The sequence below is a fragment of the Drosophila mauritiana genome, unplaced genomic scaffold, assembly GCF_004382145.1.
Source record: "Drosophila mauritiana strain mau12 unplaced genomic scaffold, ASM438214v1 U_304, whole genome shotgun sequence".
In the NCBI taxonomy this organism is placed as follows: Eukaryota; Metazoa; Arthropoda; class Insecta; order Diptera; family Drosophilidae; genus Drosophila; species Drosophila mauritiana.
The window spans coordinates 213,872-285,960 of record NW_022881443.1 but is presented as its reverse complement, the minus strand read 5'-3'; positions in this window follow the sequence as shown (position 1 = coordinate 285,960).

The window sequence follows — 72,089 nt, the reverse complement described above, 5'->3', positions numbered from 1 at the left end:
TGGATCATACAACTCCTCCCTTCTCCATATTACAATACCCCACGAAGCTCCACGGAGGTAACTCTCGCGAGGGGGGACAGGCACGCGGGGACAGGTACGCTGGCCGGCAAACGACGCGTTGCTGCTACAGGCGTGGGACGAGGGCCGGGCACAGCCACCCCGGAGAATGATGGAGTGTAGTATGTGCCTATGCAATATTAAGAACAATTAAATAAAATAGCATATTAACATATGGCAGCACTTTGTTGCTATGTTTATGTTTATGTTTATGCACGCAGTAAGGCCCAGGGCGGATATAACATGATCGCCCACTTGAAGGCCAAAAAGTATAAGTGCATTGCCCACTCGAAGGCCAAAAGGAATAAGTGCATGGTCAGCATTCCCACGCCGACCAAATGCATATTATCATATTATTATATCGCTCTCCCGATAAGTTTAGATATAAAAGATATACATAAGAACGCCGCTCCGCCGCTGGCGTACCCGGCAGCGCAGCTACGCGGATTAGCCTAAGTCCAAATATATTCAAAACTGTAAAACCAGACACTCTGTAGACGTTGAGCTGGCAGAACCATTTCTGCCTACTCTAAAATCAAAAGAATATGTTGAATAAATATAAGTCAGCCCGACGGCTGCATTCAACCTAAAACGGACTTGTGTTATTAATTGGAGTTCATCATTACAGGAGCGTACATACTTAGGTGGAGCTGGAAAGAAGAGAGAATATGGTCAATATGGCGGATGTACACGCGGCCACACTATGGGCAGCGCTCGGCACAAGATGGCAGCGCTGGAACATCAGCAGTGGCGTTGCCGCGCGCCGATATCGAAAACACGATCGTGGTGAGTTCGGCGTTGTTGCCAACAAACTTCAAAACTTTTGCCCAATAGAGAAACTGAAGACCGCACCATAGCAGAAGATACTTGTTATGACGGGGGTCGTACTGAAGACCGCACCATAGCAGAAGAGACTTTTAATGGCGGGGGTCGTACTCAAGACCGTACCATAGCAGAAGAGACTTGTTATGGCGGGGGTTGTACTGAAGACCGCATCATAGTAGACAAGACTTGTTATGGCGGGGGTCCTACTGAAGACGGCACAATTGCAGAAGGCGGGGGTCGTATGTGTAAAAGGAACTACACAAAAGAAAAGGAAAAAGATTTAAAAAAAAGGTGTTAAATGAATTGAACGAATGGTATGATTTATTATATTTAAATTATATTATGAAAATTGAAATGATTTAATTATGTTATGGTAAGAATGAGACTGATTTGAATCGGTAATAAATTTAACGAAAGAAATTTTTTTAAATGTTCAGAGAGTTTTTGAATCCTGAAGTATTGTCACTTGTGTGGTAGAGTTGAGACAACACACATGGACGTGTATTATGTCAGGTAGGCCGTGTCGCATTATGAATGTATTTTGACCACTGTACGTGTCTGTCACATTATTAACATGGTTTGACCACTGCGCTTGCAAGACGATGCTGCGAGTGAGTGAGGCGACGGCGTTGTCGCGCTGTCACCGAGTGTAGTCTAGCTGGCATATCCATAAGTCCCTAAGACTTAAGCACATGCCTACACAGCACACCCAAATACCCCCTACACTACTCCGGATGTACCTAATGGATTCCAGATAAGAATAATATGATCCTCAAGATTGGGTTGATTGGAAAATTCCCAACTCCAAATAAGTCACCCACTGGTAGACTAAACATCCGTTCCATAATTTAAATATTCCTTGCCTAAGCCCTCACCCCATCGTCATGTCCCGACGTTCAAAGCTCGTACTCGCAATCCCGAAAACAAAAGTATTAGATTTCAATAAACAAAACTATACGAATCTAAGAGAACTTGTATCCAAGAGCGAATGCACTTGAATCCAAGAGAAATCCAAAGACAATTAAAGTCAGCAACTCCAAAGCTCTTTCTCTTCGCTTGATCAGATCCCTTAAGTCCAAAGTCCATATCAGAAAAGCTCGATACCGAGGCTTGAACGTCAATCAAATCAGTTTGATACCTAATTGTAATCGGTCGGTGTTCTTCAACAAAAATAAAAAATTGTAATCATTCAGTGAAATAAAATTATATTTTTTTCACGTATGAGTACTGAAAACTTTTAATTGGCGCAGCCGGTAGGATCTGTTAAATAAAGAGTCCTTTTAGTACGGTACTGATACATTGAAGGATACGTTATACAACTAACTGTCTAGGATTGGCGATTTAAATCAGTAATTCTAATATTATTTTGAGATCCGCAAAAGAATCTACGTGAAAGTGAAACTTAAGTAAAATACCGTGCGGTCGGAAACAAAGTTAATTAAAAAACTTTCAATTCCGTAATCTAAACTTAAACTTATAGTTTAAAAAACAAATACCTAAAAACCTCAAAACTTAAAATTTAAAAACCAAATACCAAAACAAAAAAACAAATACACCATGTCGGTTCCACAACTATTGGAAATCAATTTAAACCAACTACTAAATCAAATAAAAGAATTAAACTACTACGATGGCACACCTGGCAGACTATCTGGATTCGTAAATCAAGTGGAACAATTACTCAATCTATATCCAACCCAAGATGCGAGACAAGCACACATCGTATATGGAGCAGTGAATCGGTTACTAGTGTATGCAGCATTAGAAGTCGTAACCCAGGAAAGAGCGAAAACATGGATGGACATGAAGGAAGCATTGGCAATGGCATTCAAGGACCACATACCATATACAACCATCATAAAGCAATTAGAAGAAACACCATACCCAGGAACCATCAGTAAGTTTACAGAGAAATTAGAAATACAGTATTGGATTATATTTGATAAGTTAAAATTAGAAAATGATCCCGTTGATAAATCAAATTATACAGATATGTTGAATAGGACTGTCAAAACTGTTATAGATCGAAAAATGCCGTAAAGATTTTATATGACATTGGCACGTAAAGATATTGACACCATTTATAAATTAAACCAAGTATCAATGGAGGCAGGACTTTATGATGATCAGAAGTGAACAAACATAGGAACAGGGGAAGAAATAATCAAAATAATAATCAAAAATATTACAGTAACAGAAATCACAATTATTATTATTCTGGCATGAATCCGAACAATAATACACAACCACCTCAAAATTCGAACCAATTTATACCAAATTATCACACACATAGAAGGGATTTAACACAAGCCCAACAAAATAATCCCCTTAACTTCCAACCCTCGACTTCAAATAATTTTAATAGTCAAAAAACGATAAAAAGACAACGCGAGAGTCAAAGTGACCAGTGCAGAATGGATGTAAATTTTCATCAAGCTGCCTCGGACACTCAAGTGACACAGAAGGACACACCAGTCCCTATGTAAAAATAAGTTATCATAATAAGATTTACAAAGGAATGATCGACACAGGATCATCAATAAATATTATAAGGGAAAATTTTGAAAATATAAAAGAAAACGAAGAAAATCGAACAGTATACTCTATTAAACTAAAGAAAAGTATAACAATAAAACCCACTTCAGTCTGTCCGTCTGTTCAAAAATTCGATATCCACAAATTTTCCGACAATCTTAATTTCCTGTTACGTCGAAAGTATTTAGAAGATACAAAAGCTAAGATGAACTATTATAATAATACAGTAATTTTAGGCTCAAAAACAATTAAATTTTTGTATGGAGAAAAGAAAGGGCGAAAATTTGACCTTCACAAGTACCATTAAACATGTCATCCAAACTACCGTAAACCCTACAAGTACCCCCAGAGCGTTGACCAAGAAGTCAACAAACAAATCAAAGAAATGATAGAACAAGGGATTGTTCGAAAATCAAAATCCCCTTATTGTTCTCCTATCTGGGTGGTCCCCAAGAAGGCAGACGCCTCTGGGAAACAAAAATTCAGTTTGGTAGTCGACTACAGGAATCTAAATGAGATAACTGTTAATGACAATTTTCCCATTCCCCGAATGGACGAGATATTGGACAAATTGGGTAGATGCCAATATTTTACAACAATAGATCTAGCTAAAGGTTTTCCCCAAATCCAGATGGATGAAAATTCTATTGCAAAAACTGCTTTTTCCACTAAGCATGGGCATTATGTATGCCCTTTGGTCTAAAAAATGCTCCAGCTACTTTTCAGAGATGTATGAATAATCTTCTGGAAGATTTGATCTACAAAGATTGTTTATTTTATTTAGACTATATTATTGTTTATTCCACTTATTTGGAAGAGTACATCTTATCTCTAAAAAAAGTCTTTGAAAAACTGAGAGAATCCAATTTGAAATTGCAGCTAGATAAATGTGAATTCATGAAGAAAGAAACTGAATTCCTAGGACACATTGTCACTACAAACGGCATCAAACCTAACCCAAACAAAACCAAAGCGATCACAAACTTTCCATTACCTAAGACACCTAAACAAATAAAATCATTTTTGGGATTATGTGGATTCTATCGCAAATTCATTCCTAACTTTGCAAAAATAGTTAAACCCATGACCCTCAAACTAAAGAAAGGGGCTGTAATAGATATGAAATGCAAAGACTACATCGAATCATTTGAGAGACTAAAGGTTTTGATAACATCAGACCCAATATTAATCTACCCTGATTTTTCAAAGCCATTTTCTCTAACAACTGACGCAAGTAATGTAGCTATTGGTGCAGTGCTATCACAGAACCATAAGCCCGTTTGTTATGCCAGCAGAACGCTAAACGAACACGAAATTAACTATGCTACTATTGAAAAAGAATTGTTAGCTATAGTTTGGGCGACAAAATATTTCAGGTCATAATTAATCGGAAGGCCATTTGAAATAATGAGTGATCACAAGCCATTGGTATGGCTCAATAATATAAAAGAACCGAACATGAAACTACAAAGGTGGAAAATCAAACTTAATGAATTTGATTATAAAATAAAATATCTTCCAGGCAAAGAAAATTTTGTCGCGGATGCTCTTTCCCGCACAAAGATAGAAGAAGTCATGGTTGGCGAAGTCGCAAACAGCGCAGACGCAACTATACATAGTGCCAATGAAGATAACTTGAATTATATATCCATAACAGAGAGACCAATCAATTTCTTCTCTAGACAAATAGAGATAGAAAAAAGGCGACAGTGACACAACAAGTGTAAGCCATTTCTTTCAAAAATTGAAGATTAAAATAATCTATAAAGAGATGACTCTTGAATACGCCAAAAACCTCATTAAGGAATATGTGTGCATCAAGAAAAAAGCAATTTACTTCCCTAATGATGAAGATTTTCTGATTTTTCAGAGCGCATTTACTGAAATCATAAGCCCTAACAATTTCACAAAACTATTGAGATGTACAACCAAGCTAATTGACATACTAACTTATGCGGAATTTAAGGACTTAATCTTAAAGAAACATAAGGAACTTTTACATCCAGGTATAGAAAAAAACGTTAATTGGTTTAAATAAAAATACTATTACCCTGATAGTCAAAAGCTAATCCAAAATATTATAAATGAATGTGAAATCTGTAATCTGGCAAAAACAGAACATAGAGACACAAAACTGACATAGATTTTTATCTCACGGGAAACCAAATCTTCCTATCTTGTATTGATATTTATTCGAAATTTGCCTCACTAGTAGAAGTAAAAAGTAGAGATTGGCTAGAAGCAAAAAGAGCCATTACGAAAATATTCAATGACATGGGAAAGCCACAGGAAATTAAAGCAGACAAAGACTCAGCTTTTATGCGCATAGCTTTGCAAAACTGGTTAAGATCCGAAGGTGTTGAAATTTCTGTAACAACTACCATAGACAAAATGAAAGAAAGATTTCATAAGACCGTAAACAAAAAACTAAGAATCATTGGAAACGAACAAAATATTGAAGATAGGTGTACAAAATTCGAAACAATATTATACGTATACAATCACAAAACCAAACATAATAGGATTGGCGAATTAAAACAGTGATTCGAACATTATTTTGAGATCCGAAAAGAATCTACGTGAAAGTGGAACTTAAGTAAAATCCCGTGCGGTCGGAAACAAAGTTAACTAAAAAACTTTCAATTCCGTAATCTAAACTTAAAATTATAGTTTAAAAACCAAATACCTAAAAACCTCAAAACTTAAAATTTAAAAACCAAATACCAAAACAAAAAAACAAATACACCATGTCGGTTCCATAACTATCGGAAATCAATTTAAACCAACTACTAAATCAAATAAAAGAATTAAACTACTACGATGGCACACCTGGCAGACTATATGGATTCGTAAATCAAGTGGAACAATTACTCAATCTATATCCAACCCAAGATGCGAGACAAGCACACATCGTATATGGAGCAGTGAATCGGTTACTAGTGGATGCAGCATTAGAAGTCCTAACCCAGGAAAGAGCGAAAACATAGATGGACATGAAGGAAGCAAGGACCACATACCATATACAACCATCATAAAGCAATTAGAAGAAACACCATACCCAGGAAGCATCAGTAAGTTTACAGAGAAATTAGAAATACAGTATTGGATTATATTTGATAAGTTAGAATTAGAAAATGATCCCGTTGATAAATCAAATTATACAGATATGTTGAATAGGACTGTCAAAACTGTTATAGATCGAAAACTGCCGGAAAGATTTTATATGACATTGGCACGTAAAGATATTGACACCATTTATAAATTAAACCAAGTATCAATGGAGGCAGGACTTTATGATGCTAGTCCAGAAAACTACCGTCCAAATAGATCAGAAGTAAACAAACATAGGAATAGGGGAAAAAATAATCAAAATAATAATCAAAAATATTACAGTAACAGAAATCACAATTATTATTATTCTGTCATGAATCCGAACAATAATACACAACCACCTCAAAACTCGAACCAATTTATACCAAATCAAAACCAGTACTACCCTCGTTTCATAACAAATCATCTAAGAGGAAATTATCACACACATAGAAGGGATTTAACACAAGCCCAACAAAATAATACCCTTAACTTCCAACCCTCGACTTCAAATAATTTTAATAGTCAAAAAACGATAAAAAGACAACGCGAGAGTCAAAGTGACCAGTGCAGAATGGATGTAAATTTTCATCAAGCTGCCTCTATGTAAAAATAAGTTATCATAATAAGATTTACAAAGGAATGATCGACACAGGATCATCAATAAATATTATAAGGGAAAATTTTGAAAATATAAAAGAAAACGAAGAAAATCGAACAGTATACTCTATTAAACTAAAGAAAAGTATAACAATAAAACCCACTTCAGTCTGTCCGTCTGTTCAAAAATTCTATATCCACAAATTTTCCGACAATTTTGATTTCCTGTTAGGTCGAAAGTATTTAGAACATACAAAAGCTAGACGAACTATGATAATAATACAGTAATTTTAGGCTCAAAAACAATTAAATTTTTGTATGGAGAAAAGAAAGGGCGAAAATTTGACCTTCACAAGTACCATTAAACATGTCATCCAAACTACCGTAAACCCTACAAGTACCCCCAGAGCGTTGACCAAGAAGTCAACAAACAAATCAAAGAAATGATAGAACAAGGGATTGTTCGAAAATCAAAATCCCCTTATTGTTCTCCTATCTGGGTGGTCACCAAGAAGGCAGACGCCTCTGGGAAACAAAAATTCAGTTTGGTAGTCGACTACAGGAATCTAAATGAGATAACTGTTAATGACAAATTTCCCATTCCCCGAATGGACGAGATATTGGACAAATTGGGTAGATGCCAATATTTCACAACAATAGATCTAGCTAAAGGTTTTCACCAAATCCAGATGGATGAAAATTCTATGGCAAAAACTGCTTTTTCCACTAAGCATGGGCATTATGAATATACTCGTATGCCCTTTGGTCTAAAAAATGCTCCAGCTACTTTTCAGAGATGTATGAATAATCTTCTGGAAGAATTGATCTACAAAGATTGTTTTTTTTTATTTAGACTATATTATTGTTTATTCCACTTCATTGGAAGAGCACATCTTATCTCTAAAGAAAGTCTTTGAAAAACTGAGAGAATCCAATTTGAAATTGCAGCTAGATAAATGTGAATTCATGAAGAATGAAACTGAATTCCTAGGACACATTGTCACAACAAACGGCATCAAACCTAACCCAAACAAAACCAAAGCGATCACAAACTTTCCATTACCTAAGACACCTAAACAAATAAAATCATTTTTGGGATTATGTGGATTCTATCGGAAATTCATTACTAACTTTGAAAAAATAGTTAAACCCATGACCCTCAAACTAAAGAAAGGGCCTGTAATAGATATGAAATGCAAAGACTACATCGATTCATTTGAGACACTAAAGGTTTTGATAACATCAGACCCGATATTAATCTACCCTGATTTTTCAAAGCCATTTTCTCTAACAACTGACGCAAGTAATGTAGATATTGGTGCAGTGCTATCACAGAACCATAAGCCCGTTTGTTATGCCAGCAGAACGCTAAACGAACACGAAATTAACTATGCTACTATTGAAAAAGAATTGTTAGCTATAGTTTGGGCGACAAAATATTTCAGGTCATACTTAATCGGAAGGCCATTTGAAATAATGAGTGATCACAAGCCATTGGTATGTCTCAATAATATAAAAGAACCGAACATGAAACTACAAAGGTGGAAAATCAAACTTAATGAATTTGATTATAAAATAAAATATCTTCCAGGCAAAGAAAATTTTGTCCCGGATGCTCTTTCCCGCACAAAGATAGAAGAAGTCATGGTTGGCGAAGTCGCAAACAGCGCAGACGCAACTATACATAGTGCCAATGAAGATAACTTGAATTATATATCCATAACAGAGAGACCAATCAATTTCTTCTCTAGACAAATAGAGATAGAAAAAAGGCGACAGTGACACAACAAGTGTAAGCCATTTCTTTCAAAAATTGAAGATTAAAATAATCTATAAAGAGATGACTCTTGAATACGCCAAAAACCTCATTAAGGAATATGTGTGCATCAAGAAAAAAGCAATTTACTTCCCTAATGATGAAGATTTTCTGATTTTTCAGAGCGCATTTACTGAAATCATAAGCCCTAACAATTTCACAAAACTATTGAGATGTACAACCAAGCTAATTGACATACTAACTTATGCGGAATTTAAGGACTTAATCTTAAAGAAACATAAGGAACTTTTACATCCAGGTATAGAAAAAACCGTTAATTGGTTTAAATAAAAATACTATTACCCTGATAGTCAAAAGCTAATCCAAAATATTATAAATGAATGTGAAATCTGTAATCTGGCAAAAACAGAACATAAAGACACAAAACTGACATAGATTTTTATCTCACGGGAAACCAAATCTTCCTATCTTGTATTGGTATTTATTCGAAATTTGCCTCACTAGTAGAAGTAAAAAGTAGAGATTGGCTAGAAACAAAAAGAGCTATTACGAAAATATTCAATGACATGGGAAAGCCACAGGAAATTAAAGCAGACAAAGACTCAGCTTTTATGTGCATAGCTTTGCAAAACTGGTTAAGATCCGAAGGTGTTGAAATTTCTGTAACAACTAGACAAAATGAAAGAAAGATTTCATAAGACCGTAAACGAAAAACTAAGAATCATTGGAAACTTACAAAATATTGAAGATAGGTGTACAAAATTCGAAACAATATTATACGTATACAATCACAAAACCAAACATAATAGGATTGGCGAATTAAAACAGCGATTCGAACATTATTTTGAGATCCGAAAAGAATCTACGTGAAAGTGGAACTTAAGTAAAATCCCGTGCGGTCGGAAACAAAGTTAACTAAAAAACTTTCAATTCCGTAATCTAAACTTAAAATTATAGTTTAAAAACCAAATACCTAAAAACCTCAAAACTTAAAATTTAAAAACCAAATACCAAAACAAAAAAACAAATACACCATGACGGTTCCACAACTATCGGAAATCAATTTAAACCAACTACTAAATCAAATAAAAGAATTAAAATACTACGATGGCACACCTGGCAGACTATCTGGATTCGTAAATCAAGTGGAACAATTACTCAATCTATATCCAACCCAAGATGCGAGACAAGCACACATCGTATATGGAGCAGTGAATCGGTTACTAGTGGATGCAGCATTAGAAGTCGTAACCCAGGAAAGAGCGAAAACATGGATGGACATGAAGGAAGCATTGGCAATGGCATTCAAGGACCACATACCATATACAACCATCATAAAGCAATTAGAAGAAACACCATACCCAGGAAGCATCAGTAAGTTTACAGAGAAATTAGAAATACAGTATTGGATTATATTTGATAAGTTAGAATTAGAAAATGATCCCGTTGATAAATCAAATTATACAGATATGTTGAATAGTACTGTCAAAACTGTTATAGATCGAAAACTGCCGGAAAGATTTTATATGACATTGGCACATAAAGATATTGACACCATTTATAAATTAAACCAAGTATCAATGGAGGCAGGACTTTATGATGCTAGTCCAGAAAACTACCGTCCAAATAGATCAGAAGTAAATAAACATAGGAACAGGGGAAAAAATAATCAAAATAATAATCAAAAATATTACAGTAACAGAAATCACAATTATTATTATTCTGGCATGAATCCGAACAATAATACACAACCACCTCAAAATTCGAACCAATTTATACCAAATCAAAACCAGTACTACCCTCGTTTCATAACAAATCATCTAAGAGGAAATTATCACACACATAGAAGGGATTTAACACAAGCCCAACAAAATAATCCCCTTAACTTCCAACCCTCGACTTCAAATAATTTTAATAGTCAAAAAACGATAAAAAGACAACGCGAGAGTCAAAGTGACCAGTGCAGAATGGATGTAAATTTTTATCAAGCTGCCTCGGACACTCAAGTGACACAGAAGGACACACCAGTCCCTATGTAAAAATAAGTTATCATAATAAGATTTACAAAGGAATGATCGACACAGGATCATCAATAAATATTATAAGGGAAAATTTTGAAAATATAAAAGAAAACGAAGAAAATCGAACAGTATACTCTATTAAACTAAAGAAAAGTATAACAATAAAACCCATTTCAGTCTGTCCGTCTGTTCAAAAATTCTATATCCACAAATTTTCCGACAATTTTGATTTCCTGTTAGGTCGAAAGTATTTAGCTAAGATGAACTATGATAATAATACAGTAATTTTAGGATCAAAAACAATTAAATTTTTGTATGGAGAAACCCGTAAACCCTACAAGTACCCCCATAGCGTTGACCAAGAAGTCAACAAACAAATCAAGGAAATGATAGAACAAGGGATTGTTCGAAAATCAAAATCCCCTTATTGTTCTCCTAACTGGGTGGTCCCCAAGAAGGCAGACGCCTCTGGGAAACAAAAATTCAGTTTGGTAGTCGACTACAGGAATCTAAATGAGATAACTGTTAATGACAAATTTCCCATTCCCCGAATGGACGAGATATTGGACAAATTGGGTAGATGCCAATATTTTACAACAATAGATCTAGCTAAAGGTTTTCACCAAATCCAGATGGATGAAAATTCTATGGCAAAAACTGCTTTTTCCACTAAGCATGAGCATTATGAATATACTCGTATGCCCTTTGGTCTAAAAAATGCTCCAGCTACTTTTCAGAGATGTATGAATAATCTTCTGGAAGATTTGATCTACAAAGACTGTTTATTTTATTTAGACTATATTATTGTTTATTCCACTTCATTGGAAGAGCACATCTTATTTCTAAAGAAAGTCTTTGAAAAACTGAGAGAATCCAATTTGAAATTGCAGCTAGATAAATGTGAATTCATGAAGAAAGAAACTGAATTCCTAAGACACATTGTCACAACAAACGGCATCAAACCTAACCCAAACAAAACCAAAGCGATCATAAACTTTCCATTACCTAAGACACCTAAACAAATAAAATCATTTTTGGGATTATGTGGATTCTATCGCAAATTCATTCCTAACTTTGCAAAAATAGTTAAACCCATGACCCTCAAACTAAAGAAAGGGGCTGTAATAGATATGAAATGCAAAGACCACATCGAATCTTTTGAGAGACTAAAGGTTTTGATAACATCAGACCCGATATTAATCTACCCTGATTTTTCAAAGCCATTTTCTCTAACAACTGACGCAAGTAATGTAGCTATTGGTGCAGTGCTATCACAGAACCATAAGCCCGTTTGTTATGCCAGCAGAACGCTAAACGAACACGAAATTAACTATGCTACTATTGAAAAAGAATTGTTAGCTATAGTTTGGGCGACAAAATATTTCAGGTCATACTTAATCGGAAGGCCATTTGAAATAATGAGTGATCACAAGCCATTGGTATGTCTCAATAATATAAAAGAACCGAACATGAAACTACAAAGGTGGAAAATCAAACTTAATGAATTTGATTATAAAATAAAATATCTTCCAGGCAAAGAAAATTTTGTCCCGGATGCTCTTTCCCGCACAAAGATAGAAGAAGTCATGGTTGGCGAAGTCGCAAACAGCGCAGACGCAACTATACATAGTGCCAATGAAGATAACTTGAATTATATATCCATAACAGAGAGACCAATCAATTTCTTCTCTAGACAAATAGAGATAGAAAAAAGGCGACAGTGACACAACAAGTGTAAGCCATTTCTTTCAAAAATTGAAGATTAAAATAATCTATAAAGAGATGACTCTTGAATACGCCAAAAACCTCATTAAGGAATATGTGTGCATCAAGAAAAAAGCAATTTACTTCCCTAATGATGAAGATTTTCTGATTTTTCAGAGCGCATTTACTGAAATCATAAGCCCTAACAATTTCACAAAACTATTGAGATGTACAACCAAGCTAATTGACATACTAACTTATGCGGAATTTAAGGACTTAATCTTAAAGAAACATAAGGAACTTTTACATCCAGGTATAGAAAAAACCGTTAATTGGTTTAAATAAAAATACTATTACCCTGATAGTCAAAAGCTAATCCAAAATATTATAAATGAATGTGAAATCTGTAATCTGGCAAAAACAGAACATAAAGACACAAAACTGACATAGATTTTTATCTCACGGGAAACCAAATCTTCCTATCTTGTATTGGTATTTATTCGAAATTTGCCTCACTAGTAGAAGTAAAAAGTAGAGATTGGCTAGAAACAAAAAGAGCTATTACGAAAATATTCAATGACATGGGAAAGCCACAGGAAATTAAAGCAGACAAAGACTCAGCTTTTATGTGCATAGCTTTGCAAAACTGGTTAAGATCCGAAGGTGTTGAAATTTCTGTAACAACTAGACAAAATGAAAGAAAGATTTCATAAGACCGTAAACGAAAAACTAAGAATCATTGGAAACTTACAAAATATTGAAGATAGGTGTACAAAATTCGAAACAATATTATACGTATACAATCACAAAACCAAACATAATAGGATTGGCGAATTAAAACAGCGATTCGAACATTATTTTGAGATCCGAAAAGAATCTACGTGAAAGTGGAACTTAAGTAAAATCCCGTGCGGTCGGAAACAAAGTTAACTAAAAAACTTTCAATTCCGTAATCTAAACTTAAAATTATAGTTTAAAAACCAAATACCTAAAAACCTCAAAACTTAAAATTTAAAAACCAAATACCAAAACAAAAAAACAAATACACCATGACGGTTCCACAACTATCGGAAATCAATTTAAACCAACTACTAAATCAAATAAAAGAATTAAAATACTACGATGGCACACCTGGCAGACTATCTGGATTCGTAAATCAAGTGGAACAATTACTCAATCTATATCCAACCCAAGATGCGAGACAAGCACACATCGTATATGGAGCAGTGAATCGGTTACTAGTGGATGCAGCATTAGAAGTCGTAACCCAGGAAAGAGCGAAAACATGGATGGACATGAAGGAAGCATTGGCAATGGCATTCAAGGACCACATACCATATACAACCATCATAAAGCAATTAGAAGAAACACCATACCCAGGAAGCATCAGTAAGTTTACAGAGAAATTAGAAATACAGTATTGGATTATATTTGATAAGTTAGAATTAGAAAATGATCCCGTTGATAAATCAAATTATACAGATATGTTGAATAGTACTGTCAAAACTGTTATAGATCGAAAACTGCCGGAAAGATTTTATATGACATTGGCACATAAAGATATTGACACCATTTATAAATTAAACCAAGTATCAATGGATGCAGGACTTTATGATGCTAGTCCAGAAAACTACCGTCCAAATAGATCAGAAGTAAATAAACATAGGAACAGGGGAAAAAATAATCAAAATAATAATCAAAAATATTACAGTAACAGAAATCACAATTATTATTATTCTGGCATGAATCCGAACAATAATACACAACCACCTCAAAATTCGAACCAATTTATACCAAATCAAAACCAGTACTACCCTCGTTTCATAACAAATCATCTAAGAGGAAATTATCACACACATAGAAGGGATTTAACACAAGCCCAACAAAATAATCCCCTTAACTTCCAACCCTCGACTTCAAATAATTTTAATAGTCAAAAAACGATAAAAAGACAACGCGAGAGTCAAAGTGACCAGTGCAGAATGGATGTAAATTTTTATCAAGCTGCCTCGGACACTCAAGTGACACAGAAGGACACACCAGTCCCTATGTAAAAATAAGTTATCATAATAAGATTTACAAAGGAATGATCGACACAGGATCATCAATAAATATTATAAGGGAAAATTTTGAAAATATAAAAGAAAACGAAGAAAATCGAACAGTATACTCTATTAAACTAAAGAAAAGTATAACAATAAAACCCATTTCAGTCTGTCCGTCTGTTCAAAAATTCTATATCCACAAATTTTCCGACAATTTTGATTTCCTGTTAGGTCGAAAGTATTTAGCTAAGATGAACTATGATAATAATACAGTAATTTTAGGATCAAAAACAATTAAATTTTTGTATGGAGAAACCCGTAAACCCTACAAGTACCCCCATAGCGTTGACCAAGAAGTCAACAAACAAATCAAGGAAATGATAGAACAAGGGATTGTTCGAAAATCAAAATCCCCTTATTGTTCTCCTAACTGGGTGGTCCCCAAGAAGGCAGACGCCTCTGGGAAACAAAAATTCAGTTTGGTAGTCGACTACAGGAATCTAAATGAGATAACTGTTAATGACAAATTTCCCATTCCCCGAATGGACGAGATATTGGACAAATTGGGTAGATGCCAATATTTTACAACAATAGATCTAGCTAAAGGTTTTCACCAAATCCAGATGGATGAAAATTTTATGGCAAAAACTGCTTTTTCCACTAAGCATGGGCATTATGAATATACTCGTATGCCCTTTGGTCTAAAAAATGCTCCAGCTACTTTTCAGAGATGTATGAATAATCTTCTGGAAGATTTGATCTACAAAGACTGTTTATTTTATTTAGACTATATTATTGTTTATTCCACTTCATTGGAAGAGCACATCTTATTTCTAAAGAAAGTCTTTGAAAAACTGAGAGAATCCAATTTGAAATTGCAGCTAGATAAATGTGAATTCATGAAGAAAGAAACTGAATTCCTAAGACACATTGTCACAACAAACGGCATCAAACCTAACCCAAACAAAACCAAAGCGATCATAAACTTTCCATTACCTAAGACACCTAAACAAATAAAATCATTTTTGGGATTATGTGGATTCTATCGCAAATTCATTCCTAACTTTGCAAAAATAGTTAAACCCATGACCCTCAAACTAAAGAAAGGGGCTGTAATAGATATGAAATGCAAAGACCACATCGAATCTTTTGAGAGACTAAAGGTTTTGATAACATCAGACCCGATATTAATCTACCCTGATTTTTCAAAGCCATTTTCTCTAACAACTGACGCAAGTAATGTAGCTATTGGTGCAGTGCTATCACAGAACCATAAGCCCGTTTGTTATGCCAGCAGAACGCGACAAAATATTTCAGGTCATACTTAATCGGAAGGCCATTTGAAATAATGAGTGATCACAAGCCATTGGTATGGCTCAATAATATAAAAGAACCGAACATGAAACTACAAAGGTGGAAAATCAAACTTAATGAATTTGATTATAAAATAAAATATCTTCCAGGCAAAGAAAATTTTGTCGCGGATGCTCTTTCCCGCACAAAGATAGAAGAAGTCATGGTTGGCGAAGTCGCAAACAGCGCAGACGCAACTATACATAGTGCCAATGAAGATAACTTGAATTATATATCCATAACAGAGAGACCAATCAATTTCTTCTCTAGACAAATAGAGATAGAAAAAAGGCGACAGTGACACAACTAGTGTAAGCCATTTCTTTCAAAAATTGAAGATTAAAATAATCTATAAAGAGATGACACTTGAATACGCCAAAAACCTCATTAAGGAATATGTGTGCACCAAGAAAAAAGCAATTTACTTCCCTAATGATGAAGATTTTCTGATTTTTCAGAGCGCATTTACTGAAATCATAAGCCCTAACAATTTCACAAAACTATTGAGATGTACAACCAAGCTAATTGACATACTAACTTATGCGGAATTTAAGGACTTAATCTTAAAGAAACATAAGGAACTTTTACATCCAGGTATAGAAAAAACCGTTAATTGGTTTAAATAAAAATACTATTACCCTGATAGTCAAAAGCTAATCCAAAATATTATAAATGAATGTGAAATCTGTAATCTGGCAAAAACAGAACATAAAGACACAAAACTGACATAGATTTTTATCTCACGGGAAACCAAATCTTCCTATCTTGTATTGGTATTTATTCGAAATTTGCCTCACTAGTAGAAGTAAAAAGTAGAGATTGGCTAGAAACAAAAAGAGCTATTACGAAAATATTCAATGACATGGGAAAGCCACAGGAAATTAAAGCAGACAAAGACTCAGCTTTTATGTGCATAGCTTTGCAAAACTGGTTAAGATCCGAAGGTGTTGAAATTTCTGTAACAACTAGACAAAATGAAAGAAAGATTTCATAAGACCGTAAACGAAAAACTAAGAATCATTGGAAACAAACAAAATATTGAAGATAGGTGTACAAAATTCGAAACAATATTATACGTATGCAATCACAAAACCAAACATAATAGTACTAAACGATATCCAGCGGACATTTTTCTATATGCAGGTATTCCAGACTTTAACGTACAACAAAACAAAATTGATAAGATAGAATACCTTAATAAGAATAGGCATGATTTTGAAGTTGAAATAAAATATAGACAGTCTCCACTTGTAAATAGTAAAATCACTAATCCATTTAAAAAGACAGGAAAAATTGAACAAGTGGATAGTAAACATTTTGAAGAGACAAATCGCGGCAGGAAAATCGTACATTATAAATCAAAGTTTAAGAAACAGAAAAAATTTAATAAGAGTAAATACGATAATTCCAGAGCAACCAATGAAGAGCAAGATACACAGCACATTCCTAATAATGCTTAGTTGCATCTTATCATTTATCACCATGGTTAAATGCAGCAATATCGAAGTAAACCCAATAAGCGCGAAAAATTGATATCTTATATTCCAAACTGGAACAATGGAAATTCCAACCAGCTACGAATACCATTATTTGAGTATAAACAAAACAAAGACAATGCTAATGTTCAAAAACTAGTAACTGAAGCAAATGATTATCCCAATGTACCACAGATACAATATTTAGTCGATAAACTAAAACGGGAAATAAATGATTTAAGAATTATTCAGCGAAGCAAAAAAAGTATTTTAAACGTATTAGGAAAAGCTTATAAATACTTATTCGGTACATTAGATGAAGACGACAGGGAAGAGCTAGAAGAAAAAATTAATAACATGTCAGAAGACTCCGTAAAAACCCATGATCTAAATATGATTGTCGACATAATCAACAGCGGTATTGACATAATTAATAAGCTCAAGTTAGAAAAAGAACTAAACCAACAAATTGCGATACTTATATTCAAACTACAACAGTTCACAGAATAGATAGAAGGTATAGAGTTAGGTATACAATTAACTAGACTAGGAATCTTTAACCCAAAATTACTAAAACACGATTATTTGGAAAACATAAATTCGGAGAAAATGCTAAAGATAAAAAAATTAACTTGGCTCAAGATAGATACGAACGAAATTTTGATTATTTCCCACGTTCCTAGCGAAGTCACTAAATTTCCGATATTCCAAATAGTCCCGTACCCAGATGAACATAACTATATTCTAACCGAGCAAATATTCGATAAATTTTATATATTCAATAACCAAGTATTTCAAATACAGATAAAGTAATATTCGACAAATGTATTGTTGGACTTATAAAACAAGAGCAAACTCAATGCAAATACACTAAAACCCATAGAAATTTTCAAATAAATTACATAGAACCAAATATACTTTTAACATGGAATATTCCTGAAACAATTGTCAACCAAGATTGTACAAATAACAAAATAGTAATCTCAGGAAACAACATTATTAAAATTAAATTGTACTATGCAAATAGATGAGTTCCTAATTTCAAATAATCTAGCAGATTTTACACAAACAATTTATATCACCAACAATGTTACACGCTTAGAACCAATAAATCACTTACAAGCTAAAGATATGATAAAATCCCATGTAGAACACTATAACTTTTTTCAAATTATGTGCATTACAACATTTGTCATCATGATAATTAGTTTGACTCTGTATTTCGCATATAAGCTTAAAAATATACCTAAGAAAATCATTGTAAAATATTATTATAGGAAATAATATTATGCAATATCCTAATTTAACGACATGAGGACAGGCCAAATTCAAAGGTTGGGCGAGTGACATATCCATAAGTCCTCTTTCTCTTCGCTTGATCAGATCCCTTAAGTCCAAAGTCCATATCAGAAAAGCTCGATACCGAGGCTTGAACGTCAATCAAATCAGAATAATTAGATGAGTTCAGTTTGAGACCTAATTGTAATCGGTCGGTGTTCTTCAACAAAAATAAAAAATTGTAATCATTCAGGCTCAAATACGGCCTGCCCCAGCCATATTTCAAGTTCTTGAAGTCGTTCCTGGAGGGCAGAAGATTCGCCGTCAGGTGTGGAGAAGCGCGCTCAGACGTCAAAGAAGCCCGTGCAGGAGTTCCCCAAGGAAGCGTTCTCGGTCCGCTCCTCTACAACGCGTATACGGCTGACCTGCCGGTGATACCGAGCCAGTACATTATGGCAGCCACTTACGCCGATGATACTGCGTTCCTAACAACAGCAGATACCCCAGCAGATGCCTCCCAGACTATGCAGGAGCAACTAGATCTACTGAACACGTGGCACACAAGATGGAATATATCGGTAAACAGCGACAAGTCAACCGCTACCCCCTTCGCAACTAGGCGCGGCACTTGCCCACCAGTCAGTTTCAACGGGTTCCCAATCCCAGAGGTAGCCAATCCAAATTATCTTGGCTTTACACTGGACAGGAGACTTACATGGAGACCACACCTGCTAAAGAAGCGGAAACAGGCGGTGAACCGAGTCCGTGAATTCTACTGGCTGATGGGCAGACAATCTAAGCTACCGACTTCCACTAAGCTCCTTATCTACAAAGCGATCATAAGGCCAATCTGGACGTATGGCATTCAACTGTGGGGCACTGCATCGAAAAGTAACATCAACATTATCCAGACATTCGAAAACAAAACGCTCCGCACAGTCACAAACGCTCAACCTTTCCACGATAATGCCACTATCCACGAGGTCCTCAACTTCCCCTGGGTGAAGGATGAGATTAAGAAAAGCAGCAGGCAGTACATGCAGAGGCTTCAAGACCACCCAAACAACCTGGCACAAGACCGGCTGGACACCAGTCAACGCACCAGGAGGCTGCACCGATCACACCCTTTGGACCTCTCTGGGATTAGACACGCAAATTAAATTAAATTATATACATACATTATTATATAATCATACATACAATATCGACAGTTATTGTAAAGTTTCACAAATTATGTAATCCATTAATTCTCTACCGTTAAGTTTAGTCCTCAAATTTAATGATTGTCCGCGAAGGACAGTTTTAAATTAATACATAAAAAAAAAAATAAAAAAAAAAAAAAAATTCAGTGAAATAAAATTATATTTTTTTCACATATGAGTATTGAAAACTTTTAATTGGCGCAGCCGGTAGGATCTGTTAAATAAAGAGTCCTTTTAGTACGGTACTGATCCATTGAAGGATACGTTATACTGTAATAATTGTAATGCATTTTTGTGTTCTTTATATTACTTTTATTGAAATAGAGATTCAGTATGATATCAGTAAAATTGTAACTTCTGTTAAGACTCATTAATATTCAATTAGGACATGTTGAAGGCTCTTTGACGACTCTTTTACGACTGCCTTGTACTTGGTCTTGAAGAGTCCAAGCTAGCCAAATGCAATCCGTCTGCGCCGGCAGAGAGGCCGTCGGCAGAGACGTTGCTTTGCTCTTATGTACTTAACTTTGGCAGCGAGAGCGCCGCTGTCTAAGAGAGTCATGTGCACATAAAGATCGAGCAGTCGCGCATGCTAATTATGCCGACTCTGCACTTCTGGTCTGAATAGCATTCTTGTGTGGTCAGATTGCTGAGCACTCAAGATATGCCTGGGAACTGAAAAGTCTTACATAAACATTGTTGCAAAAGTGCTACAATGTGCTTGTTCCCAATGTTCTGATTTGATACAGTGCTTATTCGATATGTGTGCACATTACATCTCCCTCCTTTTGGAAAATAACGTAATTTTATGAAGTTATTTTATAATTAAAAATTTTATATATATATATATATTTTTTTTTTTTTTTTTTTTTTTTTTTTTTTTTTTTTTTTTTAGGAAGTAATTTTAATGTTAAGGAAATTTAAGGAACATTCTGTACAAACATACGTGTTCTTGGGGTTTTTTTTTTTTGTTTTTTTTTTTTTTTTTTTCAAATTTTTAGTTTATAATCGTTCAACCATCAAAGATGATAAAAGAAAAATGTTTTCTTACATTCAATGCACTTATGTGGGGTTAACTCTTTTCTCTATATATATATTTTTTTTTTTTTTTGCTGGTGGCCACCATATTATTTATTTTTTTTTTTTTTTTTTTTTTTTTTTTTTTTTTTTTTTTGGAACTAAACAATTTTAACCTATCCTTATGTACCGTTTGTGGTTTTTTCTTATCATTTGATATTACTATATTATCCCTTTCTTCAATCTTTACTACCGTATATGGTCCAGTATATTTGAAATCTAATTTATGTCCGGTTTCGTTTTTTAATAACACCTTATCTCCTATTGATATACTTATATCGTTTAATTTTAAGTCATATAATTCTTTATTCTTTTTCTTCTGTTCTTCGAGCATAATTCTTGCTCTGTTATATGCTTCTTCTAACCTATATTTACTTTCTTTAGCATAGTCTTCTATATTATAAATGGGTTCTATTCTATCCGTGCTATTAAAATGCTTTGGTAAATTGCATGTTTTACCAAAAATCAACTCATATGGACAATAATTATGTGCCATAGAGGGTGTAGTATTAAAACAAAATTCGAAATATTTTATCCATACGTCCCAGTCAGTTTTATCAACCGATATGTATGACCGGATGTATTCGTTAAAAGTTCTATGACTTCTTTCCACTGTTCCTACCGTCTGATGATGGTGTGCTGAAGAAGTTATATTTTCTACTTTCAGGTATTTGCATAAGTCTTTGATAATTGAATTTCTGTATTCAGTTCCCATGTCCGAAATGAACGTCTTCATTGGACCGAACTTTAGTACAAAAGATTCAAATATTGCTTTCGCTACTGTATTTGCGCTTTTATTTGCGATTGGAATGGTTACCAAATATTTTGTCAGGTCGCATATAAGTGTAACAGCATATTCATTACCGTTTTCTGACTTTGGTAGTGGACCTATCGTATCCACTATGACTCTGTCAAATGCGCTTATTGGTGTCTCTGTAATTGATAAAGGAGTTTTTGTGTGTTTCATAATTTTAGCTTTTTGGCATTTTGGACATTTCCGTATGTACTCTGTTATTTCCCGAGTCATACCTTTCCAAAAGTAATGTCTTTTAATCCTGGCCAGGGTTTTTGTAATGCCTGCGTGTCCTCCTTGTGTTGGATCGTCGTGGTGTGTAGACAGGATTGCTTCTTTTTCTTTCTTTGTATTCACTAAGGTCACCGGGTTGAGTAGCGCTACTCTTAATAGTTTTAATGTTTTATTGCCCATTTTCTTAAATGTATCTATTGAAATGTTATCAAAGATATTTTCCCACGGTGCCATTTTAAGTTGATTGATATTATGCATACCGGCCTGCTTTTCAAGCCTGTGGAAAAATTGACCTAAGTCGAGAGTTCCATTAATATACAAATCTTCAACGTTGTATCTTGCAGTAATTTTTTTTCCATGTTTAAAAAAACATATCATATTATTTACATGCAATGTCACTACTTTGCGTACTTCGTCATTATTAATGACTCCGTATACTTTGGGCTTAGAAGCTTCTTGAGTAGTTTGCTTAGGCAATTCTACTTTATCATTTTTATTTCCTTTTCCTGCGCAGGATTCCTGTCTACTTTGATTTCTTGTAGTGACTTTAAGTACTTGTTTGGATATATTTTTTAGTTGGTCGATGGTTATTCTGGATAACGCATCTGCTACGTAATTGTCTTTTCCCTTAAGATATTCCACAGTAAATTCATATTCTTCTAAATCAAGCCTCATTCTGGTCAGTTTTGAGCTTGGATTAACCATCGAGAACAAGTATGTAATTTAGTTACCTGTCTCGATATTTCGGCTTGTTGTGAATGGGGTGTTCTATAGTTCTTAATATAGCTTGGTTCATCATCTCTCAATCTTATCTTTTGTTTGTAAAATTTATTTGTAGTGATTGGCTCTGTCTCCAATCCAAAAATATCAGTATATTGTGAACACAGTTCAGTCAACATTTTCTTATGTGCAGATGGAAAGTTTTTCTTTAATCTGCTTAAAATTGATTCGGCTCTTATGGAGTCGTTTAGGTCTGCTATTTTGTAGTTAGTTAATGGTTCAAAATTGATTTTGTTTACATTTAAAATTTTATTGCTGTTAGTTGTGTTTAGTATTCGGATGTACGTGTTTTTTGAATCTGATATCGAATTTCCGACAAATACACCATCTTCTATTTCCTGATTGGGTATTAGAATTTGGTTATCCACCGAACTTACGGTAATTTGCCTGATAACCTCACAACGAGATGGTATGGTTATCTCAGTGTTATCGATATTATGAAAAATTGGTATTTGTATCGCTTGTTTAATATTGTTTGGTCTTAGAATGAAAAAATCACTTTCTGTAGTAAAATCTAATTGGCAATTGAATGTTTTTATGAAGTCGATTCCAACTATTCCGTCACCAGGGATCGGAAAATTGTCGTCCACAACATGAAAATTGTGCGGTACTATATAGTTACCGGTTCTCATCTCGAGAAGTGTTAAACCTATTGAATTTATTGAACCCTTTCCAATTCCTGTAATTTGTGTTATATTATTATGATCAAGATTCAAAAGTTCATCTGAGTTTTCTTTAATGACTGATATATCGGCGCCTGTGTCTACTAGAAATGTAAGTATCTTATTTGTGTGTTCATTTTTTACTTTAATGAAAATATTTAGATTAAGATTGATGGTATGAACCTTTTGTTTTACTGTTCTTGATGCCCTAAGGGAGCCTGCTGGTTTTCCGACGTGCCTTGTGCATGTCTGACATTACCATTTTGGCTATAACTTGAGAAATTGCGGTTTTGGTTGTTATAGTTACCACCGCCTCTGTTCTGGTAGTTATATTCTCTATATCCTCCTCGTCCTCTGCCATTGCTATTGTTATAATTATTAAAGTTGTTGTATTGGCCGGTGTTCTGGTTATAATTATTTCTATTATTACCACCTCGACCATTTCCTCGTCCTCGGTAGTTACCTCTGGTGTAACTTCCTTGTCCTCTCTTGTAAAACAAAACGGAACTTGCACTTCCTGTCATCTCAGTGCTGCAATGGATGTATTTACTTATTGCTTCGTCCATTGTCTTAAATGTTCCTGCCTCTAGGATTGTTTTCAGTTTTCCATGATCGCAATTCTTTGTCATTGTATTGATTGCTTCCTTTGTGCTAAATTTGATAGCATGTTCTGGTTGCAATCCTTCATCTATATATGAAGATTCAAGAGACTTGCGTAGGTTTTCAATTTCATTTGTAAATTGTGTGGCTGTTTTACCTTTTTGGTAAACATTTGCCATTTTTGCTCTTACTACGTCCGTTGTTTCTCCTACGACCACTTCTTCTAATTTCCTGATTATGGCATCAATTGTAACTTCATTCTGTACTCTATAGAGTGTTGTTCCGATTATTTTTGATTTAATCACTTCAATGGCAATAGCTTCATGTGGTCCCTTAGTCAGGTTAACCAACTTGATTGCCGTGATAAATCTACGCAAATTGATCTTTTTACCGTCAAATTCCGGAATCGCCGTTGAAATGTCTTTTATGTATGCCCTCTGGGCATCTGCTTCGTCCACCATGATGACAGATTTTGTTTCTGTTTCTTCTATGTCTGACTCAGCCAATTCTTCCTCCGTCAATTCAGCTAGTGTTAGTATAGCTGGAATTGTTAAGTTGTTTAAATCTTCGTCTTCTATTTCTGTTTCTGTTTGTTCGTCCGATTCTATTTTTATTGGCGAATTTAAAATGGTTGGTATTGATATATCCAAACCAAGTTTCAATTTTACAGATAACAAGTTCGATCTAAGTTTTATGAGAACTTTCGATACCTGAGACCAATGATCTGGATTTAGTCTTTCCTTGTTATCATACACTAGTATTCGTGCTTCGTTGAAGGAATTTACCAGAATATTTGCATGTTTCTTTATTGTCGGTCCTAAAATAGGTCTATTTTGTGACAAACATTTATGAGATTTTTCAAATTCGTTTCTTATTCTTGTTATGTTTTTACATAACTCGTTCCATTCCATACTATTTTATATATTCCTACTTGTTAGTATATATTTATATACTCATTCTTTAAAATATATTTTTTTTTCTTTTTTTTTTTGATAATATATATATTGTTTTTTTTTTTTTTTTTTTTGTAAAGCTAAAATTTTTTTTTTTTTCTTTAAACCCTGTCTAGATTATTCGCCCTACTCATATATCTTCTTTTTAATATTTTGTTGTGTTTTATGTACAACGTCAGAAGGAACTGGGCCACACTTGTAATTGTCAAAATTAGGAGTAAAACCCACAGTGCTTGAATATCTTCTGTGTGATCTACAATTTTGACGTTGTTCACGACATTAGCCGTGTTGTCTTTGGTCTGACTATCGTCAGATCCGAACCAACCCATAGTTGTTAATTGAACGATTATTATTATTTATTTTTATTTATTAAATTTTGATTAAAAATTGTATATTGCTATAATTTCTTCCTACACGTATGTCTGTCCAAGAAAAAGTTAGTTAGAGGGCATGTGTACGGTTTACAATGTTTTGCTCTATATAATTCAATACCGTACACATGTTTTTAGTAAAAGCCTAACAGAGATTAGTATTTTTCAAGCAGCGTTTTCACGCATCGGCTTGAGGTATGTATTTTTAATATTAAGGCAGATTGGGGCATTGGTATTAAATACAGCCTCAACTGCGTTATTGCGCACCACTGCACAATTTGGCTTCAATCGCTTCCAGATTTTTGGCTTGGTTAGTTTTCTCTTCCTCCGTAGTTGCCGTCTTTATTAGGTCCTTTATTAATCTCCGTTGTTGAAGAAGCTTGATCCTTTTGCCGCTTCTTTTCTTCTTTATTTTTGGTTTCGGCTGTCTTCTTGCCCTATACTCAGCTATTGTGAGTGGGCGTGGTCCATCGTTTGGACACACCTCTAGTGCCTCTTGTAGAGTAGGTGCGTCCCTTTGCTCGATAGGAGCAGAGTCCTCCAGTTTGCGGCTTCTGTTGTCGTCTGGGTTTGATCAATTGTCACAATTTTATTTTTTAATGGTCACTGTTCGCATTTTAACTTTTATATATTTCTTTTTATTATTGTTTTACAGGCTTAAGTGACCATGTCACGGTCGCCATGTAATAATTGTAATGCATTTTTGTGTTCTTTATATTACTTTTATTGAAATAGAGATTCAGTATGATATCAGTAAAATTGTAACTTCTGTTAAGACTCATTAATATTCAATTAGGACATGTTGAAGGCTCTTTGACGACTCTTTTACGACTGCCTTGTACTTGGTCTTGAAGAGTCCAAGCTAGCCAAATGCAATCCGTCTGCGCCGGCAGAGAGGCCGTCGGCAGAGACGTTGCTTTGCTCTTATGTACTTAACTTTGGCAGCGAGAGCGCCGCTGTCTAAGAGAGTCATGTGCACATAAAGATCGAGCAGTCGCGCATGCTAATTATGCCGACTCTGCACTTCTGGTCTGAATAGCATTCTTGTGTGGTCAGATTGCTGAGCACTCAAGATATGCCTGGGAACTGAAAAGTCTTACATAAACATTGTTGCAAAAGTGCTACAATGTGCTTGTTCCCAATGTTCTGATTTGATACAGTGCTTATTCGATATGTGTGCACATTACAATACAACTAACTGTCCAGGATTGGCGATTTAAAACAGTGATTCTAATATTATTTTGAGATCCGCAAAGGAATCTACGTGAAAGTGAAACTTAAGTGAGGTCGGAAACAAAGTTAATTAAAAAACTTTCAATTCCGTAATCTAAACTTAAAATTATAGTTTAAAAACCAAATACCTAAAAACCTCAAAACTTAAAATTTAAAAACCAAATACCAAAACAAAAAAACAAATACACCATGTCGGTTCCACAACTATCGGAAATCCATTTAAACCAACTACTAAATCAAATAAAAGAATTAAACTACTACGATGGCACACCTGGCAGACTATCTGGATTCGTAAATCAAGTGGAACAATTACTCAATCTATATCCAACCCAAGATGCGAGACAAGCACACGGAGCAGTGAAGCGGTTACTAGTGGATGCAGCATTAGAAGTCGTAACCCAGGAAAGAGCGAAAACATGGATGGACATGAAGGAAGCATTGGCAATGGCATTCAAGGACCACAGACCATATACAACCATCATAAAGCAATTATAAGAAACACCATACCCAGGAAGCATCAGTAAGTTTACAGAGAAATTAGAAATACAGTATTGGATTATATTTGATAAGTTAGAATTAGAAAATGATCCCGTTGATAAATCAAATTATACAGATATGTTGAATAGGACTGTCAAAACTGTTATAGATCGAAAACTGCCGGAAAGATTTTATATGACATTGGCACGTAAAGATATTGACACCATTTATAAATTAAACCAAGTATCAATGGAGGCAGGACTTTATGATGCTAGTCCAGAAAACTACCGTCCAAATAGATCAGAAGTGAAAAAACATAGGAACAGGGGAAATAATAATCAAAAATATTACAGTAACAGAAATCACAATTATTATCATTCTGGCATGAATCCGAACAATAATACACAACCACCTCAAAATTCGAACCAATTTATACCAAATCAAAACCAGTACTACCCTCGTTTCATAACAAATCATCTAAGAGGAAATTATCACACACACAGAAGGGATTTAACACAAGCCCAACAAAATAATCCCCTTAACTTCCAACCCTCGACTTCAAATAATTTTAATAGTCAAAAACCGATAAAAAGACAATCGAGAGTCAAAGTGACCAGTGCAGAATGGATGTAAATTTTCATCAAGCTGCCTCGGACACTCAAGTGACACAGAAGGACACACCAGTCCCTATGTAGAAATAAGTTATCATACTAAGATCTACAAAGGAATGATCGACACATGATCATCAATAAATATTATAAGGGAAAATTTTGAAAATATAAAAGAAAACGAAGAAAATCGAACAGTATACTCTATTAAACTAAAGAAAAGTATAACAATAAAACCCATTTCAGTCTGTCCGTCTGTTCAAAAATTCTATATCCACAAATTTTCCGACAATTTTGATTTCCTGTTAGGTCGAAAGTATTTAGCTAAGATGAACTATGATAATAATACAGTAATTTTAGGATCAAAAACAATTAAATTTTTGTATGGAGAAAAGAAAGGGCGAAAATTTGACCTTCACAAGTACCATTAAACATGTCATCCAAACTACCGTAAACCCTACAAGTACCCCCAGAGCGTTGACCAAGAAGTCAACAAACAAATCAAAGAAATGATAGAACAAGGGATTGTTCGAAAATCAAAATCCCCTTATTGTTCTCCTATCTGGGTGGTCACCAAGAAGGCAGACGCCTCTGGGAAACAAAAATTCAGTTTGGTAGTCGACTACAGGAATCTAAATGAGATAACTGTTAATGACAAATTTCCCATTCCCCGAATGGACGAGATATTGGACAAATTGGGTAGATGCCAATATTTCACAACAATAGATCTAGCTAAAGGTTTTCACCAAATCCAGATGGATGAAAATTCTATGGCAAAAACTGCTTTTTCCACTAAGCATGGGCATTATGAATATACTCGTATGCCCTTTGGTCTAAAAAATGCTCCAGCTACTTTTCAGAGATGTATGAATAATCTTCTGGAAGAATTGATCTACAAAGATTGTTTTTTTTTATTTAGACTATATTATTGTTTATTCCACTTCATTGGAAGAGCACATCTTATCTCTAAAGAAAGTCTTTGAAAAACTGAGAGAATCCAATTTGAAATTGCAGCTAGATAAATGTGAATTCATGAAGAATGAAACTGAATTCCTAGGACACATTGTCACAACAAACGGCATCAAACCTAACCCAAACAAAACCAAAGCGATCACAAACTTTCCATTACCTAAGACACCTAAACAAATAAAATCATTTTTGGGATTATGTGGATTCTATCGGAAATTCATTACTAACTTTGAAAAAATAGTTAAACCCATGACCCTCAAACTAAAGAAAGGGCCTGTAATAGATATGAATTGCAAAGACTACATCGATTCATTTGAGACACTAAAGGTTTTGATAACATCAGACCCGATATTAATCTACCCTGATTTTTCAAAGCCATTTTCTCTAACAACTGACGCAAGTAATGTAGATATTGGTGCAGTGCTATCACAGAACCATAAGCCCGTTTGTTATGCCAGCAGAACGCTAAACGAACACGAAATTAACTATGCTACTATTGAAAAAGAATTGTTAGCTATAGTTTGGGCGACAAAATATTTCAGGTCATACTTAATCGGAAGGCCATTTGAAATAATGAGTGATCACAAGCCATTGGTATGTCTCAATAATATAAAAGAACCGAACATGAAACTACAAAGGTGGAAAATCAAACTTAATGAATTTGATTATAAAATAAAATATCTTCCAGGCAAAGAAAATTTTGTCCCGGATGCTCTTTCCCGCACAAAGATAGAAGAAGTCATGGTTGGCGAAGTCGCAAACAGCGCAGACGCAACTATACATAGTGCCAATGAAGATAACTTGAATTATATATCCATAACAGAGAGACCAATCAATTTCTTCTCTAGACAAATAGAGATAGAAAAAAGGCGACAGTGACACAACAAGTGTAAGCCATTTCTTTCAAAAATTGAAGATTAAAATAATCTATAAAGAGATGACTCTTGAATACGCCAAAAACCTCATTAAGGAATATGTGTGCATCAAGAAAAAAGCAATTTACTTCCCTAATGATGAAGATTTTCTGATTTTTCAGAGCGCATTTACTGAAATCATAAGCCCTAACAATTTCACAAAACTATTGAGATGTACAACCAAGCTAATTGACATACTAACTTATGCGGAATTTAAGGACTTAATCTTAAAGAAACATAAGGAACTTTTACATCCAGGTATAGAAAAAACCGTTAATTGGTTTAAATAAAAATACTATTACCCTGATAGTCAAAAGCTAATCCAAAATATTATAAATGAATGTGAAATCTGTAATCTGGCAAAAACAGAACATAAAGACACAAAACTGACATAGATTTTTATCTCACGGGAAACCAAATCTTCCTATCTTGTATTGGTATTTATTCGAAATTTGCCTCACTAGTAGAAGTAAAAAGTAGAGATTGGCTAGAAACAAAAAGAGCTATTACGAAAATATTCAATGACATGGGAAAGCCACAGGAAATTAAAGCAGACAAAGACTCAGCTTTTATGTGCATAGCTTTGCAAAACTGGTTAAGATCCGAAGGTGTTGAAATTTCTGTAACAACTAGACAAAATGAAAGAAAGATTTCATAAGACCGTAAACGAAAAACTAAGAATCATTGGAAACTTACAAAATATTGAAGATAGGTGTACAAAATTCGAAACAATATTATACGTATACAATCACAAAACCAAACATAATAGGATTGGCGAATTAAAACAGCGATTCGAACATTATTTTGAGATCCGAAAAGAATCTACGTGAAAGTGGAACTTAAGTAAAATCCCGTGCGGTCGGAAACAAAGTTAACTAAAAAACTTTCAATTCCGTAATCTAAACTTAAAATTATAGTTTAAAAACCAAATACCTAAAAACCTCAAAACTTAAAATTTAAAAACCAAATACCAAAACAAAAAAACAAATACACCATGACGGTTCCACAACTATCGGAAATCAATTTAAACCAACTACTAAATCAAATAAAAGAATTAAAATACTACGATGGCACACCTGGCAGACTATCTGGATTCGTAAATCAAGTGGAACAATTACTCAATCTATATCCAACCCAAGATGCGAGACAAGCACACATCGTATATGGAGCAGTGAATCGGTTACTAGTGGATGCAGCATTAGAAGTCGTAACCCAGGAAAGAGCGAAAACATGGATGGACATGAAGGAAGCATTGGCAATGGCATTCAAGGACCACATACCATATACAACCATCATAAAGCAATTAGAAGAAACACCATACCCAGGAAGCATCAGTAAGTTTACAGAGAAATTAGAAATACAGTATTGGATTATATTTGATAAGTTAGAATTAGAAAATGATCCCGTTGATAAATCAAATTATACAGATATGTTGAATAGTACTGTCAAAACTGTTATAGATCGAAAACTGCCGGAAAGATTTTATATGACATTGGCACATAAAGATATTGACACCATTTATAAATTAAACCAAGTATCAATGGAGGCAGGACTTTATGATGCTAGTCCAGAAAACTACCGTCCAAATAGATCAGAAGTAAATAAACATAGGAACAGGGGAAAAAATAATCAAAATAATAATCAAAAATATTACAGTAACAGAAATCACAATTATTATTATTCTGGCATGAATCCGAACAATAATACACAACCACCTCAAAATTCGAACCAATTTATACCAAATCAAAACCAGTACTACCCTCGTTTCATAACAAATCATCTAAGAGGAAATTATCACACACATAGAAGGGATTTAACACAAGCCCAACAAAATAATCCCCTTAACTTCCAACCCTCGACTTCAAATAATTTTAATAGTCAAAAAACGATAAAAAGACAACGCGAGAGTCAAAGTGACCAGTGCAGAATGGATGTAAATTTTTATCAAGCTGCCTCGGACACTCAAGTGACACAGAAGGACACACCAGTCCCTATGTAAAAATAAGTTATCATAATAAGATTTACAAAGGAATGATCGACACAGGATCATCAATAAATATTATAAGGGAAAATTTTGAAAATATAAAAGAAAACGAAGAAAATCGAACAGTATACTCTATTAAACTAAAGAAAAGTATAACAATAAAACCCATTTCAGTCTGTCCGTCTGTTCAAAAATTCTATATCCACAAATTTTCCGACAATTTTGATTTCCTGTTAGGTCGAAAGTATTTAGCTAAGATGAACTATGATAATAATACAGTAATTTTAGGATCAAAAACAATTAAATTTTTGTATGGAGAAACCCGTAAACCCTACAACAAGTACCCCCATAGCGTTGACCAAGAAGTCAACAAACAAATCAAGGAAATGATAGAACAAGGGATTGTTCGAAAATCAAAATCCCCTTATTGTTCTCCTAACTGGGTGGTCCCCAAGAAGGCAGACGCCTCTGGGAAACAAAAATTCAGTTTGGTAGTCGACTACAGGAATCTAAATGAGATAACTGTTAATGACAAATTTCCCATTCCCCGAATGGACGAGATATTGGACAAATTGGGTAGATGCCAATATTTTACAACAATAGATCTAGCTAAAGGTTTTCACCAAATCCAGATGGATGAAAATTCTATGGCAAAAACTGCTTTTTCCACTAAGCATGGGCATTATGAATATACTCGTATGCCCTTTGGTCTAAAAAATGCTCCAGCTACTTTTCAGAGATGTATGAATAATCTTCTGGAAGATTTGATCTACAAAGACTGTTTATTTTATTTAGACTATATTATTGTTTATTCCACTTCATTGGAAGAGCACATCTTATTTCTAAAGAAAGTCTTTGAAAAACTGAGAGAATCCAATTTGAAATTGCAGCTAGATAAATGTGAATTCATGAAGAAAGAAACTGAATTCCTAAGACACATTGTCACAACAAACGGCATCAAACCTAACCCAAACAAAACCAAAGCGATCATAAACTTTCCATTACCTAAGACACCTAAACAAATAAAATCATTTTTGGGATTATGTGGATTCTATCGCAAATTCATTCCTAACTTTGCAAAAATAGTTAAACCCATGACCCTCAAACTAAAGAAAGGGGCTGTAATAGATATGAAATGCAAAGACCACATCGAATCTTTTGAGAGACTAAAGGTTTTGATAACATCAGACCCGATATTAATCTACCCTGATTTTTCAAAGCCATTTTCTCTAACAACTGACGCAAGTAATGTAGCTATTGGTGCAGTGCTATCACAGAACCATAAGCCCGTTTGTTATGCCAGCAGAACGCGACAAAATATTTCAGGTCATACTTAATCGGAAGGCCATTTGAAATAATGAGTGATCACAAGCCATTGGTATGTCTCAATAATATAAAAGAACCGAACATGAAACTACAAAGGTGGAAAATCAAACTTAATGAATTTGATTATAAAATAAAATATCTTCCAGGCAAAGAAAATTTTGTCCCGGATGCTCTTTCCCGCACAAAGATAGAAGAAGTCATGGTTGGCGAAGTCGCAAACAGCGCAGACGCAACTATACATAGTGCCAATGAAGATAACTTGAATTATATATCCATAACAGAGAGACCAATCTATTTCTTCTCTAGACAAATAGAGATAGAAAAAAGGCGACAGTGACACAACAAGTGTAAGCCATTTCTTTCAAAAATTGAAGATTAAAATAATCTATAAAGAGATGACACTTGAATACGCCAAAAACCTCATTAAGGAATATGTGTGCACCAAGAAAAAAGCAATTTACTTCCCTAATGATGAAGATTTTCTGATTTTTCAGAGCGCATTTACTGAAATCATAAGCCCTAACAATTTCACAAAACTATTGAGATGTACAACCAAGCTAATTGACATACTAACTTATGCGGAATTTAAGGACTTAATCTTAAAGAAACACAAGGAACTTTTACATCCAGGTATAGAAAAAACCGTTAATTGGTTTAAAGAAAAATACTATTACCCTGATAGTCAAAAGCTAATCCAAAATATTATAAATGAATGTGAAATCTGTAATCTGGCAAAAACAGAACATAGAGACACAAAACTGACATAGATTTTTATCTCACGGGAAACCAATTCCTATCTTGTATTGATATTTGAAATTTGCCTCACTAGTAGAAGTAAAAAGTAGAGATTGGCTAGAAGCAAAAAGAGCCATTTCCAAAATATTCAATGACATGGGAGAGCCACAGGAAATTAAAGCAGACAAAAACTCAGCTTTTATGTGCATAGCTTTGCAAAACTGGTTAAGATCCGAAGGTGTTGAAATTTCTTTCAACTAGTAAAAATGAAAGAAAGATTTCATAAGACCGTAAACGAAAAACTAAGAATCATTGGAAACGAACAAAATATTTAAGATAGGTGTACAAAATTCGAAACAATATTATACGTATGCAATCACAAAACCAAACATAATAGTACTAAACGATATCCAGCGGACATTTTTCTATATGCAGGTAGTCCAGACTTTAACGTACAACAAAACAAAATTGATAAGATAGAATACCTTAATAAGAATAGGCATGATTTTGAAGTTGAAATAAAATATAGACAGTCTCCACTTGTAAATAGTAAAATCACTAATCCATTTAAAACGACAGGAAAAATTGAACAAGTGGATAGTAAACATTTTGAAGAGACAAATCGCGACAGGAAAATCGTACATTATAAATCTAAGTTTAAGAAACAGAAAAAATTTAATAAGATTAAATACGATAATTCCAGACTAACCAGTTGCATCTTATCATTTATCACCATGGTTAAATGCAGCAATATCGAAGTAAGCCCAATAAGCGCGAAAAATTGATATCTTATATTCCAAACTGGAACAATGGAAATTCCAACCAGCTACGAATACCATTATTTGAGTATAAACATAACAAAGACAATGCTAATGTTCGAAAACTAGTAACTGAAGCAAATGATTATCCCAATGCCCCACAGATACAATATTTAGTCGATAAACTAAAACGGGAAATATAAATTCGATAAATTTTATATATTCAATTACCAAGTATTTCAGATACAGATAATGTAATATTCGACAAATGTATTGTTGGACTTATAAAACAAGAGCAAACTCAATGCAAATACACTAAAACCCATAGAAATTTTCAAATAAATTACATAGAACCAAATATACTTTTAACATGGAATATTCCTGAAACAATTGTCAACCAAGATTGTACAAATAACAAAATAGTAATCTCAGGAAACAACATTATTAAAATTAAAAATTGTACTATGCAAATAGATGAGTTCCTAATTTCAAATAATCTAGCAGATTTTACACAAACAATTTATATCACCAACAATGTTACACGCTTAGAACCAATAAACAAGAACAAGCAAAAGAAATGATAAAATCCCACGTAAAACACTATAACTTTTTTCAAATTATATGCATTACAACATTTGTCATCATGATAATTAGTTTGACTCTGTATTTAGCATATAAGCTCAAAAATATACCTAAGAAAATCATTGTCAAATATTATTATAATATTATTATTAATATTATTATTGGCGATCATAAGGCCAATCTGGACGTATGGCATTCAACTGTGGGGCACTGCATCGAAAAGCAACATCAACATTATCCAGACATTCGAAAACAAAACGCTCCGCACAGTCACAAACGCTCACCCTTTCCACGATAATGCCACTATCCACGAGGTCCTCAGCTTCCCCTGGGTGAAGGATGAGATTAAGAAAAGCAGCAGGCAGTACATGCAGAGGCTTCAAGACCACCCAAACAACCTGGCACAAGACCTGCTGGACTCCAGTCAACGCACCAGGAGGCTGCACCGATCCCACTCTTTGGACCTCTATGGGATTAGACACGCACATTAAATTAAATTATATACATACATTATTATATACATCATACATACAATATCGACAGTTATTGTTAAGTTTCGCAACAAATTAATTAATTAATTCTCTACCGTTAAGTTTAGTCCTCAAATTTAATGATTGTCCGCGAAGGACAGTTTTAAATTAATACATAAAAAAAAAAAAAAAAAAATTCAGTGAAATAAAATTATATTTTTTTCACATATGAGTATTGCAAACATTTAATTATATATGTGTTAAAAACCTTAAATATCTCTGTGAACAAGATAAAAAAACAAAAAAAACAAGTGAAAAAATATGAGCGCATCCGACGCTCAAATAAGAAGCGAGAGCTTCAAACTAAACAAAACAAAAACAACTCCTACCTTTCATTCGCGCACATATCAAACTACACAAACAATTATTATTAGACCCTCAAAGTGATGAAAGAGCAACTTCCGCTAAACCAATAAACACACACCTAACCATCCCGCTCACAGCAGTTACCCTCAGCTCTCCCACTCTCAACTCTTCCGCTCTCAGCAACTTCAGAAAACAATACCACAACTGCAGCAACTATAGCAACAACAATTACAGTTTGCTATGCTTCAATATGCTCCTCTTTAGCGAATATTATAACGCCCACAAGCTCAATACCCGCTTCAACAGCAATAAACAAAACACAAGATCGGACAGAACAAGAATCAAATGTGCACTATGCAGTGAAAACCACACTGCAAACAATAAAGGTTGTATGGTGTAGTAGCACTGCAAATTCAAAAATACCCAACTCATCGGAAAAAAAAACCTGTAACAGAAACAACTCATCAAACGATACAATACAGTGCAACAAATAACGTAGTAAGCTTAAAGACGCCAGCTATATCCTATGCCGAAGTCTTAAATAAAAACCAAGTAACTAATCATCAAACCAACTCAACAACTCAACCAAAGACACTAGAATAACAAGATGCGTAACGCCATAAAAATTTTTGACATGCGATATTTTGGCTGGGCTCTAGAGGTGGCTCCAGGCTCTCTCCAGTTTTTGTTCCAGAGAGAAAGAGCGTAGAGCGCTACAGCAAACAGCTCTTTTACAGTGAGAGCAGACAACTGTATGTGTGCACACGTATGCTCATGCATTGTAAATTTGACAAAATATGCCCTTCACCTTAGAAGTTCGTAGACTTTAAATCTATATTATTTTTTATCAATTTTTTTTTTTTCATTTTTTGCATTTTCCTTAACGTTATTATTATTTAAATAAAGCTTAGAAATAGTAATAACCGAATCTATGTACATCACAAAATAAATTTCGAAAATGACTTTATATTAGAATACTTGTCATTAGGGTATTCAGCTTGCGACGTGAGAAAAATTAATTAGGCAGTGATTGTTGAGTGCTTGTGAAAATTAAGTAAAATCCCCTGCGGTCGGAAACAAAGTTAATTAAAAAACTTTCAATTCCGTAATCTAAACTTAAACTTATAGTTTAAAAACCAAATACCTAAAAACCTCAAAACTTAAAATTTAAAAACCAAATACCAAAACAAAAAAACAAATACACCATGTCGGTTCCACAACTATCGGAAATCATTTTATGGTAAACCAACTACTAAATCAAATTAAAGAATTAAACTACTACGATGGCAAACCTGGTAGACTATCTGGATTCGTAAATCAAGTGGAACAATTACTCAATCTATATCCAACCCAAGATGCGAGTGGATGCAGCATTAGAAGTCGTAACCCAGGAAAGAGCGAAAACATGGATGGACATGAAGGAAGCATTGGCAATGGCATTCAAGGACCACAGACCATATATAACCATCATAAAGCAATTAGAAGAAACACCATACCCAGGAAGCATCAGTAAGTTTACAGAGAAATTAGAAATACAGTATTGGATTATATTTGATAAGTTAGAATTACAAAATGATCCCGTTGATAAATCAAATTATACAGATATGTTGAATAGGACTGTCAAAACTGTAATAGATCGAAAACTGTCGGAAAGATTTTATATGACATTGGCACGTAAAGATATTGACACCATTTATAAATTAAACCAAGTATCAATGGACCAAGTATCAATGGCAGGACTTTATGATGCTAGTCCAGAAAACTACCGTCCAAATAGATCAGAAGTGAACACCCCAGCGATCTCCTTAACCGGAGGATAACATAACATATTACATTTTCTTTTGTACTTTATAATTAAGATACCACTTGGTCTCATTTATCTTTATCACACATTAGGTTAAGTTCAGAGGAATTACTGAACGATTCCTTTTGAAACCATAATAAATAGAATTAGTGAATTAAAAAAAAAAAGAAATCACAATTATTATCATTCTGGCATGAATCCGAACAATAATACACAACCACCTCAAAATTCGAACCAATTTATGCCAAATCAAAACCAGTACTACCCTCGTTTCATAACAAATCATCTAAGAGGAAATTATCACACACAAAGAAGGGATTTAACACAAGCCCAACAAAATAATCCCCTTAACTTCCAACCCTCGACTTCAAATAATTTTAATAGTCAAAAACCGATAAAAAGACAACGCGAGAGTCAAAGTGACCAGTGCAGAATGGATGTAAATTTTCATCAAGCTGCCTCGGACACTTAAGTGACACAGAAGGACACACCAGTCCCTATGTAGAAATAAGTTATCATAATAAGATCTACAAAGGAATGATCGACACATGATCATCAATAAATATTATAAGGGAAAATTTTGAAAATATAAAAGAATTTTGAAAATATAAATTTTCCGACAATTTTGATTTCCTGTTAGGTCGAAAGTATTTAGAAGATACAAAAGCTAAGATAATAATACAGTAATTTTAGGCTCAAAAACATTTAAATTTTTGTATGGAGAAAAGAAAGGCGAGAACTTATCCAAATGCCTCGACACACAGCAAAAGATTGATTGATTGATTCTGCCCCAGTGTAGAAAATCAATCCAAAGATGCAAAAGGTTAAGACCACATCTAAAGGCCTTAAACCAAAGCGTCAACAACAAAAGAAGGAGACCGCATCATCTAAATGCCTCATTTCAAATGTTGTTAGTGACACAGTGGACAATGATGTAACACATCTCGATTCCATGTCCGTTGACGACGATGTAGTCAACTTCGCGATTAACAATGAGTTACTCGAATGTAACGAGTATAGACCCGAACATTTAAATGTAGAGGAAGTTGAATGTTTATAGAAGGTCCTATACGAATATAGAGACATTCAGTACAAAAGGTCGAAAATTTGACCTTCACAAGTACCATTAAACATATCATCCAAACTCATCATGAAGATCCAATATACCGTAAACCCTACAAGTACCCCCAGAGCGTTGACCAAGAAGTCAACAAACAAATCAAAGAAATTATAGAACAAGGGATTGTTCGAAAATCAAAATCCCCTTATTGTTCTCCTATCTGGGTGGTCCCCAAGAAGGCAGACGCCTCTGGGAAACAAAAATTCAGTTTGGTAGTCGACTACAGGAATCTAAATGAGATAACTGTTAATGACAATTTTCCCGTTCCCCGAATGGACGAGATATTGGACAAATTCGGTAGATGCCAATATTTTACAACAATAGATCTAGCTAAAGGTTTTCACCAAATCCAGATGGATGAAAATTCTATTGCAAAAACTGCTTTTTCCACTAAGCATGGGCATTATGTATGCCCTTTGGTCTAAAAAATGCTCCAGCTACTTTTCAGAGATGTATGAATAATCTTCTGGAAGATTTGATCTACAAAGATTGTTTATTTTATTTAGACTATATTATTGTTTATTCCACTTCATTGGAAGAGCACATTTTATCTCTAAAGAAAGTCTTTGAAAAACTGAGAGAAGCCAATTTGAAATTGCAGCTAGATAAATGTGAATTCATGATGAAAGAAACTGAATTCCTTGGACATTTTGTCACAACAAACGGCATCAAACCTAACCCAAACAAAACCAAAGCGATCAAAAACTTTCCATTACCTAAGACACCTAAACAAATAAAATCATTTTTTGTTCATTCCTAACTTTGCAAAAATAGTTAAACCGATGACCCTCAAACTAAAGAAAGGTGCTGTAATAGATATGAAATGCAAAGACTACATCGAATCATTTGAGAGACTAAAGGTTTTGATAACATCAGACCCGATATTAATCTACCCTGATTTTTCAAAGCCCTTTTCTCTAACAACTGACGCAAGTAATGTAGCTATTGGTGCAGTGCTATCACAGAACCATAAGCCCGTTTGTTATGCCAGCAGAACGCTAAACGAACACGAAATTAACTATGCTACTATTGAAAAAGAATTGTTTGCTATAGTTTGGGCGACAAAATATTTCAGGTCATACTTAATCGGAAGGCCATTTGAAATAATGAGTGATCACAAGCCATTGGTATGTCTCAATAATATAAAAGAACCGAACATGAAACTACAAAGGTGGAAAATCAAACTTAATGAATTTGATTATAAAATAAAATATCTTCCAGGCAAAGAAAATTTTGTCCCGGATGCTCTTTCCCGCACAAAGATAGAAGAAGTCATGGTTGGCGAAGTCGCAAACAGCGCAGACGCAACTATACATAGTGCCAATGAAGATAACTTGAATTATATATCCATAACAGAGAGACCAATCTATTTCTTCTCTAGACAAATAGAGATAGAAAAAAGGCGACAGTGACACAACAAGTGTAAGCCATTTCTTTCAAAAATTGAAGATTAAAATAATCTATAAAGAGATGACACTTGAATACGCCAAAAACCTCATTAAGGAATATGTGTGCACCAAGAAAAAAGCAATTTACTTCCCTAATGATGAAGATTTTCTGATTTTTCAGAGCGCATTTACTGAAATCATAAGCCCTAACAATTTCACAAAACTATTGAGATGTACAACCAAGCAAATTGACATACTAACTTATGCGGAATTTAAGGACTTAATCTTAAAGAAACATAAGGAACTTTTACATCCAGGTATATAAAAAACCGTTAATTGGTATAAATAAAAATACTATTACCTTGATAGTCAAAAGCTAATCCAAAATATTATAAATGAATGTGAAATCTGTAATCTGGCAAAAACAGAACATAGAGACACAAAAATGACATACGAAACAACACCCGAAATATTTAACACAAGGGAAAAATACGTGATAGATTTTTATCTCACGGGAAACCAATTCCTATCTTGTATTGATATTTATTTGAAATTTGCCTCACTAGTAGAAGTAAAAAGTAGAGATTGGCTAGAAGCAAAAAGAGCCATTACCAAAATATTCAATGACATGGGAGAGCCACAGGAAATTAAAGCAGACAAAAACTCAGCTTTTATGTGCATAGCTTTGCAAAACTGGTTAAGATCCGAAGGTGTTGAAATTTCTTTCAACTAGTAAAAATGAAAGAAAGATTTCATAAGACCGTAAACGAAAAACTAAGAATCATTGGAAACGAACAAAATATTTAAGATAGGTGTACAAAATTCGAAACAATATTATACGTATACAATCACAAAACCAAACATAATAGTACTAAACGATATCCAGCGGACATTTTTCTATATGCAGGTAGTCCAGACTTTAACGTACAACAAAACAAAATTGATAAGATAGAATACCTTAATAAGAATAGGCATGATTTTGAAGTTGAAATAAAATATAGACAGTCTCCACTTGTAAATAGTAAAATCACTAATCCATTTCAAAAGACAGGAAAAATTGAACAAGTGGATAGTAAACATTTTGAAGAGACAAATCGCGACAGGAAAATCGTACATTATAAATCTAAGTTTAAGAAACAGAAAAAATTTAATAAGATTAAATACGATAATTCCAGACTAACCAATGAAGAGCAAGATACACAGCACATTCCTAATAATGCTTAGTTGCATCTTATCATTTATCACCATGGTTAAATGCAGCAATATCGAAGTAAACCCAATAAGCGCGAAAAATTGATATCTTATATTCCAAACTGGAACAATGGAAATTCCAACCAGCTACGAATACCATTATTTGAGTATAAACATAACAAAGACAATGCTAATGTTCGAAAACTAGTAACTGAAGCAAATGATTATCCCAATGCCCCACAGATACAATATTTAGTCGATAAACTAAAACTATATCGAATATAAATTCGATAAATTTTATATATTCAATTACCAAGTATTTCAGATACAGATAATGTAATATTCGACAAATGTATTGTTGGACTTATAAAACAAGAGCAAACTCAATGCAAATACACTAAAACCCATAGAAATTTTCAAATAAATTACATAGAACCAAATATACTTTTAACATGGAATATTCCTGAAACAATTGTCAACCAAGATTGTACAAATAACAAAATAGTAATCTCAGGAAACAATATTATTAATATTAAAAATTGTACTATGCAAATAGATGAGTTCCTAATTTCAAATAATCTAGCAGATTTTACACAAACAATTTATATCACCAACAATGTTACACGCTTAGAACCAATAAATCACTTACAAGCAAAAGAAATGATAAAATCCCATGTAAAACACTATAACTTTTTTCAAATTATATGCATTACAACATTTGTCATCATGATAATTAGTTTGACTTTGTATTTAGCATATAAGCTCAAAAATATACCTAAGAAAATCATTGTCAAATATTATTATAATATTATTATTAATATTATTATTGGCGATCATAAGGCCAATCTGGACGTATGGCATTCAACTGTGGGGCACTGCATCGAAAAGCAACATCAACATTATCCAGACATTCGAAAACAAAACGCTCCGCACAGTCACAAACGCTCACCCTTTCCACGAGGTCCTCAGCTTCCCCTGGGTGAAGGATGAGATTAAGAAAAGCAGCAGGCAGTACATGCAGAGGCTTCAAGACCACCCAAACAACCTGGCACAAGACCTGCTGGACCCCAGTCAACGCACCAGGAGGCTGCACCGATCCCACTCTTTGGACCTCTCTGGGATTAGACACGCACATTAAATTAAATTATATACATACATTATTATATACATCATACATACAATATCGACAGTTATTGTTAAGTTTCGCAACAAATTAATTAATTAATTCTCTACCGTTAAGTTTAGTCCTCAAATTTAATGATTGTCCGCGAAGGACAGTTTTAAATTAATACATCAAAAAAAAAAAAATTCAGTGAAATAAAATTATATTTTTTTCACATATGAGTATTGCAAACATTTAATTATATATGTGTTAAAAACCTTAAATATCTCTGTGAACAAGATAAAAAAACAAAAAAAACAAGTGAAAAAATATGAGCGCATCCGACGCTCAAATAAGAAGCGAGAGCTTCAAACTAAACAAAACAAAAACAACTCCTACCTTTCATTCGCCCACATATCAAACTACACAAACAATTATTATTAGACCCTCAAAGTGATGAAAGAGCAACTTCCGCTAAACCAATAAACACACACCTAACCATCCCGCTCACAGCAGTTACCCTCAGCTCTCCCACTCTCAACTCTTCCGCTCTCAGCAACTTCAGAAAACAATACCACAACTGCAGCAACTATAGCAACAACAATTACAGTTTGCTATGCTTCAATATGCTCCTCTTTAGCGAATATTATAACGCCCAAAAGCTCAATACCCGCTTCAACAGCAATAAACAAAACACAAGATCGGACAGAACAAGAATCAAATGTGCACTATGCAGTGAAAACCACACTGCAAACAATAAAGGTTGTATGGTGTAGTAGCACTGCAAATTCAAAAATACCCAACTCATCGGAAAAAAAAACCTGTAACAGAAACAACTCATCAAACGATACAATACAGTGCAACAAATAACGTAGTAAGCTTAAAGACGCCAGCTATATCCTATGCCGAAGTCTTAAATAAAAACCAAGTAACTAATCATCAAACCAACTCAACAACTCAACCAAAGACACTAGAATAACAAGATGCGTAACGCCATTTTTGACATGCGATTTTTTGGCTGGGCTCTAGAGGTGGCTCCAGGCTCTCTCCAGTTTTTGTTCCAGAGAGAAAGAGCGGAGAGCGCTACAGCAAACAGCTCTTTTACAGTGAGAGCAGACAACTGTATGTGTGCACACGTATGCTCATGCATTGTAAATTTGACAAAATATGCCCTTCACCTTAGAAGTTCGTAGACTTTAAATCTATATTATTTTTTATCAATTTTTTTTTTTTTTCATTTTTTGCATTTTCCTTAAAGTTATTATTATTTAAATAAAGCTTAGAAATAGTAATAACCGAATCTATGTACATCACAAAATAAATTTCGAAAATGACTTTATATTAGAATACTTGTCATTAGGGTATTCAGCTTGCGACGTGAGAAAAATTAATTAGGCAGTGATTGTTGAGTGCTTGTGTCCGCACTTCGTGCCTGACGATTTGACTTTTGCAACGAACTGTTTTCATATTTTTATTTATTTTATTAATTTTTATTTTCTACTACGTATTATTATTTTTTATGAAATATTATTATGAAATATTATTATTTTTATTATTTATTAATAAAATTATTATTTTTATTATTTATTAATAAAATTATTATTTTTATTATTTATTAATAAAATTATTATTTTTTTTATTAAATTAAAAAATAATTATTATTTTTATGAAATATTTATTTCTCAATGTTATATCTTCTTTTTGGAAAATTTATTTTTCAAATTACAGTAGTTATAATAATTTCCTTTGTATTTGCTTTAATTATTTAGTATACTTATTAAGTCATTTGACTTAATATGATGTATGTAAATGAACCATTTTTATTATTTAAGATGCGCATTATATTCAGCTTTCAGTTTAATTTTTTTTTTTTTGGTATATTCCAATTTGATATTTTTAAAAAGCGCGCACTTTTGGGTGGGAAGAATAGCGCGCCAAATTTTTTGTTTTTCCTTTTAATTTCTCTTAGCCCGTTTGCTTAAAGTTGACTATACGCAGAGGGCCTAATTAATATAGGACCCCATTACAATTCTAATGGCCTCCCCGTGGTGTTCCCTGGGTACCGAATATTACATATATTACAAATAATTAATTAACATAACATAATATAAATAAAATAAGAATAAAATATAAATATGTAAACGGTAGCTAATTCGAGCGGCGATTTTAACAAACGAATATAAAAAACTTTAAAATTATAATAGTCAGGGAATTTTTATTTTATTTCATCATATTGCTACGAAATTGGCCACAACTCCAAATATGTAAATTCGTTTCTTCGATCAGAATTGATTTCGGCCCGAAAATCGTCTTCTAGCACAACACGCACACATATTGTTTTTGCTCACACAAGCAAGCAAATTCTATTTTTATATTTCTTACGCTCTCAACGTGAGCGAGCGGAAAGAGAGCAAATTTGGCCTTCACCAAAAAAGTGGCTGCATAGTGCCAAACGAATGTATGGCCGTTACGCATCTTGTTATTCTAGTGTCTTTGCTTTAACGTACAACAAAACAAAATTGATAAGATAGAATACCTTAATAAGAATAGGCATGATTTTGAAGTTGAAATAAAATATAGACAGTCTCCACTTGTAAATAGTAAAATAATCCATTTAAAAAGACAGGAAAAATTGAACAAGTGGATAGTAAACATTTTGAAGAGACAAATCGCGACAGGAAAATCATACATTATAAATCTAAGTTTAAGAAAAAGAAAAAATTTAAACCCATAGAAATTTTCAAATAAATTACATAGAACCAAATATACTTTTAACATGGAATATTCCCGAAACAATTGTCAACCAAGATAGACAAATAACAAAATAGTAATCTCAGGAAACAACATTATTAAAATTAAAAATTGTACTATGCAAATAGGTGAGTTCCCAATTTCAAATAATCTAGCAGATTTTACACAAACAATTTATATCACCAACAATGTTACACGCTTAGAACCAATAAATCACTTACAAGCAAAAGAAATGATAAAATCCCATGTAAAACACTATAACTTTTTTCAAATTATATGCATTACAACATTTGTCATCATGATAATTAGTTTGACTCTGTATTTAGCATATAAGCTTAAAAATATACCTAAGAAAATCATTGTCAAATATTATTATAAAATTATTATTAATATTATTATTGGCGATTATAAGGCCAATCTGGACGTATGGCATTCAACTGTGGGGCACTGCATCGAAAGGTAACATCAATATTATCCAGACATTCGAAAACAAAACGCTCCGCACAGTCACAAACGCTCACCCTTTCCACGATAATGCCACTATCCACGAGGTCCTCAGCTTCCCCTGGGTGAAGGATGAGATTAAGAAAAGCAGCAGGCAGTACATGCAGAGGCTTCAAGACCACCCAAACAACCTGGCACAAGACCTGCTGGACCCCAGTCAACGCACCAGGAGGCTGCACCGATCCCACTCTTTGGACCTCTCTGGGATTAGACACGCACATTAAATTAAATGATATACATACATTATTATATACATCATACATACAATATCGACAGTTATTGTAAAGTTTCGCAACAAATTAATTAATTAATTCTCTACCGTTAAGTTTAGTCCTCAAATTTAATGATTGTCCGCGAAGGACAGTTTTAAATTAATACATCCAAAAAAAAAAAAAAATTCAGTGAAATAAAATTATATTTTTTTCACATATGAGTATTGCAAACATTTAATTATATATGTGTTAAAAACCTTAAATATCTCTGTGAACAAGATAAAAAAACAAAAAAAAAACAAGTGAAAAAATATGAGCGCATCCGACGCTCAAATAAGAAGCGAGAGCTTCAAACTAAACAAAACAAAAACAACTCCTACCTTTCATTCGCCCACATATCAAAATACACCAAAAATTATTATTAGACCCTCAAAGTGATGAAAGAGCAACTTCCGCTAAACCAATAAACACACACCTAACCATCCCGCTCACAGCAGTTACCCTCAGCTCTCCCACTCTCAACTCTTCCGCTCTCAGCAACTTCAGAAAACAATACCACAACTGCAGCAACTATAGCAACAACAATTACAGTTTGCTATGCTTCAATATGCTCCTCTTTAGCGAATATTATAACGCCCACAAGCTCAATACCCGCTTCAACAACAATAAACAAAACACAAGATCGGACAGAACAAGAATCAAATGTGCACTATGCAGTGAAAACCACACTGCAAACAATAAAGGTTGTATGGTGTAGTAGCACTGCAAATTCAAAAATACCAAACTCATCGGAAAAAAAACCTGTAACAGAAACAACTCATCAAACGATACAAAACAGTGCACCAAATAACGTAGTAAGCTTAAAGACGCCAGCTATTCTTACGCCGAAGTCTTAAATAAAAACCAAGGAACTAATCATCAAACCAACTCAACAACTCAACCAAAGACACTAGAATAACAAGATGCGTAACGCCATAAAAATTTTTGACATGCGATATTTTGGCTGGGCTCTATAGGTGGCTCCAGGCTCTCTCCAGTTTTTGTTCCAGAGAGAAAGAGCGGAGAGCGCTACAGCAAACAGCTCTTTTACAGTGAGAGCAGACAACTGTATGTGTGCACACGTATGCTCATGCATTGTAAATTTGACAAAATATGCCCTTCACCTTAGAAGTTCGTAGACTTTAAATCTATATTATTTTTTATCAATTTTTTTTTTTTCATTTTTTGCATTTTCCTTAACGTTATTATTATTTAAATAAAGCTTAGAAATAGTAATAACCGAATCTATGTACATCACAAAATAAATTTCGAAAATGACTTTATATTAGAATACTTGTCATTAGGGTATTCAGCTTGCGACGTGAGAAAAATTAATTAGGCAGTGATTGTTGAGTGCTTGTGAAAATTAAGTAAAATCCCCTGCGGTCGGAAACAAAGTTAATTAAAAAACTTTCAATTCCGTAATCTAAACTTAAACTTATAGTTTAAAAACCAAATACCTAAAAACCTCAAAACTTAAAATTTAAAAACCAAATACCAAAACAAAAAAACAAATACACCATGTCGGTTCCACAACTATCGGAAATCCATTTAAACCAACTACTAAATCAAATTAAAGAATTAAACTACTACGATGGCACACCTGGTAGATTTTATATGACATTGGCACGTAAAGATATTGACACCATTTATAAATTAAACCAAGTATCAATGGAGGCAGGACTTCATGATGCTAGTCCAGAAAACTACCGTCCAAATAGATCGGAAGTGAACAAACATAGGAACAGGGGAAACAATAATCAAAAATATTACAGTAACAGAAATCACAATTATTATCATTCTGGCATGAATCCGAACAATAATACACAACCACCTCAAAATTCGAACCAATTTATACCAAATCAAAACCAGTACTACCCTCGTTTCATAACAAATCATCTAAGAGGAAATTATCACACACAAAGAAGGGATTTAACACAAGCCCAACAAAATAATCCCCTTAACTTTCAACCCTCGACTTCAAATAATTTTAATAGTCAAAAACCGATAAAAAGACAACGCGAGAGTCAAAGTGACCAGTGCAGAATGGATGTAAATTTTCATCAAGCTGCCTCGGACACTTAAGTGACACAGAAGGACACACCAGTCCCTATGTAGAAATAAGTTATCATACTAAGATCTACAAAGGAATGATCGACACATGATCATCAATAAATATTATAAGGGAAAATTTTGAAAATATAAAAGAAAACGAAGAAAATCGAACAGTATACACTATTAAAGGGCCAATTAAACTAAAGAAAAGTATAACAATAAAACCCACTTCAGTCTGTCCGTCTGTTCAAAAATTCTATATCCACAAATTTTCCGACAATTTAGAATTTAGAATTTTATTTAGAAGATACAAAAGCTAAGATGAACTATGATAATAATACAGTAATTTTAGGCTCAAAAACATTTAAATTTTTGTATGGAGAAAAGAAAGGCGAGAACTTATCCAAATGCCTCGACACACAGCAAAAGATTGATTGATTGATTCTGCCCCAGTGTAGAAAATGAATTCAAAGATGCAAAAGGTTAAGACCACATCTAAAGGCCTTAAACCAAAGCGTCAACAACAAAAGAAGGAGACCGCATCATCTAAATGCCTCATTTCAAATGTTGTTAGTGACACAGTGGACAATGATGTAACACATCTCGATTCCATGTCCGTTGACGACGATGTAGTCAACTTCGCGATTAACAATGAGTTACGCGAATGTAACGAGTATAGACCCGAACATTTAAATGTAGAGGAAGTTGAATGTTTATAGAAGGTCCTATACGAATATAGAGACATTCAGTACAAAAGGGCCAAAATTTGACCTTTACAAGTACCATTAAACATATCATCCAAACTCATCATGAAGATCCAATATACCGTAAACCCTACAAGTACCCCCAGAGCGTTGACCAAGAAGTCAACAAACAAATCAAAGAAATTATAGAACAAGGGATTGTTCGAAAATCAAAATCCCCTTATTGTTCTCCTATCTGGGTGGTCCCCAAGAAGGCAGACGCCTCTGGGAAACAAAAATTCAGTTTGGTAGTCGACTACAGGAATCTAAATGAGATAACTGTTAATGACAATTTTTCCATTCCCCGAATGGACGAGATATTGGACAAATTGGGTAGATGCCAATATTTTACAACAATAGATCTAGCTAAAGGTTTTCACCAAATCCAGATGGATGAAAATTCTATTGCAAAAACTGCTTTTTCCACTAAGCATGGGCATTATGTATGCCCTTTGGTCTAAAAAATGCTCCAGCTACTTTTCAGAGATGTATGAATAATCTTCTGGAAGATTTGATCTACAAAGATTGTTTATTTTATTTAGACTATATTATTGTTTATTCCACTTCATTGGAAGAGCACATTTTATCTCTAAAGAAAGTCTTTGAAAAACTGAGAGAAGCCAATTTGAAATTGCAGCTAGATAAATGTGAATTCATGATGAAAGAAACTGAATTCCTTGGACATTTTGTCACAACAAACGGCATCAAACCTAACCCAAACAAAACCAAAGCGATCAAAAACTTTCCATTACCTAAGACACCTAAACAAATAAAATCATTTTTGTTCATTCCTAACTTTGCAAAAATAGTTAAACCGATGACCCTCAAACTAAAGAAAGGTGCTGTAATAGATATGAAATGCAAAGACTACATCGAATCATTTGAGAGACTAAAGGTTTTGATAACATCAGACCCGATATTAATCTACCCTGATTTTTCAAAGCCCTTTTCTCTACCAACTGAGACCAATCAATTTCTTCTCCAGACAAATAGAGATAGAAAAAGGCGACAGTGACACAACAAGTGTAAGCCATTTCTTTCAAAAATTGAAAATTAAAATAATCTATAAAGAGATGACACTTGAATACGCCAAAAACCTCATTAAGGAATATGTGTGCACCAAGAAAAGTGCAATTTATTTCCCTAATGATGAAGATTTTCTGATTTTTCAGAGCGCATTTACTGAAATCATAAGCCCTAACAATTTCACAAAACTATTGAGATGTACAACCAAGCTAATTGACATACTAACTTATGCGGAATTTAAGGACTTAATCTTATAGAAACATAAGGAACTTTTACATCCAGGTATATAAAAAACCGTTAATTGGTTTAAATAAAAATACTATTACCTTGATAGTCAAAAGCTAATCCAAAATATTATAAATGAATGTGAAATCTGTAATCTGGCAAAAACAGAACATAGAGACACAAAACTGACATACGAAACAACACCCGAAATATTTAACACAAGGGAAAAATACGTGATAGATTTTTATCTCACGGGAAACCAATTCCTATCTTGTATTGATATTTATTTGAAATTTGCCTCACTAGTAGAAGTAAAAAGTAGAGATTGGCTAGAAGCAAAAAGAGCCATTAACAAAATATTCAATGACATGGGAGAGCCACAGGAAATTAAAGCAGACAAAAACTCAGCTTTTATGTGCATAGCTTTGCAAAACTGGTTAAGATCCGAAGGTGTTGAAATTTCTTTCAACTAGTAAAAATGAAAGAAAGATTTCATAAGACCGTAAACGAAAAACTAAGAATCATTGGAAACGAACAAAATATTTAAGATAGGTGTACAAAATTGGAAACAATATTATACGTATACAATCACAAAACCAAACATAATAGTACTAAACGATATCCAGCGGACATTTTTCTATATGCAGGTAGTCCAGACTTTAACGTACAACAAAACAAAATTGATAAGATAGAATACCTTAATAAGAATAGGCATGATTTTGAAGTTGAAATAAAATATAGACAGTCTCCACTTGTAAATAGTAAAATAATCCATTTAAAAAGACAGGAAAAATTGAACAAGTGGATAGTAAACATTTTGAAGAGACAAATCGCGACAGGAAAATCGTACATTATAAATCTAAGTTTAAGAAACAGAAAAAATTTAATAAGAGTAAATACGATAATTCCAGACCAACCAATGAAGAGCAAGATACACAGCACATTCCTAATAATGCTTAGTTGCATCTTATCATTTATCACAATGGTTAAATGCAGCAATATCGAAGTAAACCCAATAAGCGCGAAAAATTGATATCTTATATTCCAAACTGGAACAATGGAAATTCCAACCAGCTACGAATACCATTACAAAGACAATGCTTATGTTCGGAAACTAGTAACTGAAGCAAATGATTATCCCAATGTCCCACAGATCCAATATTTAGTCGATAAACTAAAACGGGAAATATAAATTCGATAAATTTTATATATTCAATAACCAAGTATTTCAGATACAGATAATGTAATATTCGACAAATGTATTGTTGGACTTATAAAACAAGAGCAAACTCAATGCAAATACACTAAAACCCATAGAAATTTTCAAATAAATTACATAGAACCAAATATACTTTTAACATGGAATATTCCTGAAACAATTGTCAACCAAGATTGTACAAATAACAAAATAGTAATCTCAGGAAACAACATTATTAAAATTAAAAATTGTACTATGCAAATAGATGAGTTCCTAATTTCAAATAATCTAGCAGATTTTACACAAACAATTTATATCACCAACAATGTTACACGCTTAGAACCAATAAATCACTTACAAGCAAAACAAATGATAAAATCCCATGTAAAACACTATAACTTTTTTCAAATTATATGCATTACAACATTTGTCATCATGATAATTAGTTTGACTCTGTATTTAGCATATAAGCTTAAAAATATACCTAAGAAAATCATTGTCAAATATTATTATAAAATTATTATTAATATTATTATTGGCGATCATAAGGCCAATCTGGACGTATGGCATTCAACTGTGGGGCACTGCATCGAAAAGTAACATCAACATTATCCAGACATTCGAAAACAAAACGCTCCGCACAGTCACAAACGCTCACCCTTTCCACGATAATGCCACTATCCACGACGTCCTCAGCTTCCCCTGGGTGAAGGATGAGATTAAGAAAAGCAGCAGGCAGTACATGCAGAGGCTTCAACACCACCCAAACAACCTGGCACAAGACCTGTTGGACCCCAGTCAACGCACCAGGAGGCTGCACCGATCCCACTCTTTGGACCTCTCTGGGATTAGACACGCACATTAAATTAAATTATATACATACATTATTATATACATCATACATACAATATCGACAGTTATTGTAAAGTTTCGCAAAAAATTAATTAATTAATTCTCTACCGTTAAGTTTAGTCCTCAAATTTAATGATTGTCCGCGAAGGACAGTTTTAAATTAATACATCAAAAAAAAAATTCAGTGAAATAAAATTATATTTTTTTCACATATGAGTATTGCAAACATTTAATTATATATGTGTTAAAAACCTTAAATATCTCTGTGAACAAGATAAAAAAACAAAAAAAAACAATAAGGAGCGAGAGCTTCAAACTAAACAAAACAAAAACAACTCCTACCTTTCATTCGCACACATATCAAAATACACCAAAAATTATTATTAGACCCTCAAAGTGATGAAAGAGCAACTTCCGCTAAACCAATAAACACACACCTAACCATCCCGCTCACAGCAGTTACCCTCAGCTCTCCCACTCTCAACTCTTCCGCTCTCAGCAACTTCAGAAAACAATACCACAACTGCAGCAACTATAGCAACAACAATTACAGTTTGCTATGCTTCAATATGCTCCTCTTTAGCGATACCCGATACAAGCTCAATACCCGCTTCAACAACAATAAACAAAACACAAGATCGGACAGAACAAGAATCAAATGTGCACTATGCAGTGAAAACCACACTGCAAACAATAAAGGTTGTATGGTGTAGTAGCACTGCAAATTCAAAAATACCCAACTCATCGGAAAAAAAAACCTGTAACAGAAACAACTCATTAAACGATACAATACAGTGCAACAAATAACGTAGTAAGCTTAAAGACGCCAGCTATTCTTATGCCGAAGTCTTAAATAAAAACCAAGTAACTAATCATCAAACCAACTCAACAACTCAACCAAAGACACTAGAATAACAAGATGCGTAACGCCATAAAAATTTTTGACATGCGATATTTTGGCTGGGCTCTAGAGGTGGCTCCAGGCTCTCTCCAGTTTTTGTTCCAGAGAGAAAGAGCGGAGAGCGCTACAGCAAACAGCTCTTTTACAGTGAGAGCAGACAACTGTATGTGTGCACACGTATGCTCATGCATTGTAAATTTGACAAAATATGCCCTTTACCTTAGAAGTTCGTAGACTTTAAATCTATATTATTTTTTATCAATTGGCACCATGCGAAAAATTCTTGTTTTGCATTTCCTTAACGTTATTATTATTTAAATAAAGCTTAGAAATAGTAATAACCGAATCTATGTACATCACAAAATAAATTTCGAAAATGACTTTATATTAGAATACTTGTCATTAGGGTATTCAGCTTGCGACGTGAGAAAAATTAATTAGGCAGTGATTGTTGAGTGCTTTTGAAAATTAAGTAAAATCCCCTGCGGTCGGAAACAAAGTTAATTAAAAAACTTTCAATTCCGTAATCTAAACTTAAACTTATAGTTTAAAAACCAAATACCTAAAAACCTCAAAACTTAAAATTTAAAAACCAAATACCAAAACAAAAAAACAAATACACCATGTCGGTTCCACAACTATCGGAAATCCATTTAAACCAACTACTAAATCAAATTAAAGAATTAAACTACTACGATGGCACACCTGGTAGACTATCTGGATTCGTAAATGAAGTGGAACAATTACTCAATCTATATCCAACCCAAGATGCGAGTGGATGCAGCATTAGAAGTCGTAACCCAGGAAAGAGCGAAAACATGGATGGACATGAAGGAAGCATTGGCAATGGCATTCAAGGACCACAGACCATATATAACCATCATAAAGCAATTAGAAGAAACACCATACCCAGGAAGCATCAGTAAGTTTACAGAGAAATTAGAAATACAGTATTGGATTATATTTGATAAGTTAGAATTACAAAATGATCCCGTTGATAAATCAAATTATACAGATATGTTGAATAGGACTGTCAAAACTGTAATAGATCGAAAACTGTCGGAAAGATTTTATATGACATTGGCACGTAAAGATATTGACACCATTTATAAATTAAACCAAGTATCAATGGACCAAGTATCAATGGCAGGACTTTATGATGCTAGTCCAGAAAACTACCGTCCAAATAGATCAGAAGTGAACACCCCAGCGATCTCCTTAACCGGAGGATAACATAACATATTACATTTTCTTTTGTACTTTATAATTAAGATACCACTTGGTCTCATTTATCTTTATCACACATTAGGTTAAGTTCAGAGGAATTACTGAACGATTCCTTTTGAAACCATAATAAATAGAATTAGTGAATTAAAAAAAAAAAGAAATCACAATTATTATCATTCTGGCATGAATCCGAACAATAATACACAACCACCTCAAAATTCGAACCAATTTATGCCAAATCAAAACCAGTACTACCCTCGTTTCATAACAAATCATCTAAGAGGAAATTATCACACACAAAGAAGGGATTTAACACAAGCCCAACAAAATAATCCCCTTAACTTCCAACCCTCGACTTCAAATAATTTTAATAGTCAAAAACCGATAAAAAGACAACGCGAGAGTCAAAGTGACCAGTGCAGAATGGATGTAAATTTTCATCAAGCTGCCTCGGACACTTAAGTGACACAGAAGGACACACCAGTCCCTATGTAGAAATAAGTTATCATAATAAGATCTACAAAGGAATGATCGACACATGATCATCAATAAATATTATAAGGGAAAATTTTGAAAATATAAAAGAAAACGAAGAAAATCGAACAGAATACACTATTAAAGGGCCAATTAAACTAAAGAAAAGCATAACAATAAAACCCACTTCAGTCTGTCCGTCTGTTCAAAAATTCTATATCCACAAATTTTCCGACAATTTTGATTTCCTGTTAGGTCGAAAGTATTTAGAAGATACAAAAGCTAAGATGAACTATGATAATAATACAGTAATTTTAGGCTCAAAAACATTTAAATTTTTGTATGGAGAAAAGAAAGGCGAGAACTTATCCAAATGCCTCGACAGCAAAAGATTGATTGATTGATTCTGCCCCAGTGTAGAAAATCAATCCTGTTGGAATATACTATTCAACCTACAAAAATAACGTTAAACAACACTACTTTATATTTGACATGAATGGCCACATCTTTTATTTGTTCTCTCATTCTTGTACGTTTTTTGCTGTGAGTAGGTCGTGGTGCTGGTGTTGCAGTTGAAAATAACTTAAAATATAAAACATAAAACTCAAACACAAACTTGACTATTTATTTATTTATTAAGAAAGGAAATATAAATTATAAACTACAACAGGTTATGGGCCCAGTCCATGCCTAATAAACAATTAAATTGTGAATTAAAGATTGTGAAAATAAATTGTGAAATAGCATTTTATTTTCACATTCTTGTGAAATTAATTCCTTCTCAGAATTTGAGTGAAAAATGGACAAGGCTAAACGTAATATTAAGCCGTTTGATGGCGAGAAGTACGCGATTTGGAAATTTAGAATTAGGGCTCTTTTAGCCGAGCAAGATGTACTTAAAGTAGTTGATGGTTTAATGCCTAACGAGGTAGATGACTCCTGGAAAAAGGCAGAGCGTTGTGCAAAAAATACAATAATAGAGTACCTAAGCGACTCGTTTTTAAATTTCGCAACAAGCGACATTACGGCGCGTCAGATTCTTGAGAATTTGGACGCCGTTTATGAACGAAAAAGTTTGGCGTCGCAACTGGCGCTGCGAAAACGTTTGCTTTCTCTGAAGCTATCGAGTGAGATGTCACTATTAAGCCATTTTCATATTTTTGACGAACTTATAAGTGAATTGTTGGCAGCTGGTGCAAAAATAGAAGAGATGGATAAAATTTCTCATCTACTGATCACATTGCCTTCGTGTTACGATGGAATTATTACAGCGATAGAGACATTATCTGAAGAAAATTTGACATTGGCGTTTGTGAAAAATAGATTGCTGGATCAAGAAATTAAAATTAAAAATGACCACAACGATACAAGCAAGAAAGTTATGAACGCGATCGTGCACAACAAAAATAACACTTATAAAAATAATTTGTTTAAAAATCGTGTAACTAAACCAAAGAAAATATTCAAGGGAAATTCAAAGTATAAAGTCAAGTGTCACCACTGTGGCAGAGAAGACCACATTAAAAAAGACTGCTTCCATTATAAAAGAATATTAAATAATAAAAATAAAGAAAATGAAAAACAAGTTCAACCTGCAACATCACACGGCATTGCGTTTATGGTAAAAGAAGTGAATAATACTTCAGTGATGGATAACTGCGGGTTTGTCCTTGATTCTGGTGCTAGTGACCATCTTATAAATGATGAGTCGCTGTATACCGACAGTGTGGAGGTTGTGCCTCCACTTAAGATTGCAGTGGCCAAGCAAGGCGAATTTATTTATGCCACTAAGCGTGGTATTGTCCGACTACGGAATGACCATGAGATTACACTGGAGGATGTACCATACTCTTTTGTAAGGAAGCTGCTGGTAATTTGATGTCCGTAAAGCGTCTCCAAGAGGCAGGAATGTCGATCGAATTTGACAAAAGCGGTGTAACCATTTCGAAAAATGAGTTAATGGTTGTCAAAAATTCAGGTATGTTAAACAATGTACCTGTGATCAATTTTCAAGCATATTCTATAAATGCTAAGCATAAAAATAATTTTCGTTTATGGCATGAGAGGTTTGGCCATATAAGCGATGGCAAATTATTAGAAATAAAACGAAAGAATATGTTTAGTGATCAAAGTCTTCTAAACAACTTAGAGTTATCATGTGAAATTTGTGAACCCTGTTTAAATGGTAAACAGGCAAGACTTCCTTTTAAACAATTGAAAGATAAGACCCATATTAAAAGACCACTTTTTGTAGTACACTCAGATGTCTGTGGGCCTATTACTCCAGTTACTTTAGATGATAAAATTTATTTTGTGATCTTTGTTGATCAGTTTACACATTATTGTGTAACTTATTTAATTAAATATAAATCTGATGTGTTTAGCATGTTTCAAGATTTTGTAGCCAAGAGTGAAGCTCATTTTAATTTAAAGGTTGTGTATTTATACATTGACAATGGTAGAGAATACTTGTCAAATGAGATGAGACAATTTTGTGTTAAGAAAGGAATTTCTTATCACTTAACAGTGCCACATACACCTCAGTTAAATGGTGTTTCTGAGAGAATGATAAGAACCATTACGGAAAAATCTCGAACCATGGTTAGTGGTGCAAAACTAGATAAAAGCTTTTGGGGCGAAGCAGTATTAACTGCTACTTATTTAATCAACAGAATTCCTAGCAGAGCACTTGTTGATAGTTCAAAGACCCCATATGAGATGTGGCACAATAAGAAGCCATACTTAAAACATTTGAGAGTGTTTGGTGCAACTGTTTATGTGCATATTAAAAACAAACAAGGAAAGTTTGATGATAAATCATTTAAAAGTATTTTTGTGGGCTATGAACCCAATGGTTTTAAGTTGTGGGATGCTGTAAATGAAAAATTTATTGTCGCAAGAGATGTTGTTGTCGATGAAACCAATATGGTTAATTCTAGAGCTGTTAAATTTGAAACAGTGTTCCTGAAAGATAGTAAGGAAAGTGAAAATAAAAATTTTCCGAATGACAATAGGAAAATAATACAAACAGAATTCCCGAATGAGAGTAAGGAAGGCGACAACATACAATTCCTGAAAGATAGTAAGGAAAGTGAAAATAAAAATTTTCCAAATGACAGTAGGAAAATAATACAAACAGAATTCCCGAATGAGAGTAAGGAATGCGACAACATACAATTCCTGAAAGATAGTAAGGAAAGTAATAAATATTTTCTGAATGAGAGTAAGAAAAGAAAGCGAGATGATCACCTGAATGAAAGTAAGGGATCAGGCAACCCGAATAAGAGTAGGGAAAGTGAAACAGCAGAGCACTTAAAAGAAATTGGAATTGATAATCCAACTAAAAATGATGGCATAGAATTATTAATAGAAGAAGTGAGAGATTAAAGACTAAGCCTCAGATATCCTATAATGAAGAGGATAATAGTCTAAATAAAGTTGTTCTAAATGCTCACACTATATTTAACGATGTCCCAAATTCATTTGATGAAATTCAATATAGGGATGATAAATCTTCTTGGGAAGAAGCCATCAATACAGAGTTAAATGCTCATAAAATTAATAATACTTGGACAATTACAAAAAGGCCTGAAAACAAAAATATTGTAGATAGCAGATGGGTATTTTCTGTTAAATATAATGAACTTGGAAATCCAATTAGATACAAAGCTAGATTGGTTGCACGAGGATTCACTCAAAAATACCAAATAGACTATGAAGAGACATTTGCTCCTGTAGCTAGAATTTCAAGTTTCCGATTTATATTGTCATTAGCAATACAGTATAACTTGAAAGTCCATCAAATGGATGTAAAAACAGCTTTCTTAAATGGCACGTTAAAAGAGGAAATTTATATGAGACTTCCTCAAGGTATATCGTGTAATAGTGACAATGTGTGTAAAATGAATAAGGCAATTTACGGACTCAAGCAAGCGGCTAGATGCTGGTTTGAAGTATTTGAGCAAGCATTGAAAGAGTGTGAGTTTGTAAACTCTTCAGTTGATCGCTGTATATATATTTTAGACAAAGGTAACATCAATGAAAACATATATGTATTATTATATGTAGATGATGTGGTTATAGCTACAGGAGATATGACAAGAATGAATAACTTCAAAAGGTATTTAATGGAAAAGTTTAGGATGACTGACCTAAATGAAATAAAACATTTTATTGGAATTAGGATAGAAATGCATGAAGATAAAATCTATTTAAGCCAATCTGCATATGTTAAAAAAAATTTTAAGTAAATTTAACATGGAAAATTGTAATGCAGTTAGTGCTCCTTTACCTAGTAAAATAAATTATGAATTACTTAATTCAGATGAAGACTGCAATACCCCATGCCGTAACCTCATAGGATGTTTAATGTACATAATGCTTTGTACACGCCCAGATTTAACTACTGCAGTAAATATCTTGAGCAGATATAGTAGCAAAAATAACTCCGAGTTATGGCAGAACTTAAAAAGAGTTCTTAGATATTTGAAGGGCACTATCGATATGAAATTGATTTTTAAAAAGAACTTGGCATTTGAAAATAAAATTATTGGTTATGTGGATTCTGATTGGGGTGGTAGTGAAATTGATAGAAAAAGTACAACAGGGTATTTATTCAAAATGTTTGATTTTAATCTCATTTGTTGGAATACAAAGAGACAGAACTCAGTAGCAGCCTCATCAACTGAAGCTGAGTATATGGCCCTATTTGAAGCCGTGAGAGAAGCTCTATGGCTTAAATTTTTATTAACTAGTATTAACATTAAACTAGAAAACCCCATTAAAATTTACGAAGACAATCAAGGCTGTATTAGCATAGCAAACAACCCCTCATGTCATAAACGAGCTAAACATATTGATATTAAATATCATTTTGCCAGAGAGCAAGTTCAGAATAATGTGATTTGTCTTGAGTATATTCCTACAGAGAATCAACTGGCTGACATATTTACAAAATCGTTGCCTGCTGCGAGATTTGTGGAGTTACGAGACAAATTGGGTTTGCTGCAAGACGACCAATCGAATGCTGAATGAAATTTTTATATATATTTTTCAAATTTAAATTCGTGGGCGTGTTGGAATATACTATTCAACCTACAAAAATAACGTTAAACAACACTACTTTATATTTGACATGAATGGCCACACGTTTTATTTGTTCTCTCATTCTTGTACGTTTTTTGCTGTGAGTAGGTCGTGGTGCTGGTGTTGCAGTTGAAAATAACTTAAAATATAAAACATAAAACTCAAACACAAACTTGACTATTTATTTATTTATTAAGAAAGGAAATATAAATTATAAACTACAACAAATCCAAAGATGAAAAAGGTTAAGACCACATCTAAAGGCCTTAAACCAAAGCGTCAACAACAAAAGAAGGAGACCGCATCATCTAAATGCCTCATTTCAAATGTTGTTAGTGACACAGTGGACAATGATGTAACACATCTCGATTCCATGTCCGTTGACGACGATGTAGTCAACTTCGCGATTAACAATGAGTTACGCGAATGTAACCAGTATAGACTCGAACATTTAAATGTAGAGGAAGTTGAATGTTTAAAGAAGGTCCCATACGAATATAGAGACATTCAGTACAAAAGGGCGAAAATTTGACCTTCACAATTACCATTAAACATATCATCCAAACTCATCATGAAGATCCAATATACCGTAAACCCTACAAGTACCCCCAGAGCGTTGACCAAGAAGTCAACAAACAAATTGTGGGATTCGAGCCAAATGGCAACCTTATATGTGCTACCGCACTTATTTGGTGACGAACCATTTTAGCCAAACTCAAATCCTGGCAAAATTGAATATTGCCCTATAAAAATACCACAAAATTCCCAAGTAGGATTGTAGCAAGCTACGGTCACACATGATCTGCTTATTTCCGTTCTCTTTTCGTGAAGGCGTCATCGAGTGAAGTTTAATTTTGTGCAAAAATCCATGATTAAAAATCCACGAGCATCGTGTGATTTGGATAAGAGTTACAAATATTGCCGAGAAATAGTTTACTTTAACTGCCGATCCCACATTTGGAGGCAGAAGACTTTGTGGCTGCGTCGCCAAGGCGGTTTGTATTGTTTTTCGCCCTTAACTTTTGACCACGCGTGAAACTTACTGTGGCTTCATCGATCGCAGAAAGATTTACAACTGCTTGCATCAGGGGCACCCACCGCGTGCAGCGCAAAGCTGGGCTTGTGCTCTTCTGCCGACAGATCGCTGGTCAACACACCCCCCCCCAGATTTGGCGTTCTTTTTTCTACTCTTCATCGCCGCAAGCAGGAAGCAGATCGCCGTGCATCCATTTTATGCACAAGTGTCAAATTCAGCCTGGTGTCTTCTTCATCCGTGCGCATTCCGAATATTTGCGCACAACACGAGCCCCAGGCTGCTGGCCTTGTCGCTGCGTATGCTGCGAACCTGAAGCAGACGCAACACTATTGATCGTGTCCAGTTTTAAGTATCTTTAGAATAGTTTTTCTTATTTCTGTTAATTTTACATAAAAATATTTACTTATAAATTTCTATGATTCTAATTTAGCTGAACTTGTGGGAGATCTGACAAATATATATATGTGATTTTCCCGATTTATATTAATATCTACAGCAAATCATCAACAGTCATCAGGCCTGCTGACATCGATGGAAAGTGCGTGAGTACAGAACAAAAACAATAAAAACACCCAAGCATATATATGTAAAAAGTCAGACATTCCTAAATAGTATGCTTTAAAATACCTTGCCTTAATTAATAGTATATATAGATCTCTTAATTTAAAGAAGTTTAAAGTTTAAATATTCATTATTCATACATAAATCTAATGTAAAGTAAGACAAACAAACAAAAGCAGAATGTAAACTTAAATACCAATATTTGCATTCCTATTTTAATTATTTTTCTTTTATTTTAGTGTTGATAAGCAAAATTACTCAATAAGAGATTTCCTTAACGTAAATAACGTAATTTTTAGTTTAAGGATTAGGTTTAGGAAAATGTATCGGATCAATATCTTTATATACAATTATATGGGGTCCAAAATGAATTAATCTGACGTCTTGTTGGGCACCAAAGGGTATGTGAAGCAGTGGTTGTATTAGGGTGGAGTCCGAATGGATTTCACAGGTAGGGTGGGTATAGAATAAGGCCAATAACATCTGGACCTTATCTTCAATAGGTACACTTTCTGGTCCGCTTCTTAACCGTTTGGTTATCGTTTTTGAATCTACCGTATCTCTGTCTACAATATTGTAGCTGTAACACTCTTGTTCATCTCAACACAAAACCCACGCCCATTTTCCCTGAGCATGCCGGTCAAAATAGTAGACAGAGTGTGTTGGGGTGGACAACGCTCTATGAGTGTGTTCGTTACAGTTATAATTGGCGCCCAAACGTGGGGCAGCCCGATGCCTGATTAGGTACTTGTCGTTTGACAACCGAGCTTCCCGTTAATAAACAATCCATCCACTTTTAGTTTCAGTTAGGTATTTCATATTCCGTCCTGGAATTTATGGTCTCTGGAGAGTTCCGGAGCCATACCGGAGAATATGTTATGCTTTTATATGTTTTTTTTCTATCAGTTCGGTAATAACCGAACATTATTGTTAAAAAAACAACATTCTAATTTGAGTAATTGATTCTTAGGAATTATAGTTCTGATTTAAAGTCGGTTCTATACCAGGATTTCACTATTCAAAAATTACTTCCTTATCATTTAGGATCGAGATTTTTCTAGCTGGATAGATTCGGCTAGTTACTCTTCTAAGTGGTAAGAGTTCATAAATAAATAACTACATTTATTTTACAACTCTGTATGCACACTCCGTTAGCTTTTCGTACCTATTGAATTATACAACCTACTGCTTTGCTACTCAGGGTAAGACCCGCAGGTATTATTTTTGGTCGCCTAACTTGTATCTTTTTGTCGCTTAGCGTTGATCGTTGGATCTTAGCGCTTACTCATTATCCTTTTTCGCTTATCTTTGATCGTTGGATCTTACCGTTTTTTCCTACTATTGATCGTTTGATCTTATCGCTTATTTTTTCTTATTCTAACGAGAGGAATTGTTAGACTTTATATATTCTTCTAGAAGCTTCGAAAATGATGATGAGAAGTAATGAAAATTTAGTTGACGTAGATACTGATGCGTCGGTGACATGCACCATCTGCAACGGGCCAGTACGTAATCTGGATTTGGTTGAAACCCGTTGTAAACATTCTTTTCACAAGCATTGCCTTGACAATTACCTTCAGAACCATGACAAATGCCCCATATGTGGCCAGCCATGTTCTCAATCCGAGTTAGGATCTCATTTGCCTTTATCAAGTAAATCTCAAGGTAACAAGATGATGACCCGTTCAGGTTCTCGGAATACAGCCAAACAGAATGAGAAGTCTGATCCAAATTCCCAACAGGAAATTTGTAGAGGGGATAGTTCAGATTCCAGAGTTGTGACAGAAGAACGTGTTCAGCAAATAGTCCAAAGTTCAATGCAGGCCTTTCAAGCAAGCATGCTACAATCAGTGACAGAACAAATCACTATGGCGTTCACTCAATTGAATAAATCCACATTTGTAAATAATGGACAGCGTGAGCTGCAACAAGACATACAAAATAATTTCGGTCGAGATGTTCCCGAAATAAACTCAGAAAGAAGTAACAATTCACATGTTAGGACTTCACCAGACTTTTGTAGCGATCGAAGTGATCTTTCTTTGGATAGACCTGATAGGATTTCCAATATAATATCAAATTGGCGTATTAAATTCAGCGGTTCAGCCAACGACATTGCCATTGAGGATTTTATTTACCGCGTAAATTGTCTCACCTCGCAAAGCCTGAACGGAAACTTCGAACTTCTTTCCCATTTCGCTAATTTACTGTTTGCAGGACCGGCCTTAGCATTTTATTGGCGTGTTCACAGATCGGTGGATAACATGAATTGGAACGTGTTATGCAGGCGTTTAAAGGAAAGGTATCAAGATCAGAGATCTGATCGTGAAATTAAAATTGCTATGCGTCGCCGCAAACAGGGTAGCACAGAAAATTTTGATGACTTTTTGGATGCAATGATTTCCATTGCAGATTCCCTTCGTGAACCAATGCAGGACAGTGAGATTACTGTAGAAGTTCGTCATAATCTCAAACCGGAGATCAAGCACGAATTACTGCACATAGACACACCAAACTTAGCAACATTGCGTAAGGAATGTCATCGTCACGAAGATTTCTTTCGAAGCACCCGGACAAAGCAAATCCAATGTCCGAGCACAAGCAAGCGTTTTGTTAACGCAATTCTGCAGGAAAATGATTCCGAAGATCAGTCTGAGGAAGAACAGGATGTTAAGGACGAGATTTGTGTCGTTAGGACTCCTGAGAAAATTAAGTGCTGGAACTGCGATGAATCAGGTCACGGTTACCAGAATTGCCTTAAGACACGTCGTATTTTTTTGTTATGGTTGCGGAACACCGGAGGTGTATAAGCCCAACTGCGCAAAATGTAAATCGGCATCGGAATACTCTCAGCAGGGCATTCGTTATGCGAACAAAACGAATGTCCGCCGTTAGCCTCGAAAATACAAACAGAACCAAATTCTGTGGCAAATGATGTTCATTCCATTCTGCCTTCAACTCAACCTGACGTAACATTAACCCAAACTTCTAAACTTCCAAACTTTGCAATTGCTGGAGTATGCAATCGTATCGATTCACCAATCTGTTGGTATATCGCCTTATCAGGTTGTTTTCGGTAAACACATGATATCCCACGGTAATGACTACAAACTGTTGCGCAAACTTAATTTACTCGCAGAAGGTGACGTAAAATTATCAAGGACTGACGAATTTCAAATAATTCGCTCCAACATTGCCAAACATTTGAATAAGGCTTATGAGACAAGCCAAAAGTCTTACAATCTCCGAGCACGACCCAGATCTTTTGAGGTTGGTCACGAAGTTGTTAAAAGAAATTTCGTGCTAAGTAATGCAGCGAATAATTTTAACGCGAAACTCGCTCCTGTCGGTGTTAAGGCCCGAGTCAAAGAAAGGATTGGTCAATCAATATATCTCTTAGAGGACATGAACGGCAAGGAAATTGGTAGATTTCATGCCAAGGACATTTGGTAATTGCTTTTGACTCCTTTTTCAGTTTTTATTGTTAGTCACAGGGACTAAAAATCAAATCTGTGGTTGTGGGAGTCGAGCCAAATGGCAACCTTATATGTGCTACCGCACTTATTTGGTGACGAACCATTTTAGCCAAACTCAAATCCTGGCAAAATTGAATATTGCCCTATAAAAATACCACAAAATCCCCAAGTAGGATTGTAGCAAGCTACGGTCACACATGATCTGCTTATTTCCGTTCTCTTTTCGTGAAGGCGTCATCGAGTGAAGTTTAATTTTGTGCAAAAATCCATGATTAAAAATCCACGAGCATCGTGTGATTTGGATAAGAGTTACAAATATTGCCGAGAAATAGTTTACTTTAACTGCCGATCCCACATTTGGAGGCAGAAGACTTTGTGGCTGCGTCGCCAAGGCGGTTTGTATTGTTTTTCGCCCTTAACTTTTGACCACGCGTGAAACTTACTGTGGCTTCATCGATCGCAGAAAGATCTACAACTGCTTGCATCAGGGGCACCCACCGCGTGCAGCGCAAAGCTGGGCTTGTGCTCTTCTGCCGACAGATCGCTGGTCAACACACCCCCCCCAGAGTTGGCGTTCTTTTTTCTACTCTTCATCGCCGCAAGCAGGAAGCAGATCGCCGTGCATCCATTTTATGCACAAGTGTCAAATTCAGCCTGGTGTCTTCTTCATCCGTGCGCATTCCGAATATTTGCGCACAACACGAGCCCCAGGCTGCTGGCCTTGTCGCTGCGTATGCTGCGAACCTGAAGCAGCCGCAACACGATTGATCGTGTCCAGTTTTAAGTATCTTTAGAATAGTTTTTCTTATTTCTGTTAATTTTACATAAAAATATTTACTTATAAATTTCTATGATTCTAATTTAGCTGAACTTGTGGGAGATCTGACAAATATATATATGTGATTTTCCCGATTTATATTAATATCTACAGCAAATCATCAACAGTCATCAGGCCTGCTGACATCGATGGAAAGTGCGTGAGTACAGAACAAAAACAATAAAAACACCCAAGCATATATATGTAAAAAGTCAGACATTCCTAAATAGTATGCTTTAAAATACCTTGCCTTAATTAATAGTATATATAGATCTCTTAATTTAAAGAAGTTTAAAGTTTAAATATTCATTATTCATACATAAATCTAATGTAAAGTAAGACAAACAAACAAAAGCAGAATGTAAACTTAAATACCAATATTTGCATTCCTATTTTAATTATTTTTCTTTTATTTTAGTGTTGATAAGCAAAATTACTCAATAAGAGATTTCCTTAACGTAAATAACGTAATTTTTAGTTTAAGGATTAGGTTTAGGAAAATGTATCGGAACAATATCTTTATCTACAATTATATGGGGTCCAAAATGAATTAATCTGACGTCTTGTTGGGCACCAAAGGGTATGTGAAGCAGTGGTTGTATTAGGGTGGAGTCCGAATGGATTTCACAGGTAGGGTGGGTATAGAATAAGGCCAATAACATCTGGAACTTATCTTCAATAGGTACACTTTCTGGTCCGCTTCTTAACCGTTTGGTTATCGTTTTTGAATCTACCGTATCTCTGTCTACAATATCGTAGCTGTAACACTCTTGTTCATCTCAACACAAAACCCACGCCCATTTTCCCTGAGCATGCCGGTCAAAATAGTAGACAGAGTGTGTTGGGGTGGACAACGCTCTATGAGTGTGTTCGATACAAAATCAAAGAAATTATAGAACAAGGGATTGTTCGAAAATCAAAATCCCCTTATTGTTCTCCTATCTGGGTGGTCCCCAAGAAGGCAGACGCCTCTGGGACTACAGGAATCTAAATGAGATAACTGTTAATGACAATTTTCCCATTCCCCGAATGGACGAGATATTGGACAAATTGGGTAGATGCCAATATTTTACAACAATAGATCTAGCTAAAGGTTTTCACCAAATCCAGATGGATGAAAATTCTATTGCAAAAACTGCTTTTTCCACTAAGCATGGGCATTATGTATGCCCTTTGGTCTAAAAAATGCTCCAGCTACTTTTCAGAGATGTATGAATAATCTTCTGGAAGATTTGATCTACAAAGATTGTTTATTTTATTTAGACTGTATTATTTTTTATTCCACTTCATTGGAAGAGCACATTTTATCTCTAAAGAAAGTCTTTGAAAAACTGAGAGAAGCCAATTTGAAATTGCAGCTAGATAAATGTGAATTCATGATGAAAGAAACTGAATTCCTAGGACATTTTGTCACAACAAACGGCATCAAACCTAACCCAAACAAAACCAAAGCGATCACAAACTTTCCATTACCTAAGACACCTAAACAAATAAAATCATTTTTTGTTCATTCCTAACTTTGCAAAAATAGTTAAACCGATGACCCTCAAACTAAAGAAATGTGCTGTAATAGATATGAAATGCAAAGACTACATCGAATCATTTGAGAGATTAAAGGTTTTGATAACATCAGACCCGATATTAATCTACCCTGATTTTTCAAAGCCCTTTTCTCTAACAACTGAGACCAATCAATTTCTTCTCCAGACAAATAGAGATAGAAAAATGCGACAGTGACACAACAAGTGTAAGCCATTTCTTTCAAAAATTGAAAATTAAAATAATCTATAAAGAGATGACACTTGAATGCGCCAAAAACCTCATTAAGGAATACGTGTGCACCAAGAAAAGTGCAATTTACTTCCCTAATGATCAAGATTTTCTGATTTTTCAGAGCGCATTTACTGAAATCAAAATCCCTAACAATTTCAGAAAACTATTGAGATGTACAACCAAGCTAATTGACATACTAACTTATGCGGAATTTAAGGACTTAATCTTAAAGAAACATAAGGAACTTTTACATCCAGGTATATAAAAAACCGTTAATCGGTTTAAATAAAAATACTATTACCTTGATAGTCAAAAGCTAATCCAAAATATTATAAATGAATGTGAAATCAGTAATCTGGCAAAAACAGAACATAGAGACACAAAACTGACATACGAAGCAACACCCAAAATATTTAACACAAGGGAAAAATACGTGATAGATTTTTATCTCACGGGAAACCAATTCCTATCTTGTATTGATATTTATTTGAAATTTGCCTCACTAGTAGAAGTAAAAAGTAGAAATTGACTAGAGGCAAAAAGAGCCATTACCAAAATATTCAATGACATGGGAGAGCCACAGGAAATTAAAGCAGACAAAAACTCAGCTTTTATGTGCATAGCTTTGCAAAACTGGTTAAGATCCGAAGGTGTTGAAATTTCTTTCAACTAGTAAAAATGAAAGAAAGATTTCATAAGACCGTAAACGAAAAACTAAGAATCATTGGAAACGAACAAAATATATAAGATAGGTGTACAAAATTCGAAACAATATTATACGTATGCAATCACAAAACCAAACATAATAGTACTAAACGATATCCAGCGGACATTTTTCTATATGCAGGTAGTCCAGACTTTAACGTACAACAAAACAAAATTGATAAGATAGAATACCTTAATAAGAATAGGCATGATTTTGAAGTTGAAATAAAATATAGACAGTCTCCACTTGTAAATAGTAAAATCACTAATCCATTTAAAAAGACAGGAAAAATTGAACAAGTGGATAGTAAACATTTTGAAGAGACAAATCGCGACAGGAAAATCGTACATTATAAATCAAAGTTTAAGAAACAGAAAAAATTTAATAAGAGTAAATACGATAATTCCAGACCAACCAATGAAGAGCAAGATACACAGCACATTCCTAATAATGCTTAGTTGCATCTAATCATTTATCACCATGGTTAAATGCAGCAATATCGAAGTAAACCCAATAAGCGCGAAAAATTGATATCTTATATTCCAAACTGGAACAATGGAAATTCCAACCAGCTACGAATACCATTATTTGAGTATAAACATAACAAAGACAATGCTAATGTTCAAAAACTAGTAACTGAAGCAAATGATTATCCCAATGTACCACAGATACAATATTTAGTCGATAAACTAAAACGGGAAATATAAATTCGATAAATTTTATATATTCAATAACCAAGTATTTCAGATACAGATAATGTAATATTCGACAAATGTATTGTTGGACTTATAAAACAAGAGCAAACTCAATGCAAATACACTAAAACCCATAGAAATTTTCAAATAAATTACATAGAACCAAATATACTTTTAACATGGAATATTCCTGAAACAATTGTCAACCAAGATTGTACAAATAACAAAATAGTAATCTCAGGAAACAACATTATTAAAATTAAAAATTGTACTATGCAAATAGATGAGTTCCTAATTTCAAAAATTCTAGCAGATTTTACACAAACAATTTATATCACCAACAATGTTACACGCTTAGAACCAATAAATCACTTACAAGCAAAAGAAATGATAAAATCCCATGTAAAACACTATAACTTTTTTCAAATTATATGCATTACAACATTTGTCATCATGATAATTAGTTTGACTCTGTATTTAGCATATAAGCTTAAAAATATACCTAAGAAAATCATTGTCAAATATTATTATAATATTATTATTAATATTATTATTGGCAACATTTGTCATCATGATAATTAGTTTGACTCTGTATTTAGCATATAAGCTTAAAAATATACCTAAGAAAATCATTGTCAAATATTATTATAATATTATTATTAATATTATTATTGGCGATCATAAGGCCAATCTGGACGTATGGCATTCAACTGTGGGGCACTGCATCGAAAAGTAACATCAACATTATCCAGACATTCAAAAACAAAACGCTCCGCACAGTCACAAACGCTCACCCTTTCCACGATAATGCCACTATCCACGAGGTCCTCAGCTTCCCCTGGGTGAAGGATGAGATTAAGAAAAGCAGCAGGCAGTACATGCAGAGGCTTCAAGACCACCCAAACAACCTGGCACAAGACCTGCTGGACCCCAGTCAACGCACCAGGAGGCTGCACCGATCCCACTCTTTGGACCTCTCTGGGATTAGACACGCACATTAAATTAAATTATATACATACATTATTATATACATCATACATACAATATCGACAGTTATTGTAAAGTTTCGCAACAAATTAATTAATTAATTCTCTACCGTTAAGTTTAGTCCTCAAATTTAATGATTGTCCGCGAAGGACAGTTTTAAATTAATACATCAAAAAAAAAAAAAAATCAGTGAAATAAAATTATATTTTTTTCACATATGAGTATTGCAAACATTTAATTATATATGTGTTAAAAACCTTAAATATCTCTGTGAACAAGATAAAAAAACAAAAAAAACAAGTGAAAAAATATGAGCGCATCCGACGCTCAAATAAGAAGCGAGAGCTTCAAACTAAACAAAACAAAAACAACTCCTACCCCACATATCAAACTACACAAACAATTATTATTAGACCCTCAAAGTGATGAAAGAGCAACTTCCGCTAAACCAATAAACACACACCTATCCATCCCGCTCACAGCAGTTACCCTCAGCTCTCCCACTCTCAACTCTTCCGCTCTCAGCAACTTCAGAAAACAATACCACAACTGCAGCAACTATAGCAACAACAATTACAGTTTGCTATGCTTCAATATGCTCCTCTTTAGCGAATATTATAACGCCCACAAGCTCAATACCCGCTTCAACAGCAATAAACAAAACACAAGATCGGACAGAACAAGAATCAAATGTGCACTATGCAGTGAAAACCACACTGCAAACAATAAAGGTTGTATGGTGTAGTAGCACTGCAAATTCAAAAATACGCAACTCATCGGAAAAAAAAACCTGTAACAGAAACAACTCATCAAACGATACAATACAGTGCAACAAATAACGTAGTAAGCTTAAAGACGCCAGCTATTCTTATGCCGAAGTCTTAAATAAAAACCAAGTAACTAATCATCAAACCAACTCAACAACTCAACCAAAGACACTAGAATAACAAGATGCGTAACGCCATAAAAATTTTTGACATGCGATATTTTGGCTGGGCTCTAGAGGTGGCTCCAGGCTCTCTCCAGTTTTTGTTCCAGAGAGAAAGAGCGTAGAGCGCTACAGCAAACAGCTCTTTTACAGTGAGAGCAGACAACTGTATGTGTGCACACGTATGCTCATGCATTGTAAATTGCCCTTCACCTTAGAAGTTCGTAGACTTTAAATCTATATTATTTTTTATCAATTGGCACCATGCGAAAAATTCTTGTTTTGCATTTCCTTAACGTTATTATTATTTAAATAAAGCTTAGAAATAGTAATAACCGAATCTATGTACATCACAAAATAAATTTCGAAAATGACTTTATATTAGAATACTTGTCATTAGGGTATTCAGCTTGCGACGTGAGAAAAATTAATTAGGCAGTGATTGTTGAGTGCTTGTGAAAATTAAGTAAAATCCCCTGCGGTCGGAAACAAAGTTAATTAAAAAACTTTCAATTCCGTAATCTAAACTTAAACTTATAGTTTAAAAACCAAATACCTAAAAACCTCAAAACTTAAAATTTAAAAACCAAATACCAAAACAAAAAAACAAATACACCATGTCGGTTCCACAACTATCGGAAATCATTTTAAACCAACTACTAAATCAAATTAAAGAATTAAACTACTACGATGGCACACCTGGTAGACTATCTGGATTCGTAAATCAAGTGGAACAATTACTCAATCTATATCCAACCCAAGATGCGAGTGGATGCAGCATTAGAAGTCGTAACCCAGGAAAGAGCGAAAACATGGATGGACATGAAGGAAGCATTGGCAATGGCATTCAAGGACCACAGACCATATATAACCATCATAAAGCAATTAGAAGAAACACCATACCCAGGAAGCATCAGTAAGTTTACAGAGAAATTAGAAATACAGTATTGGATTATATTTGATAAGTTAGAATTACAAAATGATCCCGTTGATAAATCAAATTATACAGATATGTTGAATAGGACTGTCAAAACTGTAATAGATCGAAAACTGTCGGAAAGATTTTATATGACATTGGCACGTAAAGATATTGACACCATTTATAAATTAAACCAAGTATCAATGGAGGCAGGACTTTATGATGCTAGTCCAGAAAACTACCGTCCAATTAGATCAGAAGTGAACAAACATAGGAACAGGGGAAACAATAATCAAAAATATTACAGTAACAGAAATAACAATTATTATCATTCTGGCATGAATCCGAACAATAATACACAACCACCTCAAAATTCGAACCAATTTATGCCAAATTGTGGGAACCGGTGCGAGAGGAAGATGAGCGTAACTCACGCTCTC